The sequence below is a fragment of the Cornus florida genome, unplaced genomic scaffold (genome assembly GCF_030987335.1).
Source record: "Cornus florida cultivar Cherokee Brave unplaced genomic scaffold, ASM3098733v1 CherokeeBrave_3.0.0_Hap2_Chr11, whole genome shotgun sequence".
Taxonomy (NCBI): domain Eukaryota; kingdom Viridiplantae; phylum Streptophyta; class Magnoliopsida; order Cornales; family Cornaceae; genus Cornus; species Cornus florida.
The window spans coordinates 56,112,147-56,184,235 of NW_026775581.1; the positions used below are offsets into that span (position 1 = coordinate 56,112,147).

Here is a 72,089-nt window from a genome sequence, read left to right on the forward strand (position 1 = left end):
ATGTTAAAGTAGCCATAGTATGATATTTGGCTTCAGCAAAAGAGCGAGAAACTGTAGCTTGTTTATTGGTTTTCCAAGAAATGAAGTTAGAACCAAGAAAAGTGCAATACCTAGTGGTCGATTGTCGAGTGACAGGACAACTTGCCCAATCTGAATCACAATAACCTCACAAATGAAGGCTGCTAGACGATAAAAAGAATTCTTTTACCTATAGAATCCTTCAAATAGCGAACCATATAGTGCATGGCATCCATATGAACACTCCAAGGAGAGTGCATAAATTGGTTTAAAACATGCACTGAATAATTAATATCGGGTCTTGTAATAATATGGTATATAAGACGTCCCACTAATCGACGATATGGAGTGGGATCAGGAAGTAATGTCCCATCATCGGGTGATAACCGAAAGTGCTATTCCATGGGAAAATCTGAGACACGCCCTCCAATTAAACCAGTATCCTTGAGAATATCTAAAGTGTATTTTCTTTGTGAAAGGAAAATGCCCTTTTGAAAATGAGCAACCTCAATGCCAAGGAAATATTTTAGGTTGCCTAAGTCTTTAATAAAAAAAACTTGGCTTCAAGAAATTATTTAACGTGCTTAATAGCCAAATCATCAGTTCCAGTAATGATGATATTGTCAACATAAACCAAAACAAAGGTTAAAGAGTCACTACGGCAATTTGTAAATAAAGAATAATCAGACTTTGATTGAAAAAAATCTGCTTCAAGAAAAGTGGATGAAAATTTGAAAAACCATTGGCGTGATGCCTGCTTTAACCCATAAATGGATTTGTTCAGTTTACACAAATCCTTGTCTCCCCCTGTTGGGCAAACCCAGGCAGAAGCGCCGTATAAACCTCTTCTTTAAGATCGCCTTGTAAAAAGACGTTATTAACGTTAAGCTGATGAAGTGGCCATTTCTTGATGGAGGCAATGGAAAGCAAATCACGAACTGCGACCAATTTTGTAACAGGTGCAAAAGTATCATGATAATACAGGCCTTCGATTTAGGTAAAACCCTTTGTCACTAAACGAGCTTTATAACGCTTTATTGCACCATCTGATCAGTACTTAATTTTGTACACCTATTTATAACCAATGGGTTTCTTGTTGGGTGGAAGAGGTGTGAAAGTCCAAGTACGTTTTTTTCTTAAGAGCTTCTATTTCTTTTTCTATAGCCTTCCGCCATTGTGGTGACTTCACAGTTTGGAAAAAAGTTCTAGGTTTATTTGTTGAATAAATTGTAGAAATGAACCCTCTATGTACAACTGGAAAATTAGAACTAGAGATATATTGATGAAGGGGATAGGGTGTGCCTGCCAACTTGGAATCGGATTGAGAAAGTATATATACCTAAAGACCTTCCTTTTTGGTGACGGTCCATTGTACACTGTCTCAAAAGACGCAGACGCTCACACCAAAATTTTTTGGGGGGAAGTTTAGCACCCTTCCTTCGACGATACGCATGTCAAAATATTTTATTTTTTTTACTTATTGGGAAAAAAAAAATGGTCAGATGTTGTCGTTTTGGCCTATTTGTATACTTTTACCCAATTCCCAATCTCAATCTTCTCTCTAGAACATCCCACAGATGCCTCTCTCTCTCTACAATCACTCTGTACTCCACCGGAGGCCTCTCTCTCTACCAGCACTTTTCTAGTCTTCCCTCATAGTCCACAGGACGCCTCCCCTTTCTATCTCTAATTACTCTTCCCTCAAGCTTAACAGATTGTCCGGGTTTGTGTCCTTCACTTACTGAGTTTTTATTGTTATTATTATTTTTTTCTTTTTGTTCACGCACAGAGAATTTTTTTTCTTTCTGTTTCTCTTTTTTTACAATTTGATCATATGCATCAAATCTGTTCTCTTCTAGGGTAAACTTTGGCGGATGAAGCTTGGGAGAAAATACAATTAAAGTTGGTCTTAGTTTCTTTCATATTTCTTTCAGGTAATCAAAATTTTCCGCAGTTTTTTTTTTTTTTTTTTTTTTTTGTACTTCGCTTAATATTATTTTTATATTCTTTAGGGTTTTTGTTATTTTTATTTATTTATTTTAGAGTAAGTTGAAAAAAAGAAAAATGTTATCAGGTCTGGTTAACAAGTTTATCTTTGCTATTATTTCAGGATTAATTAATTAATTAATATCACATCATCGTTCTTGGATTAAAGGTTGAGAAGTTAATAGCTTGAGATTTTTTCATCTAATTCATTTATTGTTATTTCATCACATTTTTTAGTTGATTGTGAAAGGCGAATATATATAATTTAAGGGCTTAAATATATTTTGAATTTGTAATGTTCAAAGAAGAAATTCAGAGCCATTTGATACTGGTGACCTTCTAAAAATGAATTAAAAAATTAGGGGTTAAAAGAACAGAGTTAACAAAAGTAAATCAATGTATTATGTAGCTCTTAAATAAATACTAACATGTCCTATTCCACTGATTTTCACTTGATAATAGAAAAGTAAGATGGTATAAAACAAAACAGTTTTTAATCTAGTCTTTTATGGGTCTGTTGTCATTTTTCTCTATTGAACGACAAGCTTATAGAAGGAACAACAATTTTCTTGTTAATTTATGGTGGAATAAAATGCCAAACTGGATACATTACATATTACCATCAAGTTTTCCAAACTCTCCCTCTTTATGTGTGTGTGTGCACACATCATGATAACATTTTGATTTTGATACATTCATTTTGTTACATGGTTTACTTGCTTGATTATTTTAATCTATTACTTTATGAATATGAACACCCTCTAATCATAACAAAGAAGAGTACAATTGAATTAGTTGATAAAAATAGCAATGAAGCAACTAAGGTGCTCAAACAAATCTGGTTTGATCTTAGTGACACCCGGTTGAAGTGAATTCTACTAGAATTTAAATATATATTCTCTATATTTTTGTTGCCTTCCTTGTGTTATTGAACATATAGTCACCTATATAACAATTGAGTGATGTTATATAGTATTATTAAATGAAATGTTTCCTATTATATATGTGCTTTAGTTTAATGAACATTTGGCACAATAAAAAATATTATGGCAAGTGGACTTGCTTATTTATTAAATAAGTTTAAGTTTACTCAACTATCTTTATTCTTTAATTTTACATATGTAAACAAAACTCTTAGTACTTCTTTCTAGAAAAAGAATTGTTTGTACTTTCATCTACTTGACAATTGCTTCAACATTATACAATACAAAGTTATCTTGGAGCTTCATTTATATTTTTCTTTACAGGTCCTTTGGTTCTTAATGTTTAAGTTATGTTTATATTCCACTTAAATTTGATCCTGTTCCATGTTTTTTTTTTTTTTTTTTAATTTGAAATTTGGATCAAAATTTATTGCTTGGATGAGTCACATTATTGGTAATTTTTGGAGTACCAGCACATCTACAATTTACCTTGTGAAATTTTTTATATGATCCAGATGTTTAATTCATCTTTATGTGTATCTTATCTTTCTTCTCAATGAGACCAGATTTATATAGCATAATTCTCCATTGGAAAGGTAGTAGTTTCTCATTTTTAAGTACTTCTTATTAGAATGGTAACAGTTCCTTATTTTTAAGTAATTCTTTGTACCCTTTGACTATGGATCTAACAATTTCCACTTTCTCTCTCTACACAACTATTCAATTTGTTATGATGCTATATTGGTCTTTGCTCGTTAAGCACCAAAGCACAAGAAGTGCAGAGGTTTTTATTCCTCAAGTGAATGAGATTGCTTATTGAAAGAGACAAAGTGGATTTTAGGCAAGATCCCTATGTTTGCATTGGTTTCTTTTCTCTCCCTTTTACTCTCTCTATATATGTATATTTAGATTTATACTGTGTTCTTTCTTGAATTTTTCTACTGGTTAATTCTTATACACAACTATTCAATTTGAATTGGTTTTTTAAAAATAATTGGAGGCAACAATCTTATATTTAAAGAGAAATTCGTGTTTACTCTGATTTGAGGACTTGGAGAGTTGAATATTTGTGATCTGGAATAGCAATACTATATCTCCGGTGTTTTGCTACTTCTAGGGTCCAATCACAAAATGTCCTTTTTTAAGGCTACGATGATAACCTTCACCACTTTAGACTGACAGATATATGTTCTTGACTAAAGATCATTAGCTAAGGTCTGGTAAATTTTGATTACTTCTCTCAAATTCATAAGATCCTAAATTAAATGAATGATGAGGTTGTGTTTATTTGTAATTCAATTGCTGGACTTACTTTATCTTAATTTGGTTATTTTCCAGCCGCAAAAATGGATTGTTGCAGTTCTTTTCATGGTTCTTGTCTATGCTAGCGAGTTAGTAAGGATCTACCTATTTAGAAGTATACTTGTGTCTTCTTTAACAATTTTGATGTAAAAGGACACTGCAGGTTTCATTATTACATTATATATTAGGGATGGTTTGGTCAATTATCTCTGGAAGTTTACAAAATTATCACGTACTGCAATTAGTTGGGGTGGAGGCTTTTTTTTAAGTTAATTTAAGTGTCATATATTGTATTTCTAAGAACATCTCCAATTCTAAAGGCTATTTTCGCATGCCAAATTTATAGTTCAACAGGTGCTACAATATCAAAATGCTACATTTTAGTAATTCTATTCCAATGGTGCATTTTATCCAAAATGCTATTTTTTTGACACAATCATTATTTTTTTTTTTTCCAACTACCATTTCCAACTACCATTTTTGGATATAATATGGAAAAATGTAAAAGAAATCCATCTACCATAATACTCAAATTAATCACCTATTTGTATAAAGAGACATGAAAATTAGAACTTCATTTTTATTTTTGTTTAACAAAGAAAGGAAAAAGAAAAAAAACTAAAAAGTTTCAGACAAATATAACTAGTGAATACTTTTGCTAGACTTTCATTTATAAGAAAGAAGACTTTCATTTACATGCATTCAAGAAAATCCATTGTATCTCATGATAGAAAATCATCATCAAAAGCTAAAAGATAAAAAAAGTTCATATAGTAAGTCCACAATAACTCACTGTAAGGTCATGAAAGAGAATTATTACCGAATTTCAGAATAAATATTTCACCAACACAGAAATTTTTTTTTTTTTTCTTGAATGAGGTGTTTTTATAAATATAACCAAAATAATACAATTACACAAGGAGATAAACTCCAATACATAAATAGGAATGGATACATTTCACTCCAACCAAAAAGACATCAAAACAAACTAAAAGATTAGGAAACTTATTAGCCTAAAAGCCAAATCTAATCAACACATGAGCAGGCAGCTTCTCTCTGATATTCAAAATATATTACTTCAGTAAGCCTTCTATCAAAACCACTCATATAGAAACATTATCTGAATGTGCAACAGAAAGCTATACAATCTAAATTGTCATCAATTGCAGATAGTCAACAAATCTTGCAATCTAAGATTGAGATATGCTAGCATATCCCAAATTATAATCCTGACAGCATATTCATAAGAATCTTTTCTGCTATTGTGTAATGTTGAATTTCTACTTGACTAAATTTTCTAAATTGTAACAGCAAATAAAGCACCCAACACCTTTGATTTGGCTATGAACCTACTGAGATTTTATATAGTAGGAAAATAGTCCATAGCAACATATAACATTGTAACCTAAACCAACTTTTTCTATGTTTCATCTAAACAAAAATATTGAAGTTTGAAAATTCTATAATTCTAGAAATTGTACCATTTTTTTTTTTTCTATTCAGAAAAATTAACTCATTATATTAATCAAAATAGTTTCAAACACACCTACACACATGCATACAATAGTTTAGAGTGTTAATTGCCAATAGTACTACAGTTCATGGGATTCAATGTGACGGCCCTGATTTTTCAAGCCGGTGCGTCTTGTGATGAACCGATTGACCCGATAACGGATCCGAATGCATAAGCCAAAACTGAAAACAAGACTCTAAGAAGTCAATGTGACCTTCCATGAGGTCGTGAAACTCAATGAGAACTGACGCGGAAGCAAAAGATAAAAAATATGACAAATGAGCCCCTAGGGGCAAAGTAGTCATTTCACATGGAAAAGACGTCCCTAGAATGTATATCATTCCTAAAACACATCCGTGACTTCCCATGAAGTTACAAAACTCAAAGGAAAGTAGCGGAAAGTAAGAAAAACTGGACAAAAATAGCCCCAAGGCCAATATAGTCATTTATGAAACTATGGATTCGGGTACCACTGAACACACCACTAGAAAGGCAACGAAAAACTAATCAAGATAGACTCAAGATCGCATGATTCGGAGTCCGGACGAAGGAGAAACAGCATGACGAAGAAAAACGAGCACTTAAGGCTAAAAGGGTAAACTGGTAATTATCCAGGAAGATTCAGGTGCAACCGAGCACACCATTGGAAAGATAGTGAAAGATTAGTCAAGTTTAAAAAAAAGTTCACTCGATTTGGAGTCCGGACGAAGGAGAACAAGCGAAAACAAAAGTTGATGTCACGACATCGAGACGAGCACCCACGAGCACCCCCACAAGCACCATGACATGCTAGGGGAAGAAAAGTTCTAGCTATAACTGAGAGCCAAAACGAGGTCCGAAACAACTTTTTCTGGAAAAACACGAAGAAGAAACCTCCCCTAAAATTGAGTTTTCTTCCAAATAGCGTAGAAGGAAACGAAAAAAACTGATAATGAAATACCCAAAATGCCCTTACATCAGAAGAGGTCAAGAAGGTCAAAAAGCTGCTACGGGATTTGTTCGCAATTGAGAGCAAAAACGGGCCATCAAACGAATTTTTATGGAAAAATACGAAGAAGAAACCCCCCCAAAATCAAGTTTTCTACCCGACAACGAGGACAAAAACAAAGAAAATGCACTGTAAAATGCCCAGAATACCCCTAAGAAAATAAGGTTAAGGAATTTAACATCTTTCCGAGCTGCTGCCAAAGGAAAGGAAATAGGGCTTCGGGAGGTTTTTAAATTGCCTAAATTGAAAATGTAATCTTAAAATACACCCATAAGACCCCTAAAAGATTCAGATCGGTCAACACATTTTTCAAAAAAAAAGTAAATGAATAGTACCAAGTACTAAAATCTCAAGTTTTAAAAAAATATTTGTAAACTTTAGAATTAATGGCCTTGGCCTCATGTCATACATACAAAATAAGCATTCAAAAAGTGTACTTAGGCACACATTACATATTTGGAATCAATGATACAAGTTTTGATATGTAAAGCTACAAAATAACATTTTATGCTAACATTTGCATGAAATGTAAACTTAAAAGCAACAAGTCATCCAAGGAATGATGTGCACCTCGAACAAAGGTATCCGTACCTAAAAATACCCCGGTAACTTCAGGGTGAGTAAACAAGTTTAATCGTAAGGAATGAGCATGCATCGACCTGGCATTTTATAATAAGATCACCTAAATCATATTAAAACATGATATACGATACACAAGCATATATGTTCAAGTACCTTAAATCATGTTAAATAAGATAAGCAATATCTAACATACATACACAAATATTCGATATAGGTAGAGTACTCATGGATCAAGTATACAAGCATAAGTATACTAAGTTAAACGACATACACATAAGACAAGTATACACGGCACAAGTATACTAAATGAAATTTAAACTCATGGAGCAAGTATACAAGTTTAAGTATGCTAAATAGGATTCAAATACACAAAGCAAGCGTTAATTCTCAAGCTACAAGTAATCCATGATTAACAACTTGAAATTAAATGCAAAATCAAATAGTAGAAAGACTAGGACATGCGGTCGTTAGACCAAGCAAGTATTTTCGGGTAATTATGACCCACAAGGAACCACCTAGTGCGCACTTATGACTTAGATGACACTTGTCTACGTATTAGAGCCAAACCCTAGCAATCACTTAAATTATGTCCTCACAAGCTTTCAAAAATCAATAAGTTCAAAACTTATACAAAATCAAAATGCAAGTTACCACATTCCATGTACAAGTAAGGTTGAATCCATATAAACCATGTCTTAGAATTCAAGTCTAAATAGCATATGACATGTCATGTCCTCAATATGCAATTCATACACAAAGTAAGAATATTTTACTACAATTGAACCACATTACCTTCCTAAGCCACAAGTACTAAATAAGCTTTAATTTAGCAATAAACTTTCAAGGTAAACAATTTTGATATTCTAACAAGTTATATACCTACACAAAATATATTTAAACAAGCTATTCAAGACAATGATATCACATATCATGATAAGTCCAATTACCATTTTAAGATACCCTAAGTACTAATTCTACATCTAATTAGTAATATGCTCACAAGGTAATTTATTGCACTACATTTCATGAGATCGTCACCCTAACATGAAAAGCCTCTAGATTTCAAATAAATTCCAATTAGGCTCAAATTAATATATGTAAAAGGACATAACATGGTCTTCACATATATTCTACCCAAAATCAATTTAAGTGACTACAACACTTAAAATAAAATTAATTAAGCTAATTAATTAATTTTCTCTAAATTTTTAAACAACTCTAAATATCCTCAAATTAACATATGTTAAAGAACTCACCAAGGCCTACTTTAATATCATATTACAAGTTGATTTCATGCTTGATACCACTATGTGAATTAAACTTTCATAAAAGATAAATATTAAATAAAATTTGTAATTCTTATTCAAATACTCCCAATTTAATATATGTTGATAAACATACTAAGGCCTAATTTACTAACATGCCACAATTTAATTCCAAGGTGCCTACAATCATGAGAATTAATTCTTAAATATAGAAAATAATTAAATTAAATTCTAGATCTTGAACAAAGGCATGCTCACAAGTTGTATATGCTTATAAAAAAATCAATACAACAATAATATAAATTGAAGACACCCCCTACCTCAATTTGAGATGAAAATCTCAAAAGCCACCAAAATGAGCGGTTCCGAATCCGACAATACTTCGGGTTTTGTTGGGGACAATGCCGTGATCATTAAACTCCAAGGAGGACCTACCAAAATCCTAACTTGACCTCAAACCCGAATTCAAAAAAATGGCCAAAAACGGGTTCTAATAAGAGGGAATGATGCGGGTAGTCAAGACAAATACAAACGCAAAGGCCGTATAACTTTATAAAGAAAGGCAAGGAGGTTTAATTGAGAGAAGAAGGGTGGAAGCCCCTCTTGGGCTGCCATGGCAGCTGCTGGTTTTGTATGAAGAGAGGAGTAGGTCAAAAATGAAATGTTTCACCCCCCTTTTATAGGAAAACCCTAAAAGTGCCCCTAAAAGGCCTCGCCTAGTCCGAAAAAGTGGAATTTGAGCAGACGCACTCAAATGACAAAACTCTGCGAACAAAAAAGAACCAAAATAAGAAAATATGAAAATAAGAAACGGCGTCAAAAACTGAGTCCCGAGTAGAGAGATATGCCCCGAACAAGTTTGGCGGCAACTAGGGCCAAAAACTCTGAAACTGGGGGAAAAGGACCAGAAGGCAATTTTAAGAGTACACGACTCGACAAAAAGTGAAAATGAATCCCGTACGAGGATCTGGCTCAAAACAAGGCATTTTTGCACTAACTTTCATTAATTACACAATGGCCCATCCAAAAAGTAAAAATTGCACTAATGATCCAGAATGAAAATATCTTCCAAAAATATTTTCTTAAAAACCCCTAAAATAAAATAACTCCAAAATATATTTTCGAAAAACACCCCAAGAAACAAAAATATTTCTGAAGAACTTTACATCCATGCCCCTATGGACACCGGGAGTAACCAGATTACTTTCCTACAAAAGTAAAGATATGTATTTTGTGGAAATCACTTAGAATGAAGATACATGAAGTCAAAAACCAATTCTGAACACAAAAAGTGAGGTTATGTTAACAAAGTGACAAACGGGGAAAAGACAAAATAGGGAAAAGGAAGAAAAGTGAATAGTGTAGAAAAATAAAAAATGTGAAAATGACTCGATCCTTAAAGGAAGTTGTCAATCCAAAGGAAAGAGTCTCAGAAACCATTTTTGAGTACTCGAGACGACACTAAGTGATAAGAAACCGAATTCAGAAAAGAAATTTCAACGAAAAAAATTCATCCGTAAAATTCTAAGCAAAAAGGAAAGGAATGAAATAACCGGGTCATTACAACTTACCTTCCTTAAAGAGATTTCATCCCCGAAATCAAGAACATTCCCAGTAGAACCGAACAAGGACTGTACATAAGGTCACACCGAGGAATAGATTATAAAGTACCCAATGATAACTCCAAAGGTCTCAAGATCAACGAAAAGATACGAAACCGTGAACAGTGAGACACCTCTCCAAACTAATTAACATACTAACCCAATGTCAACCACCCAAAAGAGACCAAGGCGACTACATGTCGAAACAAAGAATACGACCAGAAGTAACATGGAAGCACGAATAGCGACTAGAACCCGCCCACAACGTACCCAAAGGGTGGTAGCATCCACAGTGTCAAGTGCCCGCCCACACTCACACTACTAGCTAGGTAATGCAAGGTAGCATCGACGGCAACTAGCACTCGCCCACACATAACCTGTACGGTAGCATGATAGTATAAAGCCCTAATTCGTCATCTGCCCCCAACAAGCTTAACCATGAAACCTATCGATATAAATGACATCAATTTTAAACAGTCATTACCAAAAGCACTACGGGAACTAGGCATTCTGTGAGAGTTGCGATATGGTCCAAAATGTCCGACCGGACCATTCTGGCCAATCCAAAACTCTGACAACAATGTCATAGGTACCTCTACGCTTAAGGCCTTAAATCCTCAATACTGGAAAACTAATAATCCCAAGTCTCAAAACACCGTTGTCAACCACACCAATCACGAATCCAAAGCCTGACGAGTCTATGCTCTCAAGCTAATGGATCAGACTTTACAAAATCAAACAACATCACCTCCACCCTAGTTACAACGACTCCTAACAAGACAATGCACCCAAAATCCTCCACATCATCCTAAACCTGACCTACTACAAGGCTACGCCTAGGAATCAAGACATCGGATCAAGCTCACACACACAACCCCGACAACTAAGGTCATATAACCCCAAGCACAGAGCGGAATGATGAAAAAGAATAAACTAATAAAGCAATTAGTCATGAAACATATATATATATATATATATATATATATATATATATATATATATATATATATATATATATATATGCAAGTATACATTCACAAGTATACTAAGAAATATTGAAATAGAAATACAATATATATGTACAAGTATACATCCATAGGTATACTAAGCAGTACTAAATCTATGGTAGACAAGTATACAGGCTCAGGTATACTAAACCAAAATGAACTAAAATAAACAATGTGCAAGCATACTAGGTACAAGTATACTAAATGCAAATAAAAGTCCACGCACTATACAACTAAACACATAGTATACAAGGACAATCAAATATGCTACATATCACATAAGGGTCAAGCATCAGAGAAACGCTACACATCACCTATGACACTAGCATGACGAGAAGATATTGTAAATGGAAAACACATCATCTATATCATTACATAACTACCAAATAGTCACATCTTCCAACACGCTTCTAAGGCATGCTCAAAACAATAGGGCATATAAACATGTAGGAACGACTATGCAAATAACAATCCTATAAAACACAAGCAAGAAGGGATGAAATGCCTCTTAAAAGGACAAACTCACCAAAAGTGAATCCCAAAAACCCGGATGAGTCCAATCCCTCACCGCGAGGAAATGAATCATCTCTTAGAATAAATAGTAAGGTTCCCGAAACAAAGAATCTACAAGTCTTTCCTAAGACTGGCTCAACACAAGGTGGACTCCTAACACCACATAAAACAAACAATGATGCATAGACAGTCCTAAAACTAACCATTACGAGACACCAACAAGAGGACTCAACTTAAGATGCCAATGAGTTCGATGAGAACTCCACAGGATCCTATCGGAACCCTAAATACAAAATCCTAAGTTTCCAAGGACGAGGGAAAGTAATTAATTGCACTAACACGAAACCACTCACACCCCAACCTTAGCTCATAAGAGTTGTCCAAGGCAAAACAAGAAGAATCCTAGGTCAACAGACCTATCAAATCTCCAACCATCACTCTAAAAAGAAGAGACATGAGGACCTCGCCATTGAAGCTCACAAAAATAAAACTCCCAATTCCCAAGGAAAGACTAGAGTTAATCTGACCTATCGTCCCATGACGCTGGAAACAAGATACCAATGACATCACCACATCAAGGTCACCATGAAACCCCAAGAGATAATGCCCTAGTATCAATCTCAACCAACCAAGCTGGAACAACCTAAAATGCCTAAACAAGACATAAAAGTAAGCAGTTGACACGTAACATAGTAATAGACTACATACTTACACAAGTAGTAAGGTCACATAAGGCATGTCAATGTATGCATCATACAATCAAGTTAAGACTAATAAGTACATGCAATACACTAAAGTAGACAAGCATAACCAACATGCTAAGCAGACAAGCGTAAATCAATATGCTAAAACAGACAAGCATATACAATGTAATAAGGCCGACAAGCATATACAGTATGCTACGGCAGACAAGAACATATAATATGTTGAGACCTACAAGTATATACAATGTACTTAGACAAACTAGCACATACAATATACTAAAGCAATAACCATATATATCATGCTGAGACAATTAAAGTAAACTTCTAAACATACGTTCACATAAACACGTAAACATGCGATCACATTCAACATGTTATTAAGAAGCAAATAAAAACATAGATCATGGCAACACAAGCATGATATGCACCCAAAACCCGTCGTCCTAAGGTTTTCGAACCTAGGAGCTCTGATACCACCTGTGACGGCCCTGGTTTTCCAAGTCAGTGCATTTTGTGATGAACCGAAGATTGACCCGCTAATGGATCCGAATGGGGAAGCCAAAACTAAAAACAAGACTTTAAGAAATCAATGTGACCTTCCATGAGGTCGTGGAACTCAATGAGAACTGATGCGGAAGCAAAACATCAAAAATATGACAAATAAGACCTAGGGGCAAAATAGTCATTTCACATGAAAAAGACGTCCCTAGAATGTATATCATTCCTGAAACACATCCGTGACTTCCCATGATGTCACGGAACTCAAAGGAAAGTAGTAGAAGCGAAAAGCAAGAAAAACTAGACAAAAATAGCCCCAAGGGCAATATAGTTATTTTTGAAACTATGGATTCAGGTGCCACTGAGCACACCACTAGAAAGGCAATGAAAAACTAATCAAGATAGACTCAAGAATCACATGATTCGGAGTCCGGACGAAGGAGAAACAACATGACGAAGAAAAATAAGCACTTAAAACTAAAAGGGTAAACTGGTAATTATTCAGGAAGATACGTGTGCAACTGAGCATACCATTGGAAAAATAGTGAAAAATTAGTCAAGTTCAAAAAAAAGTTCACTCGATTTGGAGTCCGGACGAAGGAGAACGAGCGAAAACAAAAATTGACGTCACGACGTCGAGACGAGCACCCCGTGAGCACCCACAAGCACCTCGACAAGCACCATGACATGCTAGGGGAAAAAAAATTCCAGCCAAAACTGAGAGCCGAAACAAGGTCCAAAACGACTTTTTCTGGAAAAACACGAAGAAAAAACTCCTCCTAAAATTGAGTTTTCTACCCGATAGCGCAGAAAGAAATGAAAAAAACTGACAATGAAATACCCAAAATGCCCCTAGCTCAGAAGAGGACAAGAAGGTCAAAAAGCTGCTACGGGATCTGTCCGCAACTAAGAGCAAAAACGGGCTATCAAACGAATTTTTCTGGAAAAACACGAAGAAGAGCCCCCCCCCCCCCCCCCCCCAAAACCAAGTTTTCTACCTGACAATGCAGACAGAAAGAAAGAAAATGCACTGTAAAATACCCAGAATACCCCCAAGAAAATCAGGTTAAGGAATTCAAAATCTTTCCGAGCTGCCGCCAAAGGAAAGAAAATGGGGCTTCGAGAGGTTTTTAAATTGCCTAAATTGAAAATGCAATCTTAAAATACACCCATAAAACCCCCAAAAGTTTCAGATCAGTCGACACATTTTTTTTTAAAAAGTCGACGAATAGTACCAAGTACTAAAATCTCAAGTTTTAAAAACATATTTGTAAACTTTAGAATTAATGGCCCTTGGCCTTATGTTATGCATACAAAATAAGTATTCAAAAAGTGTACTTATGCACACATTACATATTTGGAATCAAGGATACAAGTTTTGATATGTAAAGCTACAAAATGACATTTCATGCTAACATTTGCATGAAATGTAAATTTAAAAGCAACAAGTCATCCAAGGAATGATATGCACCTCGAACCAAGGTATCCGTACCTGAAAATAACCCGGTAACTTCGGGGTGAGTAAACAAGTTTACTCGTAGGGAATGAGCATGCATCGACCTAACATTTTACAATAAGATCACCTTATGGTGAAACATGTTAAAAGGGCTCATGCCACCTAACGTCTATGTCAAAATGAAACTCATGGATCATCCTCAGCTACTCATGCAATTGAAGTGAACTACGGCATACAAGTATACATGCTCAAGTACACTAAACCATATTAAAACATGATATACGACACACAAGCATACATGTTCAAGTATCTTAAATCATGTTAAACAAGATAAACAATATCTAACATACGTACACAAATATTCGATATAGGTAGAGTACTCATAGATCAAGTATACAAGCATAAGTATACTTAGCTAAACGAAATACACATTAGACAAGTATACACGGCACAAGTATACTAAATGAAATTTAAACTCATGGAGCAAGTATACAAGTTTAAGTATGCTAGATAGGATTCAAATACCCAAAGTAAGCATTAATTCTCAAGCTACAAGTAATCCATGATTAACAACTTGAAATTAAATGCGAAATCAAATAGTGAAAAGACTAGGACATGCGGTCGCTAGACCAAGCAAGTATTTTCCGGTAATTATGACCCACAAAGTACCACCTAGTGCGCACTTATGACTTAGAGGACACTTGCCTACGTATTAGAGCCAAACCCTAGCAATTACATAAATTATGTCCTCATAAGCTTTCCAAGAACAATAAGTTCAAAACTTATACAAAACCAAAATGCAAGTTATCACATTCCATGCACAAGTAATGTTGAATCCACACAAACCATGTCTTAGAATTCAAGTCTAAATAGCATATGACATATCATGTCATCAATATGCAATTCATACACAAAACAAGAATATTTTATAACAATTGAACCACATTACCTTCCTAAGCCACAAGTACTAAATAAGCTTCAATTTAGCAACAAGCTTTCAAGGTAAACAATTGTGATATTCTAACAAGCTATATACTTACACAAGATATATTTAAACAAGTTATTCAAGATAATGATATCACATATCATGCTAAGTCCAATTACCATTTTAAGATACCCTAAGTACTAATTCTACATCTAATTAATAATATGCTCACAAGGTAATTTATTGCACTACATTTCATGAGATCATCACCCTAACATGAAAAGTCTCTAGATTTCAAATAAATTCCAATTAGGCTCAAATTAATATATGTAAAAGGACATAACATGGTCTTCACATATATTCTACGCAAAATCAATTTAAGTGACTACAACACTTAAAATAAAATTAATCAAGCTAATTAATTAATTTTCTCTAGATTTTTAAACAGCTCCAAATATCCTCAAATTAACATATGTTAAAGAACTCACCAGGGCCTACTTTAATATCACATTATAAGTTGATTTCATACTTGATACAACTATGTGAATTAAACTTTCATAAAAGATAAATATTAAATAAAATTTGTAATTCTTATTCAAATACTCCCATTTAATATATGTTGATAAACATACTAAGGCTTAATTTACTAGCATACCACAAATTAATTCCAAGGTGCCTACCATCATGAGTATTAAATCTTAAATATAGAAAATAATTAAATTAAATTCTAAATCTTGAACAAAGGCATGCTCACAAGTTGTATATGCTTATAAAATAATCAATACAACAATAATATAAACTTAAAACACCCCCTACCTCAATTTGAAATGAAAATCTCAAAAACCACCAAAATGAAACGGTTACGAATCCGACAATATTTCAGGGTTTTGTCGAGGACAACGCCGTGATCATTAAACTCCAAGGAGGACCTACCAAAATCCTAACTTGTCCTCAAACCCAAACTCAAAAAAATGGCCAAAAACGGGTTCTAATAAGGGGGAAAGAAGCGCGTAGTCAAGACAAACACAAAACGCAAAGGCCCTATGACTTTATAAGAAAGGGAAGGAGGTTTAATTGAGAGAAGAAGGGTGGTAGCCCCCCTTGGGTTGCCATGGCAGCTGCTGGTCATGCATGAAGAGAGGAGAACGTCAAAAATGAAATGTCTCACCCCCCTTTTATAGGAAAACCCTAAAAGTAACCCGAAAAGGCGTCGCCGGGTCCGGAAAAGTGGAATTTGAGCAGACTTTGTGAATGAAAAAGAACCAAAATGAGAAAATATGAATAACAGAAGAAATGGCGTCAAAAACTGAGTCCCGAGCGGAGAGATATGCCTCGAGCAAGTTCGGCGGCAACTAGGGCCAAAAACCCTGAAACTGGGGAAAAATGACCAGAAGGAAATTCTAAGAGTACACGGCTTGACAAAAAGTGAAAATGAATCCCGTACGAGGATTCAGGCTCAAAAAGAGGCATTTTTGCAATAACTTTCATTAATTGCACAATAGCCCCTCCAAAAAGTGAAAACTGCACTAATGACCCAGAATGAAAATATCTTCAAAAAATATTTTCTTAAAAACCCCTAAAATAAAATATCTCCAAAAGATATTTATGAAAAACACCCTAAGAAACAAAAATGCTTCTGAAAAACTTTGCATCCATGCCTCTATGGACGCCGGGAGCAACCGGACTACTTTCTTACAAAAGTAAAGATACGTATTTCGTGGAAACCACTTAGAATGAAGATACATGAAGTTTAAAATCAATTTCGAACACAAAAAGTGAGGTTATGCCAACAAAGTGACAAACGAGGAAAAGACAAAATAGGGAAAATGACGAAAAGTGAATAGTGTCAAAAAATGAAAAATGTAGAAATGACTCGGTCCTTAAAGGAAGTTGTCAATCCAAAGGAAAGAGTCTTAGAAACCATTTTCGAGCACTCGAGATGACACTAAGTGACAAGAAACCGAACTCAGAAAAGAAATTTCAACGAAAAAAATTCATCCGTAAAATTCTGAGGAAAAAGGAAAGAAAGGAAATGACCAGGTCATTACATTAAAGTACCGGCATAGTTTAGGGGTTATATGCCATTTACCCAAAACTCAAAATTACATTCATACTTCAACGTCTCATTCAATTCAGACCACTTGTTGTTATTAAAACCTAGGTAGTTACTATATTTCCATAGATACTAAACTAAGGAAGCTGTCAAACTCAAAAGTTCTTTCTTTACAGATGTACTCATTGGAAGGTAGAGTTAATTGTGTAGAGACCAATAGTTCTATGATACACCTAAATGATTTTATTGGAGATAAAATGAGAGAGAATGATTTATGATACAGGAGAAAAGACCAATAATTGTATAAGTGAGGAAGAATTATCACGAGTCTATATTGTGATTAATAATTTACCTTCTAGTGATGCAAAAGTAAGGGGACTGAATATTTTAAAATCAATTTATTGATTATGTACTCCCAATTTGTTTCCCAGATCACAAGAGCCAAATATCAATTAAAATTAAAATCTGCACCAACAATTCCGGGAATGAATTTTCCATTCACATGAGAAAATGAATTTCCAAATAGATGAATATCAGAACTAACAATTGAGTGAAATAATTGGGGAATATGTAAACAAGTGAATATGTAAACAACACATGAATTGAAATCATCTCACCATAAACTAATGACAACTTAATTGATTGAAATTATCACCACATAGTAACATTTATATAAAATTACATTGGAACCTTTTTCTAAATTATCCGTCAGCCAGATAATGTTGGAAAAAAAAGTTATGCAAAAAAAACTATGCAATTTCAGGTTTGAAAAGTGCATCCCACCAAGTAAATTAATTGTTCTTTTCTCAATATAGCAAACTAGGTGTTTCTATGTATTAATTTTCTAATACGAAAACAAATAAAGCAATCAAACAAAAAGGTAAAGGAAGAAAAAACACAGATTTTTGTTAGTGAGACTCTACAATTTTATAGGGGAAGGCAGAGATGAAAGAGATAGAAAATAGTACCTGGGTTTATATTGCTTGACTACAAATAGCAGAGTAGGCCGGAGAAGATTAGGGCTTATATGTGGAGAAATGTGAAATCAAGGAGAAAAAGAAGGAGAAAGATGGAGAGAGCCAGAATCAAGGAACAACAGAAACGAAGAGAGAGTGGGAAAAGGGAAAAAGAAAATGAGAGAGAGCGAGGTAGGAGATGGCACCGTAGTTTCTCTGGTTCACTAGTCGCCCCTTGCCGCCACTCTCTTTTCTCTCTCTGTCGCCTTAGCGAAAGAGAAGCCGGCCCCTTCAATTTGTCTAGCCCCAAAGAAATAGCAATTGCTATTTCTTCTTCCACAATTGGCGTAAGAATTGGCAAAGGCAAAAATTGACAGCCCAATTGACATTACATTGGATAGCCCATTTTGAAGCCCACCTGCTATATTTTCAAAATAGCAGCCCAAATGGCATTGGATTAGAGATGGTCTAATTCATGTTTACAATGTCAATCAGTGAAACATGAGCCATCTTCTAGCAGTATTCTTGGACCCAATGTTATTTACAACTCCAAGAATCAAGGTGATTCAGGTTCTTGTGGACAGTTGCATATGTTGTCTACATCAGTTCTTCTACCTGAGTGACCTGATCAACCTGAATGCCGATATTTCATTAGCATTGGGAGCTGTAAAAATGGATCTGATTGCAAGTATAATCATCTTATGAAGGGAAGCTCAGTTGTTCATCTTTCAGCGGCAGTCAGCACCACTGCCACAACCACCTGAATGACTAATATGATTGTCTTCTCTTTAGTCAATTGAATATTGAAGACATTTGAGCATTCCTGTTGAATATTTAGTTAATATTGTGTAATCTTCTTGGTTAATGGATTATTTGAGTTGGTTTGTTTTGTTGAATATTTGGCTAGTTGTACTGTGTTGTAAACATTTTATTGTGATAATGGTTTATTTCAGTCTCTCTTATGATGAATATTTGGATTTCTAATTTGTTATAAAATAAAAAAAAAACTTGACAAAAAAAAAAAAAAAAAAAACACACAAAATCTAGCATAGCCAATAATAATAATAATAATAATAAATAAATAAATAAAGCATTAGGGACAGTTTCTAACTGTCACAAATATAATAAAAATTTTAAAAAAATAATGCATTAGGGATGGTAAATACCGTCCCAAATAAATTTTAGTGGCAGTATTATTTGGGACAGTAAGTCTGTCCCTAAAGCTTGAGCTTTTGGTGACAGTCAATTTTTTTCGTCCCTAAAAATCTTTTACGACGCTCTAATTAGTGATGGACGGATTTGATCAGTAGTGACGGTGTTGGGGCATTTTGGGACGGTCTTGACTGTCACTAAAACCCTAATTTCTTGTAGTGATATTACAATAATGCAACTATTATAATTCTCGTTGGAGAGAAACTTGAAAGAATAAAAAGGTCTCTTTAAACACTAAAATTTCATGCACTTTTATTTTGACAAATTGACCCATTAAATATGGGTCTCATATTTAATTAAATTATTTAATTGACCCAAACTTGGTCAATTTAAATTATTTAATTAGCCTAACCCAGTTAATTAAATAAAAAGATAATACTCTCAATAAAATATATTTGAGAATAATTATTTTAATGGATAATTATCACAATATAATCGGTCCGGCCCAGTTATAATTATGTCCTTATTAAGAAAGGACACATGTCATCATCCTATTCATCTAAAAAATCTATAAATAGAGGCATGGAGGAAGGAGGAAAGAGTGCAGAAATTCAGAGATTCAGAAGTCCAGAATTCCAGAGTAAAATACAGAAGTTCTGCCGACATTTATCCCTAACACCCAATCCTTGAATAAGAAGAGCAACAAGTGCATTTACATCTAAAGTCGTGCCGTTTTTCCTCAAATTCAATAAAGAATATCAAGCACATCAAAATCGTACCATTCTTTTCTCCGTGATTCAACAAGTTTGAAAAATTACTAAATAACATTGTTCGAGATCAAACTTTGTCAGCCCTCAATCAAAAATCATTGGCGGCCTTCCTCAAGTACAAATTGAAGAAGATTTTTAACAAATCGATTCAAGATCAAGCTCTACCAGTCCTTGGATCCAATCAACAAATGAGATTGAATTAAATGATATTTTCTTTTTCTTGCAAAGAATACCTCAGACTGTACTTATCATTTTTCATAAATTAATAAATTATTATTTATTTCCTATTTTGTTTATTTTGGGAGGTACAAACTTTGTACGTACAGTCTGAGAGAGAGAGAGAGAGAGTGACCGAGAGAGAGAGAGAGAGAGAGAGAGAGAGAGAGTGAGTTGCAACATGCGGGTAATGAGATCGTTATGTCCCTAAACATTTTCTACATTATATTAGTTTTTAGTGGACTGGTAAACTACATTATATTAGTTTTTAGTGGAATGGTAAACCAAGCTATAAGTGGAACTTGGTTCTGGCTTTAAGTACATGCACACACACATTTATTATATTACAATTATATTTGAATTACATTGTTATGGGCATCCACATTTTCTTTGCACAAGTATTATACATGTTTAGATCTGAACAGTGCAAACACGTTGGTATTTTTGAACTACTCTTTGCATTTACATTTTTCTTTCCTTTCATAATTACTAAGAATTGAATTATATAATACACGTCAAGTGTGGGGTCAAAATAACACATTTTCCAATGGCGGTGCCGAAAAGCGAAAGGGTTGCAAAGATGCAGTCAATTGTACGTGGAATGAGAGACTAATATCTACCTTTCAAAGGATAAAAGAAATAAAAAAAAGTAAACTCATCTCAATATGAATGGATTATTTATGCATATTATATGTAGTGGGGAGTCTTATTTTTTTTATTTATGTGTAAGTAGGTTGACTAAAATAAATAGGTTTGATAATTCATTATAACAAATTGCATAAATAAAAAATTAGAACCCTCCATTTTCATGTGCTATGCATAAATAACCAATCAGAAACATTTAATGTAATAATTCAGTGCAACAAATCGTTACAAGTATCATTACTCATATCAATATACTCAAAAAATAAAAGAAAAAAAAAAATTAAGAGCTAAGATCGAATGGTTACTTTTGTCTCTAGATGCTTACACAGTTCTTTGTGAGACGGACCAGTTCAATTGGTAAGGTTTCGAGGTATTTTGCGTAATTTTTTAATTTGAAACTCATTAAAGGATCAGGTTAGGGTTAAATTTGAATTTACATACTATTATATATATTTGAAGCTTATAAATTGTTTGATAATTTAAAGGTTGAACAATGTTTGATATAGTGAAAAAGAAAATAAGTGATAACATTAGTCAAGAGGAAAAGAAAAAAATAAAAATAAAATGATAGTGTTAACTATTTATCGTATTTAGTTGATTAATGAAGAAAAATAAAGAAAAAATGATAATAATAATGTTTACAGAAAGAAAGAAAAAAATCTATTTTATTGAATTTACAATCATACCATTTTTCATAGATTTAGACTTTTGTAAAAGTAAGAGTAAATTTTATATTAACAAAGTTATATTAAAAATACTAGTCATTTATTCCATTTCCTTTTATTTCTTCACAATTTTAAAAGGATGATAAAAGTTACTATTCATGTCTTTTATTTTCCTCCCAATTCTTCTATTACTTTTATTTTTATTTATTTTAATTTTTTTTACTTTCAACATTTTATACCAAACCTCCATTATCATTCTTTTCTGTTCCTTCCATTTTCATTGTACCAAATTGGCCCAAAATGATTAGTGGGTGGATTTATTCTTCATATATATATATATATATATATATATATATATATATATATATATATTTTTTTTTCTCACCAAAGAAAACATATTGAATAGTTTTCTTTAATAATTGACGAAAGAACCAAGTCTGCGATATGGTGGTGTCTTCTCTTATTTCAAAATGAAAGATAAAAGATTCTTAAATTGCGGTAATGAGACTTACACGGTGCGATAATGACTTTCAGTAACATTTCAAAATGAAAGATAGAGGATTTCTAAGCTTACATGATGGGACTACTTTCGGCAACATTGCTCATGATATTTAATAAAAGATTTGAGTAAATTGCAACTTTCACGTGTTAGAATTGCGAAATAATTATTTGTATGGGATTCAAACTCGATGAATGCACATGAGGAGGATTAATGTAAATTGACATCGACAAATTTTCTAAAGGAGATGCCTCGAATCCAAATTCTATTAACTAATCTAAACTTTTTTTTTTTTTTTTTTGGGTAAAATAAGACGAGTTTTCTAGATTCAAGATGCAGTGAAACCCTGAAATATTTAAAAACTGAATTTTAGACGCAAAAAAATTTAAGCGATAATTGTTAATTGAGATTTTTTTAAAATTTTTTTTGATATATATATTTTTAATGTATTAATTGTTCAGTATTCAATTATAATAAGAATCACCCACCTTCACTTAGAATTTTATATTATTTTATGGGTCACTTATATTTAAATAATTTTTAAAATACATTTGACTTAAAATTTGATTTGACGAGAGGTGTAATTATTTGATAGTTTAATTCAACATTTAATTCTATATATCGTGCGTACCAAATTTAATTAATCCATAACGTCAAACCAAATTGTATTACTTCATGGACTTCCATGCATTCCATTTTGGAAAGTGTCCCGGACATGCACTTTAATCAAACTATTTAATATTCAATTTAAAAAAAAAAAAAAAAACGCAGAGGACTTTATAAACAAAATATTATACGGGCCAAAACAAAACCGAAAAAAAAAAAAAGATACGGGTCAAAACAAAAGACTTAGAGAAGTATCATTAGACACATATGGAAGTTTCAGGTGAGAGAGAGAGAGAGAGAGACTTATCTGTTATATCTGAAGGAATAAATGATACTATAAAGTACTAATAAGCTGAACACATATATGTTAGTGTGTGTGTGTGTGTAAATTACTGTAATTACATAGTGTAGTGTGCTAAGAAGAACAGTTACCATCTTTGGCCTTCTAGAACAGGCTGACCAAAGTGTTCAAACTACTGATATATGCATTGCACACGTGTTAAAAAAAAAAAAAAAAACCACATTGCTCACTTGTTGGTTTCATTCACCATTCATGTGAAGCTCATTTTGTCCGCCAACCTTAGCCGATTTCCATGACTACACTTTGTTAACATTTTCACACTTATATATATATATATATTTTTCGGTGAGCATTTTCACACTTATATATATGATAAGTTTTCGGCGAGTATATATTATCACACACAACACATATTATATGTATGATACATTATATATATCTTAGAAGCTACCTTTGGATATATATATATCAAAGCTCGATCAAGCTTCCACTTTGAGAATCTCAATGGGGATACAATTCAAACTCAACAACTAGCTTGTGAAACAAGTATTCCTTTTCTACTCTATCGTCTCCTGTTTTTTTTTGCTTTTTTTTTTTTGACCCGTAAAATATATTCGGAGTGTATTTGCAGACATAGACGTTAATTTAATAGTCTTTTACAGTTTGCAGGCTTGACACGAACAAGTACATGGTGTGGTGTATCGTACCAGCTGCATGCTTGCCGAGATGGTGGTGTGGTGGGACCCACTATCTCATCTATTTTTTGTTACCTAAAACTTTTTGTCGAGGAAAAATTATTAAATAGTGTTGAATCATATATGATCTAATCAAATTCAATCAAAAACTCAATTCTCTAACCACGAAAAGTGTTACTTAGCATTCTTCTAACACTTCGAAATGAGGTGGTAAAGTTCTATAATATGTTGGTTTGCATACTAAGAACTAGCCTAGTTCGTGAAATTCCTGTCATTATAAGATTTGGCCAGTCAAATGCAGGTAATCTTATCGAAAAAAAAAAAACATCTTTTGTTTCAAATGTATAACTTTCAGGCAATAATGGAGCAACATCATTATTAAATTCAAACCTTGCGAGAGGCATATCAAGAAACCTTAAAAATAAACTTCTATAATCAAATTGGTGATGATCCAACGTTCTTTGATGCATCTCCATCCCAAGTGATATATATTAACTTGAAATTATAATCAAGATATATTAGAGCCGTTCAACTTTCATGCAATAATATTGACTATATATGTTGCAATGCAATATACTTCATCTCATAAATTCTTCTTTTGATTGTTAAAAATTTCCGGCCCGATACAACACAAAAATCATTAAACCAACATTTCTTGAAAACCCTTAAGAAAAAAGTTTTTGAGCATAAAAAAGAAAATCACAATAGATATAAGATGAGATATATATATATCTCCGGTGAACTTGGATCAACTACCCTTTCGAGTGATCATTAGGATCAAAATCTTCCCAATTATTTGGAGGATCACAACTTGAAGAAGAACTTCTAGACTGTGGTGGAAGTCTTCTAACCTCTCCCCCTTCTTGTTGCCAATTATATGTTGATGCAGAGGAAGATGTTGAAGATGAAGACATAGACGGCGAAAGATATGTTCCTCTGTGGTAGATACCGGATGGTATGGCGTGGTTCAAATTATGATCTTCACTATCAAGAACTTGTGCATAATGAGCAAAATTATTAGGAGGAGGAGGAGCAACCGAGTGAGCCATGAACCGCAAGTCTTGATGAGTTGTTAGGCAACCCAACTCGATTCTCCCTTGAACTCTTTCAGGGAAGTTGAGCTTAGCTTTGTTTCCTTTAAATCTAAGAGTTGCTTTGTGATGACCTTGGTTTTTAGGCTAGCGTGTCCTGTGATGAACCGTAAAGATGATCCGATAACGGATCCGAATGCGGAAGCGAAAATAGAAAACAAGCCTCTAAGAAGACAAAGTGACATTCCATGAGGTCGTGGAACTCAACAAGAACTGATGCGGAAGCGAAAGATCGAAAATATGACAAATAAGCCCCTAGGGGCAAAATAGTCATTTATGAAAATTATAGATTCGGATGCCACCAAGCACACCGCTGGAAGGACAACGAAAAACTAATCAAGATGGACTCAAGAATCGCATGATTCGGAGTTCGAACGAAGGAGAAACGGCATGACAAAGAAAAACGAGCACTTAAGGCAAAAAGGGTAAACTGGTAATTATTTAGGAAGAACCGGGTGCAACCGAGCACACCGTTGGAAAGACAGCGAAAAATTAGTCAAGTTCAAAAAAAAATTCACTTGAATCGGAGTCCGGACGAAGGAGAAAAGCCCAAAAGAAGAATTGACGTCGCGGCGGCCCGACAAGGTCCATGGTGCACACGGCGCCCATACGCGAGCCCACCGGTGCGCATGCCAGCGCCCAAAGACATGGCTGGTGGCAGCTCTTGGCTGCTGCTATATTTTTTTTTATCTGCCCAGAACTGAGGCTTGAAACGGAGGTCAAGACGAGCTTTTTTGGAAAAACATGAAGAAAAAACCCCCCCTGAAATCGAGTTTTCTACCTGACTTAGCGGACAAAATCGAAAAAAACTCACTGTGAAATCTCCAAACTGCCCCTAGATCAGAACTGAACAAGAAGGTCATAAAGCTGCTAAATGAAAACCGGAAGCTGAAACTTCATGAGGGATTTCCGATACCAAGACGACATTTTCTGGAAAAACACGAAGAAAAAACCCCTCCTAAAATCATGTTTTCTATTCAACCATGTCAAAAGAAGAAAATAAAACTAATGTGAAAGGTCCATAATGCCCCTAGATCAGAATATGAAAAAAAAAATGCGAAATGAATTCACAAGAGGCTCAAAACACAAACGATAAGGTTTTTCTCAAAAAAGACCATGCAAACAAACGTAACCTACCTATTTGGACGTGCTACAATGGTCCACGACTTAAAAATACCACCGATACAAAATCCGACCCCCCAACGGGCAAGAAGTCAAAAATGGAACTTCGAATGAAAACTCAGAATCCAAAAATACAAAACGGGATCAAATGACCGTTTGGCCCTTGGCCACACTTCAAACATAATTTATGAGACCCTATGAAAGAATGAGAATGGAATTCCCACACCCGATGCAACCATGGTGAAGCAATGACTTGCGATTTTTCAAGATTTTCACAATATTTCATGAAGTTAAAAAGTACATAGAATACAATATAATATTCATTGGCCTCATGCCTCATCTCATACATATCAAATACATTGAAAGAAGTGTACTTAAGTACACATTACATACATGGAATCAAATATACATATTTTGACATATAAGTCTACAAAACGACATTTCATGCTAACATTCGTATGAAATGGAAACATGAAAGCTACACGACATCCAAGGAATGCTAGGCGTCACGAACCAAGTCTTCGTACCAGAAATATGCCCCAGTATCGTAGGGGTGAGTAACATAAAGCTACTCGTAGGAGATGAGTATGCATCGACCTAGCATTTTATAAATTTATCACCTTAAGCTGAAAACATGTTAAAGGGGTTCATGCCACCTAACGTCTATATCGAAATGAGACTCAGGGAGCATCCTAAGCTACCTTAGAGTGTTTCTAGCATAAATCACATCATCTATGCCATTTAAACAATATGGAAGCACGTTATACAAAGTAACAAGATATAGGTTCTTAAAGGTATTAACTTACAATCTCGAATACAGAAACAACTAAAGTGATTATGTCACCTAACGTCTATGTTCTAAATAAGTCTAAGGAATCATCCTAGGCCATGCTGAACAATCAAACCGCAATTTACAACTTTAATGCAATCTAACCACATAGAAGCATATTATACAAGGCAACAAAATACAATTTCTTAAAGCTATCAGCTTGAAATCTAAAGTACAAAAACAATAGAAGTGGGTCATGCCACCTAACATCTAAGTTATAAATGAATCAATAGGATCAATCCTAAGATTTGTTAGAACGTCAAAACACAATTTTCAATATCGATGCAATTTAACCAACATTGGAACTTCCAATACAACGCATAAAGCATAATTTCGCAAAGTTAACATCATGTAACTTAAAATGGAACAACAAATAAGAAACAATAAGTTACAACATCCTCTAGTTATCAACTTGAAAATGAAATGCGAAATCAAACAAAGTGGATACTCGGACGTCACGTCGGATCAGACCGAAAACATAGTTACTTTAGGGTTACTAGCCCATGGGTAACCTCCCTATGTGCGCACTAGACCATATAGAGGGACTATCCCCCGTACTAGAACCACATCCCAGCTATAGTCAAACAACGACATCCCCAAGTTTTCAAAATCAACAAGTTGTGTAACAATGCATATATCAACAGGAATATGCAAGATAATTAACTATCTACTAAGCACAACCAAATTTGGAAACCTATACAATACATGCTCTAAATCCACAACTAATATAATATGATGAATGTCAAATCTTCAGTGTGCGATTCGTTACACGCTATGCATGAAAGATGTTAAACACGAAGTGTGCAAATCATTACACAAGGCAACAATATATTCAATAAGGAAAACATATTATCACGAATACAAACATAGCAACTATGTTATCCAATGTTCAAAACATAACCAAATGAATATACAACAAGTCTAAGTCCATGATTTGAATATATAAACCACTTCTAAAACACAACTAGATTATGGAGCAAATTGATAGAATTTAAATAGATAAACACAATTAAATTCTCTAAATTCCGATTCAATTCTAAGTAACCTCAATTTAATACATGTTAAAGGACATGGCATGGTTATCACCTATATCCATTCTAAAACTCAATTAGGTTGTTGGAACAACAAAGTATAACTTTAATTAAATCTTGCAAATTTAATTACCGAGGTTCTAAAACAACTTTTAATAGTCCCAAATTAATATATACTAGTAAACAAGTCATGGCCAATACAAATATCAAGTCAAAATCTTAATTAAGCTAATGGGACAACAAAATAGATTTTAATTAATTCTTTTAATTAAAATCTCTTGATTTTCAAACTTAACCAAATGCTCTCAAATTAACCTATGTTGGAAAACATGCCAAGGACTAATGTAATATCACATTATAAGTTTATTTCATTCAATTTACGACCATGCGAATTAAACCTTCAATAAAGTTAAATATAAAACAAAAGTTGCAATTCTCATGCAATAAATCCCAATTTAATACATGTGAACAACCATATCAAAACTTAATTTTCTAGCATGCCACAATACAATTCCAAGTTGTATATCACCATGAGGATTAAATCTTAAACATGTAATTTAATTAAATAAAAGGTTTCAAAAACTAACCGAATATTCTAAATCAAATATATGTGAAACTATATGGCATGTAAATCAAGAATATAAAGTCGGAATTTAAATAGAGTGAATAGTACACTCGGGGCAAATTAATTAATCAAATTAATTAATAATTACTAATTTTCAAAATACCTCCAATCACTTTCAAATTCAACTATGTTGGAGAGCATGCTAAGGCCTAATTTAATATGCTAACACATATTGATTTTAAGCTAGTTAAGGCCATGTGAATTAATCTTTCACCTAAGATAAATATTAAATAAAATTTTTAATACTTATTCAAATGTTTCAATTTTAATACACGACAATGAGCATATCTAGGGGCAATATAAAATCATACTACATGTTTAAACCAAGTCATGAGCAACCGGAAAAATTAGATCCCGTACAAGAAAAATAAATAATAAAATCTCTAGATTTTATATTTAATTATGCAAACAAGTAGTATAAGCATCACAAACATGCTATATAACAAGAATTTAAACCCTAGAACATCTCCTACCTCAATTTGAGATGAAAATCTCAAAAGCCATCAAAATGGAACGGCTCTGAATCCGACGAAACTACTAGGTTTTGTCGTGGACAATGCCGTGACCATAACCCCCATGAAAGCCCCATCAAAATCATAACTTGACCTCAAAACTAAACTCAAGAAATGGTCAAAACTGAATTCTAATAAGGGGAAAAGGTAGAGCACGGCGAGGGGAACAACAAACGTTAAGGCCGAAGACTTTTCATCAAGGAAAAGTGAACCAAAAGAGGAGAGAGAAGATGGAAGCACCCCTTGGGCTGCCATGGGAGCTCCAGGTCGTGCATGAAGAGTGGAGAAGATGAAAAATGAAATATCTCACCCCCATTTTATAGAAATCTCAAAAAGTGCCCCGAACGGGCCCCGCCGGGTCCGAAAAAGTAAAATTTGAGCAGACGCACTCAAATGGCAAAACTTTATGAACAAAAAAGATTTAAAATGATAAAATATGAACAACGGAAGAGACGGTGTTGAAAACCAAGTCCCGAGAATAAAGTTATGCCCAAAACAAGTTTGGTGAAAACTGGGGCCAGAAACCCTGAAACTGAAAAATATCGACCAGGAGGAAATTCCAAGAGTATATAACTCGACGAAATGTGAAAATGAATCCCGTACGAGGATCTAGGCTCAAAACAAGATATTTGGAATAACTTTCATTAATTGCACAATGGCCCCTACAAAAAGGGTTAACTGCGAAATTGCCCCAGAATGAAAATATCTTCCAAAAGATATTTTCTTAGAAACCTTTGAAATAAAATATCTTCAAAAGATATTTATGAAAAACACCACAAGAAAAGAAAATAATTTCAAAGAACTTTGCATCCATGCCCCAATGGATACCGGAAGCAACCAGAGTACTTTCTTGCAAAAGTAAAGATATGTATTTCGTGAAAACCACTCAAGATGAAAGCACGTGAAGTCAAAAACCAACTCCGAGCATGAGAAGTGAGGTTGTGCCAAAAACTGAGAAACGAAGATAAGACAGAATAGGGAAAAGAACGAAATAGCGCATAGTGTCGAAAAACGAAAAATGTGAAAATGACTCGGTCCTCAAAAGAAGTTGTCAATCCACGGAAAAGAGTCTCAGGAACCAATTTCGAGCACTCGAGATGACACTAAGCGACACGAAACAGAGCTCAGAAAAGAAAATTAAACGAAAAAAATTCATTCGTAAAATTTCAGGAAAAAGGAAAGGAAGGCAAATGACCAGGTCGTTACAACCTACCCTCCTTAAAGGAATTTCATCCCTGAAATTAGGAACATACCAGAGAGAACAGAATAATGACCGAACAAAAGGTCAAATCAAATGATAGCTCACAACGCGCTGAAGGACAAATCCTGAAGTCTCAAGATCCACTAAAGGAACGCGAAACACGAACTGAGACGTCATCTCAAACGAATCGGCACGTTAACTCAACGTCAACTACCGAGAGAATCCCAAGACAACAAAATGTTGAAACATGATAGAAGAAGAGAGTAACAAGGCAGTACGAACAGTGACCAGAACCCGCCCACACTTACTCGTCAGTAAGGTAACATGACAGTATAAGGCACTAGTTCGTAACATGCCCCAGAAGGGAACTTTTCAATACCAATGACATCAATGTCTAAAATGATCATTACCAAAAGCACCGCAAGAACCAGGCATCGGCGAGAGTTGGGGTAGCTAATCCCAAAACTCTGACAACAATGACACTGGCACCATTACGCTTAAGGCCTTAGATCTAGAAGCCATAAAGGAAAAGGAAATGAAACGGTGTCTCCCTAGCACACGTCTCACTCCACCGGACAAGGATTGCGATTCTACGTTCACATGAGCCTTACTCGCATCAACAAAACAGACAAGAAGGTTCCCGACATGGGTCCTTACAGAATGAATTTCTCCTATCCAAGGAAGAAACTCGTGAAACAAGAATGCATCCAAGGAATAAGACAAATCCTATGAGACAATGTCAAAACCTGATATAAAGGAAGTAGCTAGCATGCAACATAACAATGGACTATCTACTCAAAGTGCCACATAAGCAAACAGACATGTTTTCAAATCAAAACATGTTATCAAGAGCATATATACACATAAAGTATGCTTAACAAATAATAGATGTCTCAAAATACCTAAGCATGTGAACATGTTATCATACAAGACATGTTATCAAAGAAGCCATGTTATCAAGATATAAATGACACATCAAAGCAAAACAACGTGAGCATGATATGCACCCAAAACCCGTCGTCCAAGGTATTCGAACCCGGACGCTCTGATACCACTTGTGACGACCCTAATTTTTAGGCCAGCGTGTCTTGTGATGAACCGTAAGGATAATCCGATAACGGATCCGAATGCAGAAGCGAAAACAGAAAACAAGACTTTAAGAAGTCAAAGTGACCTTCCATGAGGTCGTGGAACTCAACAAGAACTGATGCGGAAGCAAAAGATCGAAAATATGACAAATAAGCCCCCAAGGGTAAAATAGTCATTTCTGAAAACTGTAGATTCGGGTGCCATCGAGTACATCGCTAGAAGGACAATGAAAAACTAATCAAGTTGGACTCAAGAATCGCATGATTCGGAGTCCGAACGAAGGAGAAACGGCATGACGAAAAAAAGAGAGCACTTAAGGCAAAAAGGATAAATTGGTAATTATCCAGGAAGAACCGGGTACAACCGAGCACACCGTTGGAAAGACAGCGAAAAATTAGTCAAGTTCAAAAAAAAATTCACTTAAATCAGAGTCCGGATGAAAGGAGAAAAGCCCAAAAGAAGAATTGACGTCGCGGCGGCCCGACGAGGGCCATGGTGCACATGGCGCCCATGCGTGAGCCCACCGGCGCGCATGCCGGCGCCCAAAGACGTGGCTGGTGGCAGCCTTTCGCTACTGCTACATTTTTTTTTATCTGCCCAGAATTGAGGCTTGAAACGGAGGTCAAGACGAGTTTTTTTGAAGAAACACGAAAAAGAAACCCCCCCTAGAATCGAGTTTTCTACCCGACAGCGCAGACGAAATCGAAAAAAAATCACTGTGAAATCCCCAAAATTCCCCTAGATCAGAACTGAACAAGAGGGTCATAAAGCTGCTAAATGAAAACTGGAAGCTGAAACTTCACGAGGGATTTTCGGTACCAATACAACAATTTCTGGAAAAACACGAAGAAACCCCCCCCCTAAAATCATGTTTTCTATTCAACCATGTCAAAAAAAGAAAATAAAACAGATATGAAAGGTCCATAATGACCCTAGATCAGAATATGCAAAAAAAATGCGAAATGAATTAACAAGAGGCTCAAAACACAAACGATAAGGTTTTTCCCAAAAAAGACCATGCACACAAACGTAACCTACCTATTTGGACGTGCTATAATGGTCCACGACTTAAAATACCACCGATACAAAATCCGACCCCCTTAACGGGCAAAAAGTTAAAAATGGAACTTCGAATGAAAACTCATAATCCAAAAATACAAAATGGGATCAAATGACCGTTTGGCCCTTGGCCACACTTCAAACATGATTTATGAGACTCTATGAAAGAATGAGAATGGAATTCCCACACCCGATGCAACCATGGTGAAGCAATGACTTGCGATTTTTCAAGATTTTCACAATATTTCATGAAGTTAAAAAGTACATAGAATACAATATAATGTTCATTGGCCTCCGGCCTCATCTCATACATATCAAATACATTGAAAGAAGTGTACTTAAGTACACATTACATACATGGAATCAAATATACATATTTTGACATATAAGTCTACAAAACGACATTTCATGCTAACATTCGCATGAAATGGAAACTTGAAAGCTACACGACATCCAAGGAATGCTAGGCATCACGAACCAAGTCTTCGTACCTGAAATATGCCCCAGTATCGTAGGGGTGAGTAACATAAAGCTACTCGTAGGAGATGAGCATGCATCGACCTAACATTTTACAAATTTATCACCTTAAGGTGAAACATGTTAAAGGGGTTCATGCCACTCAACGTCTATATCGAAATGAGACTCAGGGAGCATCCTAAGCTACCTTAGAGTGTTTCTAGCATAAATCACATCATCTATGCCATTTAAACAATATGGAAGCACGTTATACAAAGCAACAAGATATAGGTTCTTAAAGGTATTAACTTGCAATCTCGAATACAGAAACAACTAAAGTGATTATGTCACCTAACGTCTATGTTCTAAATAAGTCTAAGGAATCATCCTAGGCCATGCTGAACAATCAAACCGTAATTTACAACTTCAATGCAATATAACCAGATAAAAGCATATTATACAAGGCAACAAAATACAATTTCTTAAAGCTATCAGCTTGAAATCTAAAGTACAAAAACAACAGAAGTGGGTCATGCCACCTAACGTCTAAATTATAAATGAATCAATAGGATCAATCCTAAGATTTGTTAGAACGTCAAAACACAATTTTCAATAACGATACAATTTAACCAACATTGGAACTTCCAATACAACGCATAAAGCATAATTTCGCAAAGTTAACATCATGTAACTTAAAATGGAACGACAAATAAGAAACAACAAGTTACAACATCGTCTAGTTATCAATTTGAAAATGAAATGCGAAATCAAACAAAGTAGATACTCGGACGTCACGCCGGATCAGATCGCAAACATAGTTACTTTAGGGTTACTAGCCCATGGGTAACCTCCCTATGTGCGCACTAGACCATATAGAGGGACTATCCCCCGTACTAGAATCACGTCCCAGCTATAGTCAAACAACAACATCCACAAGTTTCCAAAATCAACAAGTTGTGCAACAACGCATATATCAACAGGAATATGCAAGATAATCAACTATCTACTAAGCACAACCAAATTTGGAAACCTATACAATACATGCTCCAAATCCACAACTAATATAATATGATGAATGTCGAATCTTCAATGTGCGATTCGTTACACGCTATGCATGAAAGATGTTAAACACAAAGTGTGCAAATCATTACACAAGGCAACAATATATTCAATAAAGAAAACATATTATTACGAATACAAACATAGCAACTATATTATCCAATGTTCAAAACATAACCAAATGAATATAGAACAAGTCTAAGTCCATGATTTGAATATATAAACCACTTCTAAAACACAACTAGATCATGGAGCAAATTGATAGAATTTAAATAGATAAACACAATTAAATTCTCTAGATTCCGATTCAATTCCATATAACCTCAATTTAATACATGTTAAAGGACATGTCATGGTTATCACCTATATCCATTCTAAAACTCAATTAGGTTGTTGGAACAACAAAGTAGAACTTTAATTAAATCATGCAAATTAAATTACCAAGGTTCTAAAACAACTTCTAATAGTCCCAAATTAATATATACTAGTAAACAAGTCATGGCCAATACAAATATCAAGTCAAAACATTAATTAAGCTAATGGGACCACAAAATAGATTTTAATTAATTCTTTTAATTAAAATCTCTTGATTTTCAAACTTAACCAAATGCTCTCAAATTAACCTATGTTGGAAAACATGCCAAGGACTAATGTAATATCACATTACAAGTTTATTTAATTGAATTTACGACCATGCGAGTTAAACCTTCAATAAAGTTAAATATAAAACAAAAGTTGCAATTCTCATGCAATAAATCTCAATTTAATACATGTGAACAATTATACCAAAACTTAATTTTCTAGCATGCCACAATACAATTCCAAGTTGTATATCACCATGAGGATTAAATCTTAAGCATGGAATTTAATTAAATAAAATGTTTCAAAACCTAACCGAACATTCTAAATCAAATATATGTAAAACTATATGGCATGTAAATCTAGAATATCAAGTCGGAATTTAAATAGAGTGAAAAGTGCACTCTGGGCAAATTAATTAATCAAATTAATTAATAGTTACTAATTTTCAAAATACCTCCAATCACTTTCAAATTCAACTATGTTGGAGAGCATGCTAAGGCCTTATTTAATATGCTAACACATATTGATTTTAAGTTAGTTAAGGCCATGTGAATTAATCTTTTACCTAAGATAAATATTAAATAAAATCTTTAATACTTATTCAAATGTTCCAATTTTAATACACGACAATGAGCATATTAAGGGGTAATATAAAATCATGCTACATGTTTAAACTAAGTCATGAGCAACCGGGAAAATTAGATCCCGTACAAGAAAAATAAATAATAAAATTTCTAGATTTTATATTTAATCATGCAAACAAGTAGTATAAGTATCACAAACATGCTATATAATAAGAATTTAAATCTAGAACATCTCCTACCTCAATTTGAGATGAAAATCTCAAAAGCCATCAAAATGGAACGGCTTCGAATCCGACGAAACTACTAGGTTTTGTCAGGGACAACGCCATGAACATAACCACCATGAAAGCCCCATCAAAATTATAACTTGACCTTAAAACCAAACTCAAGAAATGGTCAAAACTGAATTCTAATAAGGGGGAAAGGTAGAGCACAGCGAGGGGAACAACAAATGTGAAGGCCGAAAACTTTCCATCAAGGAAAAGTAAACCAAAAGAGGAGAGAAAAGATGGTAGCACCCCTTGGGCTGCCATGGGAGCTCCAGGTCGTGCATTAAGAGTGGAGAAGATGAAACATGAAATATCTCACCCCCCCTTTTATAGAAATCTCAAAAAGTGCCCCGAACGGGCCCCGCTAGGTCCGAAAAAGTAAAATTTGAGCAGACGCGCTCAAATGGCAAAACTTTGTGAACAAAAAAGATTTAAAATGATAAAATATGAACAACGGAAGAGACGGCGTCGAAAACTGAGTCCTGAGCAGAATGTTATGCCCAAAACAAGTTTGGCGAAAACCGGGGCCATAAACCCTGAAACTGAAAAACATCGACCAGGAGGAAATTCCAAGAGTACACAACTCAACGAAATGTGAAAATAAATCCCGTATGAGGATCCAGGCTCAAAACAAGACATTTTGCAATAACTTTCATTAGTTGCACAATGGCCCCTACAAAAAGGGTTAACTGCGAAATTACCTCAGAATGAAAATATCTTCCAAAAGATTTTTTCTTAAAAACCTATGAAATAAAATATCTTCAAAATATATTTACGAAAAACACCCCAAGAAAAGAAAATAATTTCAAAAAACTTTGCATCTATGCCCCAATGGACACCGGGAGCAACCAGAGTACTTTCTTGCAAAAGTAAAAATACGTATTTCGTAAAAACCACTCAAGATGAAGGCACGTGAAGTCAAAAACTAACTCCGAGCATGAGAAGTGAGGTTGTGCCAAAAACTGACAAATGGAGATAAGACAGAATAGGGAAAAGGACGAAATAGCGCATAGTGTCGAAAAACGAAAAATGTGAAAATGACTCGGTCCTCAAAGGAAGTTGTCAATCCACGGAAAAGAGTCTCAGGAATCAATTCCAAGCACTCGAGATGACACTAAGTGACACGAAACAGAGCTCAGAAAAGAAAATTAAACGAAAAAAATTCAATCGTAAAATTTCTAGAAAAAGGAAAGGAAGGCAAATGACCGGGTCGTTACATGCTTCATCATATGCAAGTGCAGCAGCCTCAGCTATTTCGAAAGTACCTAGCCACACTCTTGCTGCTTTTTTAGGGCCTCGTATTTCGGCTGCCCACTTGCCCCATGGCCTTTGCCTCAGCCCTCTATAGTGTCTTCTCCCTTGGTTCCCTTCACAATGTACATATAGATTTGTTTATAATATATGTAGCTTTGACATATCACGCCATACGTGAAAATCACCATCACAAGAACAATAACAGGCATTTTCTCCAACTATCTGAGGTCGGCTACATGAATCTTATGTTTCCATTCCAGCTCTATCTAATGCCATGGATAGCCTCAATCAAAGACCATACATGAAAATAATTAGGTTAATTAGTTTTATTTATTATATTCTTCTAAGTTCTAACATCTGTAACTATATAAATATATATATTTATATATATATATGATGGTTGTAAACTGCAAAAACATGAATGTAGTAAATACCACAGACCATTTCCTAGATTGAATCAGAATGATAAATGAAGAGCGAAAATATAAAACATATAGTGTGAACTAGCTAGTTTTATTTTTTTCGGTTGAACTAGCTAGTTGATTTCATGTTATTATTAATTAGCTCTAGTTGTTTTCATGTTGTCTGGTTGTTTTCATGTCATTATTCCAGAATTTTTTATTATTTTTATTTATTTATTTATTTATTTATTTATTATTTTTTTTTTTTCAAATTATTCCAGATTTTGGGCATAGGAGAGAGAGAGTTCATATGCTTAAGCAGGCATGCAGCATCATACCAAAATCTAACCAGTCAGTTGACCAAATACAACATCCTAGTGAGCTTGAAGTAGAAGCGGTGGTCATCAACGTGTTCAAGTCTAACTTTTCCACATATGTATAATATATATATATATATATATATATATATATAAACTTAGGAAAAAATATATATGTATATATATATACATATATATTCTAAACAAGATTATCTAATACTACGTATATGATATGAATATATATGTATTTATGTTACCTTGATCTTGAATATTGGGTTGAGACTGATCAGGAGGCACCGTTGCACCCGGCCCGGCCATGAATATATATGTATTTATGCCTATGGCTACTGAGTTTCCTGCAGGCATATCATGAAGAAGGTTTTTATCAGTGTTTCCAATAACTAGAGTGAGTGCTGACACCATAGCGGACATGTCCTGTTGAGATCTAGCTGAGTAGACAGGAAATATGTTATAGTTTTCTTCTTCTTCTTCTTCTTCTTCTTTTTTCTCCGATGAATCAGAAAAAGGAAGGGGCCTCTTCCCATGCCTGTTTAGATCCACTTTAATTTCTTACAACTTATATATATATGTATTTGTAAAATACTATATATATATACTTGGTTGAATCTATATAAATGTTGGGTGTGAAATGATCATATATATGTAGAAGATGAGGGTTATATATGTGTGTGTGTGTGTGTGTGTGTGGATCAAGACTACCCAGAAGAGGATGAAGCTGATTTAAAATGAGATGCATGTGGGGAGGAGGTGAAAGAGAAAAAATAGGGTTTTGCTTGCTACAATATATATGGATTTTATATGTATTAGTCAAATGGAATGGAAAGACTATTCAAAAAAGTGGTCTATGACCGTAACTTCTTGATGAACCAATTAAATTTAAATTTTCATAATAATATATTAATATATTATAAAAAAATCTCAACAACGATTTAATTTGATCGTTGAGGATCTAATAATTAATTTCTGAAAGAGAAGAGATAAAGCTAATCTGAAAGGCCAGAAGTCAAAATAAGCCTGACAACAGGTAAAAAGATAAAGCAATAACACAAGTGAGGCATCCATGTTAATTTGATTATATTGATTGTGTAAATTAAAATAAATAAATATTGCTTTGGTCGGTTATTGCCATATTTTTAATTTTTTCATAATTAAAAACGTTTTTACTATCAAACAAAATTCATATTATTCATGTTATATACTAATTTTATTTTATTAAATACTAAAAATATATATTTATGACATCTAATATTACTCCATATAAATAATTTTTTGAGACAAAAATATTTAAGATTTATTATGTATTTTTATTTATTTTATATTATCATATACCATATTTATATTATATTATATGCAAATATTAAATTATAATTAATTTGTAATATTAAAATACATTATATATTTTTTTACATATAAGTTATATTAACTGGACATTAGGCCCATAACAAAAGATACAACAATAGCGTGGCCCAAAGCTAAGTTGCTTACAAAATAATCAGAAGCCCATTAGCAATTGAATAAGCCCAAAGGCAATTCAAAAGAGGTGGCTATGATTAATTTCTTCTCTAATTGTTTAAAATATCTAGATTTGGCGACTCCAATATGGAGGATTGGAATTCAACATTTGGAAATGATATTGTTGATATCTATAGAGTTGAGAAATCAAATGGTTGGACTTTGATGAATTCAAGTTTGAACAATGCAACAAGAGTTGAAGTCTTTAACAGAATAAATACATATATACATACGTGAAACTTCTTGTGGTGGGATCAGAGTCGTTTTATTTTTTCACTCATATAGAAGTGTGAAAATTAACATTTCATATAGTGTGTAAATTATTTAATAATGAGAATTTATTGTATTAGAATGGACCATATAATAACACTAAACTGAGTGTGATCGATTTGTCTTCATCTCTTGATTTGTTGTGATTATTTTATTGTGTTCTTCTCATAAATAGAAAAATGTAAAGGTTCTATGTTTTTAAAAGGAGCATACTAAAATTAGAACTCTAGGCTATTGGCGGTACATGACAAAATTTAGTGGGTATTTAATTAATTAACAAGTTGGCGATGAATCCTCTCATGTACAATTTTTTTTTTAGCAATCCTGAGATCTAATCTTGACAAGTAATGCATAACAGGGGACATATTTTTGGGATAAAGAGCCCTCCCCTCAACTCTCATATATAAATTTATGAATTATTAGGTGCTTAGAAAACACATAAATAAATAAATAAAATTTAGGTATCCTCAAATCTCAATCATTTGATTAATATTGATATTTTGTATAATAGATGTGCGTTGACATAAATCTATTTCACTCTCCAGAACTTGCAGTGACGGTGTTTGGTCAAAAAGCATGTTGGGGGCTACTGGGTGAATCTTTTCACCTACAGGGGTGCCAAGACTATGTTTGGTTTGATTTACGCCCTCAGGCCGGTCTAGGAACCTGGTCCTACCTAAGCCAAGAAAAGATTCTTGATGCTATGACTGCACTAGGGTCATAGTCTTTTTTCCCTAATCTAACTTCGAGGCACTGCAGAAAGTGTAAATGAGAGACTCAAAAGTTTGAGCAATGCTACAGGAGTCTGAAGTTTTCAACTGTAGACTTCAAGTCAAAATGAATGCATCCGTGGAACATGTCATGGGATCAGAGTGGTTTTTTTCACTCATATAGAAATGTGAAAACTAACATTTCATATAGTGTGTAAATTATTTAGTGATGGGAATTTATTGTATTAGAATGGAGCATATAATAGCACTAAACCGAGTGTAATCAATATATCTCGATTTCTTGAATTGTTGTGGTTCTTTTATGTTGTTTTTCTCATAAATAAAAAAAATGAAAAGGTTTTATGTTTTTAAAAGGAATGTACTAAAATTGAAACCCTAGGCTATTGGCGGTACATGCCAAAATTCAGTGGATATTTAATTAAAAAGCTTATGATAGATCTTCATATACCATATATATTTTTTACCTATTCTCATATATAACATTAAGGACAAAATTTTGGGATAAGAGGCCATCCTCTTAACTCCCATGTATAGATCTCAGAATTATTAGGTGCTTAAGAAACACATAAATAACTAAATAAAGTATAGGTATCACCAAATCTCAATTATTTGATCAAAATTGATATTTTTTATAATAGATGCGCATTGACAGAAATCTATTTCACTCTCCAAATCTTGCATTGATGGTGTTTGGTCTAAACGTATGCCAGGGGCTGCTAGGCGAGTCTCTTCACCTATGGGGATTCCAGGCTTGTGTTCGGTCCGATTTGCGCCCTAAGACCTGTCTGGGGACCTAGTCCTACTTAAGCCAAGAAAATATTCCTGGTGGTATGATTGTACTATGTCGTAGCCTTTTTTACCTAATCTAACTTCGAGGCACTGCGGAAAGTATAAATGAGCCACTCAAAAGTTTGAACAATATTGGAACAGTCAAAGTCTTCAACCGCAGACTTCAAGTCAAAATGAATGCATCTGTAGAACATGATATGGTGAGATCACAGTGGTTTTACTTTTTCACTCATATAGAAATGTGAAAATTAACATTTCATACAGTGTGTAAATTATTTAGTGATGGAATATATTATATTGGAATGGAGCATATAATAACGTTCAACTGAGTGTAATCAATATATCTTGATTTATTGTGGTTCTTTTATGTTGTTTTTCTCATAAATAAAAAATGAAAAGGTTCCATATTTTTAAAAGGAATGCACTAAAATTGGAACCCTTTGCTATTGGCAGTTCATGCCAAAATTTAGTGGGTATTTAATTAAAAAGCCGATGATGGATCTTCATAAACCATATTTTGTTTTTAGCTATCCTCACATCTAATCATGACAAGTAGTGCATAACAGGGAACAAATTTTTGGGATATGAGACCCTCCCCTCAACTCCCATGTATAAATCTTTGAATTATTAGGTGCTTTAAAAACACTTAAATTAATAAATAAAGTTTAGGTATTTTCAGATCTCAATCAATTGATCAATATTAATATTTCGTATAATAGATGCGCGTTGACAGGAACCTAGCTATTTCACTCTCCAAATCTTGCATTTATAGTGTTTGGTCTAAAAACATGATGGGAGCTATTGGCGAGTCTCTTCGCCTACGGGGGTGCGGGGACTATGTTCGGTCCAATCTGCACCCCGAGATCAGTCTGAGGACCTGGTCCTACTTAAGCCAAACAAATATTCCTGATGGATCATAGACTTTTTTCCATAATCTAACTTTGAGGCACTGTCGAAATTATAAATGAGCCATTCAAAAGTTCTTTGTGGCCCTTATTGTGACAAGGACAACGTTTAATATCTCTTATTTCTTTTTGGTATGTTATTCTTCTGGATAAGTTAGTCGATGCGACACAGAGGTTAAAATCTATTGTCAATCTAGTCACCAAATATTAATTTTTTTGATTATTATAGCTCTTGTGTTGTGAACCTCCCCCCCTTCTGCTCTAATCATTTCCTCTGTGGCTATTTCGACCTTGCATTTGGGTTAACATCCTTCCTGAAGAGAGCTTGCTGTTATCCTATCACTTTTGTTAATGTGCGTTAGACGTCCCATAACTGCTTCTCCAAGCTTTCCATGCTTAGAATCGTGCTTTGGATTGGTTGTTTCCCTTCGACCTTGGTCTGCTCACTGATGGCTTCGGCTTTCTGAAACCCTTCCTCAAATTTCTCTAACTTTTTTTGTACTGTGACTCTAATTACGTTTGTGGACACAATAACCAATGGAAAGACGTAGTATCTAATGCCGTAGCCTCTTTTGTCTTTCCCGCGCCATAAAGGAAAATGATAACCCGTTATTTTTTGACATTTGTGGGGAAAAAATAACATAAGTTTGTCAATAGATTCCTGAATAGTATTACATAAAAATTAATTACATGATTGTTAGTAGTATGCCTGTCAAAATTATGATATTTACTGTAATGACCCGATTATTTTCATTCCTTTTCTTTTTGCTCAAATTTTACGGACAAATTTTTTCCGTTGTCTTTTCTCTTCTGTGTTTGGTTTCCTATCACTTAGTGTCATATCGAGTGCTTGAAAATGGTTTTTGAGGCTCTTTTCTTTGGATTGACAACTTCCTTTAAAGACCGAGTCATTTTCACATTTTCACTTTTGTGACACTATTCACATTTCGTCTTTTTCCCGTTTATTATTTTTCTTTGTATAACCTCACTTTTTGTGCTTGGATTTGATTTCGGCTTTGCATGCACCTATAGTATTTAGTTTCCCTGATATCTATATTCTCACTTTGGTAGAAAAGCATGCTAAGTGTTTACTATTTTTGTAAAGGGTATGGATGCACAATTTTTTTTTGTAATATTCTTAACTTGTAGGGTTTTAGTGTAATTAAATAAAGTAATTATTTTTCATCTTAGGGACCATTTTGTAATTTAATTTAGGAGATATTTTGGAAAAGGACCTTTTTCTAATTTTTGAAAAGTGTGACAAGTGTCACACTCTCATTGGTCCACTTGTTGACATTTGTGTGGGGACACTTTGATGCCTTGGATCATGACATGTGGAGGGTGGAGATTGAACCACTTGTTGACCTAGGATAGGTGCACTTGTTGGCTTGGATGGTTGACAAGTGTAGGCTTAGGATTAAGCCTACAATGGATGCTTAGATGAGTGACAAATGTATGCCGCAAATTAAGTCTTGCAATTAATTTTGGGCCACTTTGGGATTATGGTTTTAAAGAGGGGGTTTTGTGTAATTGAACAAGACTTGTGTGTTGACCTTGGTGTAAGACCATATAGTGAGTGGACGATTTCTATTTCCTCCACTCACATTCAGTCACACTTAATTTCTATCTCCTCCCTCTCTTGTAAAGAAAACTCTAGCCTCCATGGATGGAACTTGAAGCCTTAAGCTTTAACCTTGATTTTGAGGGCCTTCCATTGATTTCTAAGCTTGACCTTGGGAATACTTTTTGTTCCCCTCATCTTCCTCTTTGTAACCCTAGAAGGGTTTACCATTTTGTGCTTGCTAGCCTTGGATTCAAGAGGAACAATCCTCTTGTGAGGCAGGGGGTGTTATAATTTATTTTCTAAGTGGCTTTATTTGCTTTTGTATGAATATATAAGTTGTAAGTATGTTCTTTTGTCAATTTGAGAAATAAATGATATATCATGGTTACTTATAACTCATTTTAGACTTGGTTTATGGCATGGCTATACCTTGATCTTTGGTATATATTAAATTGGGATGATTTAAATGAGTTTTCAAATCTAGAGATTAAACTGATTTAATTTGATTTAAATTCTAGTAAATTGTGTTTTGCTTGTATTCCATTTTAGACTTGATATATGGTGTGACCATGACTTAGTGCTTGATATATATTAATTTGAGATCATTCGAACAACTTTTAAAATCTAGAGATTTATTTAAGTTTTATGTAATTAAATTCTATTTAATTACTCCATTGATGTAATTAAGTTTTGACTTGATATTAGTGATTATCATGATTTAATCCTTGTTACATATTAATTTGGGATTATTTGAATAACTTTTGAAAATTAGAGATTTAATTAATTTAAATTAATTAAATTCTAAATAATGATGTCTTGTTTATTTTGCTCTTTTGATTTGATATATGTAATGAGCATGCTATGTTGTTTAACATATAAAAATTTGAGGTTATTTGATATTGATTTGAAATCTAGAGAATTTAATGATTTTTGTTTAATTAAATTTTATCTAATGGCTCCATGTACCTAATTGTGCTTTAGAAGTTGTATCTATATTCAAATCATGGACTTACACTTGTTGTATATTCACTAGGTTATGTTTGGAGCATTGAGTAACATTGTTGTTATATATATATTCATAAGATCATGTTTTCCTTATGGAATATATTATTGTCTTGTGTAATGAGTTACACACTTTATTTTTGACATCTTTCATGCCATAGTAGTGGTGGACTTAGAGTATGTATTGTATTTGTTTACAAATTTGGTTGTGCGTGGTTGATTATCTTGTATATACATGTTGATATATACATTATTGCATAACTTGTTGATTTTAGAAGCTTGGGATGTCGTTGTTTGGCTACGGCTAGGATATGGTTCTAGTACGGGAGAATGTCCTCCTATAGTCTAGTGCGCACATAGGGCGGTTACCCGTGGGCTAGTAACCCTAAAGTAACTTTGGTGTCGGTCTAATCCGGCGTGATGTCTAAGTATCCAGCTTATTTGATTTTGCAATTCATTTCAAGTTGATAACTAGATGATGTTGTAACTTGTTGTTCCTTATATGATTTCCTATTTTAAGTTACAAGATGTTAACTTTGAGAATTCGTGCTTTATGCGTTGTATTGGAAGTTCTAATGTTGGTTAAATTGCATCGGTATTGTGATTTGTGTTTTGTTGTTCTAATGTAGCCTACGACAATTCCTTAGACTCATTTGGAACATAGATGCTAGGTGGCATGAACCATCTTAGTTGATTCATATTTTAGATTTCAAGTTGATGGCTTTGAGAATCTATATTTTGTTACTTTGAATAGCATGTTCTTATGTTGTTTGGAATTGCACGAAGGATGTGATTTATACTAGAAATACTCTAAGGTAGCTTAGGATGCTCCATGAGTCTCACTTTGACCTAGACGTTAGGTGGCAAGACCCTTTTGTATTGTTTAAGTTAATGTAAAAATCTATAAAGAAATCGAGTTGATGCATGCTCATTCCCTACGAGTAAACTTGTTTACTCACCCCGAAGTTATTGGGGGTTTTGCTCAGGTATAAAGACTTGATTCGTGATGTTCATCATTGCTTGGATGATTGTAGACTTAAAGGTTTTAATTTTTGTAAAGGTTGGCTTGAAATGCCACTTGTAGCCTTATTTGTTAAAATGTGTATATTTGGTTCCATTTATGTAATGTGTATATAAGTACACTCTATGCAATGTATTTGACTTGTATGTAATAAGGCCAAGGGCCAAAGACACTTATGTGATATGTATGCAAATTTTTAACTTCAGTGTTGCTTGTGGAAGTTAAGAGATTTCATGCATTGAAGGGTCATATTTTACATTCAACATGCCATGAGGCCGTAGGATATTGTAGTACGTTTACCTTATAATATTACATCTACTTACATGTTCACTTTGGCAAACAATACCCTTTTTAATGAAACAAAACTTAGGGTTACATTTTTTTGAGTTTTTACCCTATTCTGTTCTAGGGGCATTTCGGGTATTTCACAATGTATTTTTTTTTCATTTTTGACAGCATTGTCAGGTACAAAACTCGATTTCAGAGGGGGTTTCTTCTTTGTGTTTTTCTAGAAAACATCATCTTGGCCTTCAAAAACCCATTTTTTTTCTAAAAAAACCTTACTGCCAGGTTTTTGTTGATTTTTAATACAAGTGTACTTGGTACTATTTATCGACTTATTTTTGAAAAGTGTGATGACCGGTCCAAAACTTCTGGGGGTCTTGTAGGTGTATTTTAAGATTGCATTTTCAATTTAGGCAATTTAAAAACCTCCCAAAGCCCCATTTCCTTTTCTTGGGCAGTAGCTAGGACTGATTTTCACCTTCTTGACCTGATTTTCTTGGGGGCATTCTGGGCATTTTTCAATGCATTTTTTTTTTTGTTTCTGTCCTCGTGCCCGGGTAGAAAACTTAATCTTAGGGGGGGTTTCTTCTTTGAGTTTTTCCAAAAAAGTCCGTTTAGATGCCCATTTTTACTCTCAGTTGCAGCAGTAGTGGGTCGGCAGCACTGTAGCTCTCGTGACCCTCTTCTTGTTTTTGACCTTTCTCCCTCGTCCAAACTCCAAATCGAGTGATTTTTTTTTTGAACTTGACTATTTTTTTGCTTTCTTTCCAACGGTGTGCTCTGTTGCACTTGGACCTTCCTAGATAAGTACCAATTTACCCTTTTTGCTTTGTATGTCCGTTTTTCGTTGTTTTGCCGTTTCTCCTTTGTCTGGATTCCGAATCATGCAATTCTTGAGTCCATCTTGATTGGTTTTTTCTTTTATTGTCTCCCTAGCAGTGTGCTCAGTAGTATCTGAATCTATATTTTCAAAGATGACCATTTTACCCCTAGGTTCATTCTTGTTTGTTTTTGAGACGTCGTTTTTGCATTCGTTTTCATTGGGTTTCATGACCCCATTGAGGATCACATTGGTGTTTTGTAAATGTGTAGTATTCCTAGAGACCATTGTTACACCTTTTGCTTCCGCATTATAGATTCATCATTAGATTTATGTTAGGTTTATCTCAGGACGTGCTGGCCTAAAAACTAGGGCGGTCACAGGTGGTATTAGAGCTCCTAGGTTTGAATACCATGGACGACGGGTTTTGGGTGCATATCACGTTTTTGTTGCTTTGTTTTACGTGTTTAAATGCTTCATGATAACATATTTTGGTTTGATAACATGTTTATGTGCTTACGTGCTACATGTGGTATGCCGTTTGTTTATTATGATTGTATTCCATTGTAAAGAGCATTGTTACCAAAGAATTGACTCTAGAGGGGGGGTGAATAGAGTTAATGGCCAATTTTCGCAAATTAGAAAAATACAATTTCTAATCAACAGTATAACCAATTATGCAATAAATAAGATATGAAAGTAATCAATTTAGCACAATTGTAAAAGAGATAATGGAAGAAAAATTGCAAACAAAAACACGGCGATTTTTGCGAGGTTCAGAAACTCCTACTTCTCGGCTCAAGATCCCTCTTGAGACTTCCCAAATTCCTTAGAGCTTCTCATTAATGGTGGAGAGCAAACCTTCAATTGAAGTAAGACCTTACTTATCTTTCTTGCTAGGAGAACACCCTTCTCCTAGGCTTCCTTTTGGGTCACACCAACCCTTTACAGTATCCTTGCTAAGAGACCACCTCTCTTAGTTTTACATAGGCCACACCAGCCCTTACAATTTCTTTGCTAAGAGAAACTCTTCCTCTTAAGCTTATAGCAGATTTGTAGATAGAATTTGTAGTACAAGAAATCCTCTCAAGAACTGATACAAATCAAAGCTCACAATAGAGTATATATGAAATCAAGTGAAGCTCAAACTCTAAGTATAAAATGTATGAGAGATGATGAGGAAAATGTAGAACAAAAGCTCTGTATAATGGTATAGCCAAAAGCTCTCTTGGATGCACTTGAATGATGTTCTTGAATGCTCTCTCAAGTAATATATGAGTGAATGAGAGAGATGAGGAGAAGATGTGAGAATAAAAACTCTTTTTGATGCAATTTAATGTCTCTAAAAAATGGTCAACTTATTCAACAGACAACCCCTCTGTATTTTTAGAATTTCAAAGCTCAATATAACTGTTAGAAGTAGTTAGGGAACAATGAATGAAAATGTTTCCGTTGCAGTTCAAAACCCTAGAAGGAGATGGCTCTTGTAAACAAGAAGAGGCGGCTCCCTAGCCTTGAGAGCCGGCTCTCCATTGTATGGAGACGGCTCCCAGCCTCTGAGAGCTTGCTCCCTATTTTGGGAGCCTGCTCTTTGGATGGAAACTTCATTTTTCATTGAAAAATAGCTACTGGAGTTGAGAGAGACTTTTACAGAGCCGGCTCTATTCTTTAAGAGCCTGTTCCATTTGCTTGGAGCCTTCTCCATTTTCATAGAGCCTTCTCCATTTGCTTGGAGCCGTCTCTAATTTCGTGGAACCTTCTCCATTTTCTTGGAGCCTTCTCCATTTTCATGGAGCCGTCTTTAATTTCATGGAGCCTTCTCCATTTTCATGGAGCCTTCTCCATTCTTTGATTGAGCCTTCTCTAATTCATTGAGCATTCTCCATTCTTTGATTGAGCTTTCTCTAACTCATTGAGCCTTCTCTAATTTTTCATTGAGCCTTCTCTAATCTTTGAGCCTTCTCTAATTTTTCATAGAGCTTGCTCCATTGGCCTTGAGAGAGCTGGCTCTATTTCTTATAGAGGCGGCTTTTACTTCATGAAGGCTGCTGCTAAATTGGATTGGACTGAAAAAGTGCATGACTTCAAATGGATATAACTCAGTCAATGAAACTCCAAATGAGGTGAAATTTGAGTTTAAATTTATTGACTTGAAGTCAGCTTTCTAAAGCCACCAGCCTTGCTCAAAAATTCCAACCACAGTAATGGTTATAGCCATTTTAGTGCAACTTGGTCAGAATTTTCGCAGAGTAGAATCAAGTTTTTTTGTGAAGCTCATATCTCAGTCATTTTAAATCCAATTTAGGTGAAATTTGAGTCTAAACTCAAAAGCTCAAAGTCAGCTTTCCAATGCCACTGGCCTTATATAAAAATTACAACTACACAAATAGCTATAGCAGTTTTAGTGCAAGCTGGTTTGGATATTTTCTAGGTTGAAAATTACTTCTTTTGAGATATCCATCTTTCTATCACCTAGGACTTTGATGAATGATTCAATTTAGTTCAAGTCCAATTTTTAAGAGTCTAGGGACATATAAGGATGATAAATATCAAGTGCATTGTGTCCTAGAGCATTTACCAAATCATAGAAACAAAGGCTTTAAAGATGAAAAATTAATTTTAATGCCTATTCCTTTACTTTCTAGGGACCAAAATAAATATTATGATTAATGTGCATGGTCCTAGAATTTCTAGCTTAAGCAATGAGTTCTTTCAAAGCTTATCAAGCTTGAACTAACTCTTTCTTAGCAAAGACTTCATATGTCAATATATATGAATGAAGTGCATAGTCTATTGCTAATGGACATAGGAGTATATGAATGATGTATGATATGCATGGTCCTATGATTTTGAGCTTCAAATGTATTCATAAAGACTTTGACATTGAATCTTAAGCTCTCACTATCCTATCTATCCTTTTCTTCATTCTTTGACCATGATCATTTAGGCTTGATGAAGACTTGCTTTCTTTCTTTGAAATGCTTTGTGTGATCTTTGAAGTCTGAGTTTTCTTTGATTTCTTGTAACTTTGATGCTTCCTTGAATCCATTGCTTGAATGTTTGGAATGCTTTGGAATAGATCTTCTAGCTCATCATTGAGGATTGAATGTTGATCAACTATATATCACTTAATAAAAACATTAGTACTTAAACATCATTAATGGTTTGTAATCATCAAAACATAAGATTGACCTTTCGATAAATTCTTAGGCCAACAAGCATGACATATGATGTATGCTAGGTTAGATTTGTATATGCATAACTGTTTTGCATATTTGGCATGACACGGGATTAGTAATTGAGGCATGAGTTAAGATTGATAGTGATTGTAGTCACAGTTTCATTGTAGTTTAGGTCGTTATTGATCTAGCATCAATTTTGAGGTAGGTGGAGAAACACCTTTTGTTTAGGCTCTCATGAGTTAAGTCATTGAGTATAGCCGTAGTGCTGGATTTGTTGGTTTTGGGCCATGATGATGTTATGGACCTCTTAGGATCCTTGGTTGTTTTGGAAAGTTCCACTGAGATTGCAAATTTTCGTGGGCGGGTACAATTGTGGGTGGGTGCATGGCACTGTCATGCTACCGTACTGGCTAGCTACGAGTGCAGTTCGAATAGAATCGGCGTTGGTTTTTGTTCCGATAGGCATAGTCCTTTTGGTCAGTGATTGATGGTCATTTTAGGGACGATTCATGAGATTGATTCAGTTGTCCGATTGTATGGCTAGAGTAGCCATTTTGTTTAAGTTCTCCTTGCATGATGCTGTTTTTGGGATCGAGTCGATTGATCAATGTTTAGGGTTAGTGAGAGCATTGCATTGTTAGTGTCACTTGTAACGTCACCTTTAGGTTTAAAGACGGATTATTAGAGTCTTACCATTGTGGTGAAGGCTTACGTTTGTTTTGAGACAGGTTGTTGTCACATTGGTTTTTAGAGTCAGTTTATGGCTAGGACTGGTCATCCTTTTTACCTAGACACTCTAGGACACGATGTCCATAGGGTTCATTGTTACATTATTTTATCTTCTGCAGTTTCGTTTACTATCATGTTAGTAGTATGATTTATGTTATTGCAATGCATGAGTAGGTGGAGGTCTATCCATATTTATCTTCGTGTTGTGTGACATTAACATGCCTTACATATATACTTAGAGATGTCATGTTGTTACTGTACTTTAATGACATGTTTTGGTGTTTACGTGGAGACGTGCCGCATGTACTCTTGATTTATCTATATGAGTAGATTTACTTATTTGATAGTCACATTCCTTGTCATATGTATGACTTCCATGTTTAGTTTTCCCTTTTTATTTCCCTTAGTCGCACATAGTTGTATGCCAATTTCTGTAATGGTTTCGTTATGAGATTCCTTGTAGAGGAGTTTTCACATTTGTTTTGCCTTGAGCTGTCTACTTCCCTAAGGTGGGAAGAATGCTCCATTTTAGTGATCATCGTGTTGACACTTATGGGAGAATAGGGTTTCTCCTCTTTTTCTTAGTTTGTGTTTAGGACTTCACAAGGAGTGAGTCTCTTCTCTTCGTCACCTTTTGCACGGTTTTGGGGTTAGTTGGTCCGTGAGGATCGTCGTTGTTGTCTTGAGTCCTTTGTGAGGATTTGGTGGATTTTGGTCAACTTACTCCCATGTAGGGGGTGAAGTCTTTGACCTTGTTGTCTTTCATTTCAAAGGTGGAGTCGTGGTATTGTCCTTCTTAAGACTGGTGGTTCCCTTTCTTTCGTGTCTTCCATTGGGGAGTTTTTTACCGTGGTTGTTGACGGAGTTGCGGTGCTCAGAGTGAGTGGATTGGTGTGAGATCTTTTTTCGGGAATTGTGTCCATATCATTGAGGATCTGTTTGATTCATGAGGTGAGCTCGATGCTCTTTTGAGAATGTCTTTTGGAGATTTGTTTCAGTTTTAGAGACCTAGATGTGGTTGACTCTTAGGAGAAGTTTTGGAGGATCCCTGTTGGATATGGCTTATTTGTAGAGTTTTCTCGTCCTAATAATGACTAGGCATAGTTTTGAGGAATCGTAGTACCAGTGGTTGTTTATGGGTCGACGAAAATTGAGGAATTTTGATTTAGCTTGGTAATGCCAAGCACGGTTTCAAAAGATTCGTTTTGTGACCTCAGTTGTCAGGATTTTGATGTGTGTTCCACGTAGTGGACTTGTATTTCGAGGATTTAGTTATCCATGATAGGGATGTGGATCTGATGTTTAATTACGGTGTGATCTTGTAGTTGATCTGTTTCAGAGAGATATGTAGGACTTTCGATGAAATGTCTTGTAATGAGGTTCATTTTGATTTCTGGATGTTTCGATTTGCTTTTTAAGTTTTGGATTCTTGATTGATGTTGTTAATAGGAGTGTTTTGAGGCGTTAGAGTTGTTGGTTTGGTTGTATTGAGGATTTAAGGCCTAAAGCGTAGCAGTGCCTATGACATTGTTGTCAGAATTGTAGGATTTGTTACCCCAACTCTCACAAGATGCCTGGAACCCGTAGTGCTTTTGGTAATGATGATTCACGACATTGATGTCATTTGTATCGAGAGGTTTTATGGGTAGGCCTAGTAGGGGCAGGTTATGAAGAAGTGCCTTATACTGTCATGCTGCCGTACAAAGATGTGTGTTGTGGGTGAGTACTAGTTGCCGTCGATGCTACCTTACTGACGAGTAAGTGTGGCGAGCACTAGGTACTGTCATTACTACCATACATTTGAGTACGTCGTGGGTAGGTTCTGGTCGCTATTCATACTGCCACGTCGTCCTTGTTCAGTACCTTGATTTAATATGTGATTATCTTGGAGTTCTTTTAGTGGTTGTTTTTGGATCGGTATGATGGTTTACTAGGAGGAATGCTTACAGTTGTTATTTTCCATTCCTTTGTCTGACCTTAGGTTCTGTGTGTGACTTTGATTTATCGTGTGGCCGTGAGGTTACTTTTCTTTTGAGGGGTTTTCCTGTCGTGAGCACGTGGGTGCGAATGACATTGGTTTGTACGTTGTCTTCCAGTTTTGGGATTGCTTTCATAACATGTTGTGTGGGATACTCGAAGATGTACTTCGTAGTTATCCTTGTTTCGCCTTTTGTTTCGTTAGGGCTGGATTTCGAGGATGAAACCCCTTTAAGGTGGGAAGGTTGTAATGACCCGATCATTTTCATTCATTTTATTTTTGGTCAAATTTTACTAATAAATTTTTTCCGTTGTTTTTTCTCTTCTGTGTTTGGTTTCCCATCACTTAGTGTCATATCAAGTGCTCGGAAATGGTTTTTGAGACTCTTTTCTTGGGATTGACAACTTCCTTTGAGGATTTTCACATTTTCACTTTTGTGACACTATTCACATTTCGTCTTTTTCCCGTTTATTGTTTTTCTTTGCATAACCTCACTTTTTGTGCTCGGATTTGATTCTAGCTTTGCATACACCCATAGTATTTAGTTTCCATGATATCTATATTCCCACTTTTGTAGAAAAACATGCTAAGTGTTTACTATTCTTGTAAAGGGTATGGATGCATAACTTTTTTATAATATTCTTAACTTGTAGGGTTTTAGTGTAGTTAAATAAAGTAATTATTTTTCGTCTTAGGGACCATTTTGCAATTTAATTTAGGAGATATTTTGGAAAAGGACCTTTTTGTAATTTTCAAAAAGTGTGACAAGTGTCACACTCTCATTGGTCCACTTGTTGACATTTGTGTGGGGACACTTTGATGCCTTGGATCATGACATGTGGAGGGTGGAGATTGAACCACTTGTTAACCTAGGATAGGTGCACTTGTTGGCTTGGATGGTTGACAAGTGTAGGATTAGGATTAAGCTTACAATGGATACTTGGATGAGTGACAAATGTATGCTCCAAATTAAGTCTTATAATTAATTTTGGGCCACTTTGGGATTATGGTTTTAAAGAGGGGTTTTTGTGTAATTAACCAAGACTTGTGTGTTGACCTTGGTGTAAGACCACATAGTGAGTGGAGGATTTCTATTTCCTTCACTCACATTGTATCACACTTAATTTCTATCTCCTCCCTCTCTTGCAAAGAAAACCCTAGTCTCCATGGATGGAACTTGAAGTCTTAAGCTTTGACCTTGATTTTGAGGGCCTTCCATTGATTTCCAAGCTTGACCTTGGGAATACTTTTTGTTCCCCTCATCTTCCTCTTCATAACCCTAGAAGGGTTTACCATTTTGTGCTTGCTAGCCTTGGATTCAAGAGGAACAATCCTCTTGTGAGGTAGGGGGTGTTATAATTTATTTTCTAAGTGGCTTTATTTGCTTTTGTATGAATATATAAGTTGTAAGTATCTTCTTTTGTCAATTTGAGAAATAAATGATGTATCATAGTTGCTTATAACTCATTTTAGACTTGGTTTATGGTATGGCCATAGCTTGATCTTTGGTATATATTAAATTGGGATGATTTAAATGAGTTTTCAAATCTAGAGATTAAATGGATTTAATTTGATTTAAATTCTAGTAAATTGTGTTTTGCTTGTGTTCCATTTTAGACTTGATATATGGTGTGACCATGACTTAGTGCTTGATATATATTAATTTGAGATCATTTGAACAACTTTTAAAATTTAGAGATTTATTTAAGTTTTATGTAATTAAATTCTATTTAATTACTCCATTGATGTAATTAAGTTTTGACTTGAAATTAATGATTATCATGATTTAATCCTTGTTATTTATTAATTTGAGATTATTTGAATAACTTTTGAAAATTAGAGATTTAATTAATTTAAATTAATTAAATTCTACATGATGATGTCTTGCTTATTTTGCTCTTTTGATTTGATATATGTAATGAGCATGCTAGGTTGTTTAACATATAAAAATTTGGGGTTATTTGATATTGATTTGAAATCTAGAGAATTTAATGATTTTTGTTTAATTAAATTTTATCTAATGGCTCTATAGACCTAATTGTGCTTTAGAAATTGTTTCTATATTCAAATCATGGACTTAAACTTGGTGTATATTCACTTGGTTAAGTTTGGAGCATTGAGTAACATTGTTGTTATATTTATATTCATAAGATCATGTTTTCTTTATGGAATATATTGTTGTCTTGTGTAATGAGTTACACACTTTATTTTTGACATCTTTCATGCCATAGTAGTGGTGGACTTAGAGCATGTATTGTATGTGTTTACAAATTTGGTTATGCGTGGTTGATGGTTGATTATCTTGTATATACATGTTGATATATACGTTGTTGCACAACTTGTTGATTTTAGAAGCTTGGGATGTCATTGTTTGGCTACTGCTAGGACGTGGTTCTAGTACGGGGGAATGTCCTCCTATAGTCTAGTGCGCACATAGGGCGGTTACCCGTGGGCTAGTAACCCTAAAGTAACTTTGGTGTCGGTCTGATCCGGCGTGATGTCCAAATATCCACCTTGTTTGATTTCGCAATTCATTTCAAGTTGATAACTAGATGATGTTGTAACTTGTTGTTTCTTATATAATTTCCTATTTTAAGTTACAAGATGTTAACTTTGAGAATTCGTGCTTTATGCGTTGTATTGGAAGTTCTAATGTTGGTTAAATTGCATCGGTATTGTTATTTGTGTTTTGTTGTTCTAATGTAGCCTAGGATGATTCCTTAGACTCATTTAGAACATAGATGCTAGGTGGTATGAACCATCTTAGTTGATTCGTATTTTAGATTTCAAGTTGATGGCTTTGAGAATCTATATTTTGTTACTTTGAATAGCATGTTCTTATGTTGTTTGGAATTGCATGAAGGATATGATTTATGCTAGAAATACTCTAAGGTAGCTTAGGATGCTCCCTGAGTCTCACTTTGACATAGACGTTAGGTGGCATGACCTTTTTGTATTGTTCAAGTTAATGTAAAAATCTATAAAGAAATCAAGTCGATGCATGCTCATTTCCTACGAGTAAACTTGTTTACTTATTCCAAAGTTACTGGGGGTTTTGTTTAGGTACGAAGACTTGGTTCGTGATGTTCATCATTGCTTGGATGATTGTAGATTTGAAGGTTTTAATTTTTGTAAAGGTTGGCTTGAAATGCCACTTGTAGCCTTATTTGTCAAAATGTGTACATTTGATTCCATTTATGTAATGTGTACATAAGTACACTCTATGCAATGTATTTGACTTGTATGTAATGAGGCCAAGGGCCAAAGACACTTATGTGATATGTATGCAAATTTTTAACTTCATTGTTGCTTATAGAAGTTAGGAGATTTCATGTATTGAAGGGTCATATTTTACATTCAACATGCCATGAGGCCATAGGACATTGTAGTACGCCTACCTTATAATATTACATATACTTACATGTTCCCTTTGGCAAACAACACCCTTTTTGATGATACAAAAACTTAAGGTTGCATTTTTTTGAGTTTTTACCTTATTCTGTTCTAGGGGTATTTCGGGTATTTCAAAATGTGTTTTTTTCATTTTCGCTGGTATTCTTAGGTACAAAACTTGATTTTGGAGGGGGTTTCTTCTTTGTGTTTTTCCAGAAAACATCATTTTGGACCTCAAAAACCCATGTTTTTCGGAAAAATCCTTGCTGCCAAGCTTTTGTTGATTTTTAATACAAGTGTACTTGGTACTATTCATCGACTTATTTTTGAAAAGTGTGATGACCGATCTGAAACTTCCAGGGGTCTTGTGGGTGTATTTTAAGACTATATTTTCAATTTAGACAATTTAAAAACCTTCCGAAGCCCCATTTCCTTTTCTTGGGTAGTAGTTAAGACTAATTTTCACCCTCTTGACCTGATTTTCTTGGGGGCATTCTAGGCATTTTGCAATGCATTTTTTTTGTTTCCGTCCTTGTGTTCAGGTAGAAAACTTAATTTTAGGAAGGGTTTCTTCTTTGAGTTTTTCCAAAAAAGTCTAGATGCCCGTTTTTACTCTCAGTTGCAGCAGCAGTGGGTCGGCAACACTGTAGCTGTCGTGACCCTCTTCTTGTTTTTGACCTTTCTCCCTCGTCAGAACTCCAAATCGAGTGAATTTTTTTTTGAACTTGACTATTTTTTTTGCTGTCTTTCCAACGGTGTGCTCGGTTGTACTTGGATCTTCCTGGATAATTACCAATTTACCCTTTTTTCTTTATTTGTCCGTTTTTCGTTGTTTTGTCGTTTCTCCTTTGTCCGGATTCCGAATCATGCGATTCTTCAGTCCATCTTGATTGGTTTTTTTTATTATCTCTCCAGTGGTGTACTCAGTAGTATCTGAATCTATACTTTTAGAGATGACCATTTTGCCCCTAGGTTCATTCTTGTTCGTTTTTGAGACGTCGTTTCCGCATTCGTTTTCATTGGGTTTCGTAACCTCATTGAGGATCACATTGGTGTTTTATAAATGTGTAGTATTCCTAGAGACCATTGTTACACCTTTTGCTTCCACATTATGGATTCATCATTGGATTTACGTTAGGTTTATCTTAGGACGCACTAGCCTAAAAACCAGGGCCGTCACATTTACAATATATCTTGTTCATTAGGTCCTCGATCCTAGGTATGGTGTGTCCCTCTAGGAATGTGATCATCTTATCCTGCTTCTTGAAAAAAAAATTGTTTGGTTTTGCTGCATCAAAAGAGTAAATTTTCTTGTCTATAATGGTTTCCTTTTAAAGTTATATTGAATAGGGTCACCAATGGAGGTACTAGTAGATGAGGAACTCTAATCAGAGCCTTACATTCGTAAGGCCATGATAAGGTTATTTCAACAGCATAGACTTCATGTTGGTCTGTTCCAGTCAGTTTATCAACCGAACATGTCACAACCTCTATTTTCACATGGTCTACCGAAGTTAAGTTGGGATTCTTATCATACATCCCATACAAGGCATTCTTTCTGTCTTGCTTCTCTTGCAGCAATTTTCATACCGATTGGCACTCATAACTAGGTGTAGTAGGTTTGGAAAGTATTATCCTGAATGTTTTTTCCTTTGGTAAGTGATGAGGTGTGCCATGGCCATGTTTATGTACTTAATTTCAAGAAGTACAAAATAACATTTGTTTTTGGCTAACTTGACATGATTCACAAAGGCTTCAATGGTCTCTATTGACTTTTGAATAAATAAATAAATATTGTTATGGTTCTTTTATATTGTTCTTTTCATAAATAAAAAAATGAAAATGTTCAATGTTTTTAAAAGGAACGTACTAAAATTGGAAACCTAGGCTATTGGCGGTACATGCCCAAATTTGGTGGGTATTTAATTAAAAAGCTGATGATTGATCTTCATATACCAATTTTTTTTTTAGCTATCCTCAGATCCAATCTTGACAAGTAGTGCATAACATTGGACAAATTTTTGGGATAAGAACCCTCCCCTCAGCTCCCAGGTATAAATCTCTAAATTATTAGGTGCTTAAAAAACACATAAATAAATAAATAAAGTTTAGGTTTCCTCCGATCTCAATCATTTGATTAATATTGATATTTTATAATATAGATGCACTTTAACATAAATCTATTTCACTCTCTAAAACTTGTATTGACGGTGTTTGGTCTAAAAGCATGTTGGGGGCTACTGGGCTAGTCTCTTCACCTACGAGGGTGCCATGACTATGTTAGTTCCGATTTGCGACCTCAGACCAGTCTAGGACCTGGTCCTACTTAAGCCATGAAAAGATTCCCGATGCTATGACTACACTAGGGTCGTAGTCTTTTTTCCCTAATCTAACTTCAAGGCACTACAGAAAGTATAAATGAGCCACTCAAAAGTTTGAATAATGCTACAGTAGTCGAAGTCTTCAACCGCAGACATCAAGTCAAAATGAATGCATCCGTGGAGCATGTTGTGGTGGGATCAGAGTTGTTTTATTTTTTCACTCGTATAGAAATGTGAAAACTAACATTTCATATAGTGTGTAAATTATTTAGTGCTGGGAATTTATTGTATTAGAATGGAGCATATAATAGCACTAAACTGAGTGTAATCAATATATCTTGATCTCTTGATTTGTTATGGTTCTTATATGTTGTTCTTCTCATAAATAAAAAATAAAAATGTTCTATGTATTTAAAAGGAGCATACTAAAATTGGAACCATAGGCTATTAGCGGTACATGCCAAAATTTAGTGGGTATTTAATTAAAATGTTGATGATGGATCTTCATATACCATTTTTTTTAGCTATCCTCATCATTTCCAACATTGACAAGTAGTGCATAACAGGGGACAAATTTTTGGGATAAGAGGCCCTCCCCTCAACTCCCATGTATAAATCTCTGAATTATTAGTTGCTTAAAAAATACATAAACACATAAATAAAGTTTAGGTATCCTTAGATCTCAATCATTTGAGCAATATTAATATTTTGTATAATAGATGCACGTTGACAGAAATCTATTTTAGTGCCTAGATCTTGCATTGATGGTGTTTAGTCTAAAAGTATGCTTGGGGTTGCTGGGTGAGTCTCTTCACCTACGGGGTGCCAGGCTTATGTTCGGTCATATCTGTGCCCTGAGACCGGTCTAGGGATTTGGTCCTACTTAAGCTAAGAAAATATTCCGGGTGATATGATTGCACTATGTCGTAGTCTTTTTTTTCCCTAATCTAACTTCGAGGCATTATGGAAGGTATAAATGAGCCACTCAAAATTTTGAAGCTTCAACCGCAAACTTTAAGTCAAAGTGAATCCATCTGTGGAACATGTTGTGGTGGGATCAGAGTGGTTTTTGTGAGATATTATTTTATATTTGGCAATTATCGTAAACAAAACAAGTCCATGTCGAGTTGTAATTCCAGTTACTTGTAGTACAAGTTAGCAAGATCGGTAGCGACTATGGAATTGGAAAGTTGTTTAAAGATGCCATAACTGAGATCATCACAGAAAGGAAAGAACAACACTTTAGGAAGAAGTCTAAAGAGGTTAGGACACATTCCATACTTGGTATATTTTCTAAAAAATTCTAAATTAGTGTTTTTACCAAGTTTCAGCCTTAGGATTCAAGTCTGGCAAACTTGAACCTGTTCAAGCATCTTCAAAGTTGTATTTATTCTTCACTGCCACACTTGAACCGGTTCCCACTTTCTTGAATCGGTTCAAGTTTCTTCATTGGCCTCAAAATTTACTCTGCCATACTTGAACCGGTTCCCAAATTCCTGAACCGATTCAAGAGTCCTGACAGCTTATGGAAAGTTCAGTTTTCAATTTCAGATTTCTCTCCTAGTTGGTCTTGAATTGTTCCAAGTTTTATGCACAAATTTTATCATATTTTCAGAGAGGCTAGGACATTCTAAACTCTATATAAACCTTGTCAAACACATATCACGGCTTTTGCATTATCAGTTTATTATTTTTAAAAGCCTTAGGAAGCTTTTTGTCTTAGAAATTCTTAGAGAATTTTCTGTTTGTCTTTCTAGAACACATACACATAAACATATAGTGAGTTTAGAGTTGTGGTGTTCGAATCCTGATCGAGATCATACAGTTACATCTACATTGATCAGACAAAAGCAGATCTACTTCTATATTAAATCTAGAAGTTGAATAGAAGTAAAATTGATCACACTTTGAAAGAGTTGGAGCATTCGAGAAGTGTTGTCTGATCTACCTGTTACTCTTCTACAAAGATCAAGCATAAGCTTGAGGTCAAGTTATTGCTGGATAGGGAGTCGCAAAGCCAAAGGATTGTTAGCTGTTGGTGTTTGGTAAAACGATAGGGTGTGAGCCAGAGTCAAAATTCAGTGTACCTTGTTTCAAGCATAGTGGATCGGTTTACTTTGGACTACACAGTCTACGAGGTTTTTTCCACGCAAACAGTTGACGTATTTTATCAACTAGGGTTTCCTCACTAAAATCTTGGTGTCATCTCTAACTTTACTTTGCTTTATTTTATTGCATGATATTAATTTATTAATTGCTAAAATAAAGAAGGTTAGAAAAATACAAGATCTGTTTTTAAATAATCAAAACTTTCTAAATATTCCGCTACGTATGACTCACAAATTGGTGTCAGAGTCAATTTCTACACATTGAGTTGATCCTTGTTGAAAAGTTTTGTTTTGTTTTTCCAAAATTATTTTCAAAATCATGTCTTATGCGTTGAAAGAATGTGGTTCTAATCAACGTGGTCCTTTGTTTGAAGGAGATAATTACAATTTTTGGAAATCAAAGATGAGAGCCTATTTGCGAAATTCTGGTGGTAAGACTTGGGCAATAGTTGAATCTGGCTATACACCACCTACAGTAGATACAACTATAGATGGTAAAGTTATCAAGGAGTTAAAAGATGCTTTTGCTTTTACTGCTGTTGAAACTGAGTGTAATAATGCTAATGGCAAAGCTTTATATACAATTATTAATTTTGTTGTTCCATCTGAATATGCTAGAATTTCTGATTATAAAACTGCTAAAGAAGCTTGGGATATTTTGCAGGTTACTAATGAAGGAACTTCAAAAGTGAAGTTATCCAAAATTCAAATGCTTTCTCATAACTTTTGGAATATCGTGATGAAAGAAGATGAATCATTTTCTGATTTTTATTCTAATCTTCTTGAAATAATTTCTGAATTGCGTCAATTAGGTAGAAAAGTTAGTGATAAGAAAATCTGTGAGAAAATCTTAAGGTCTTTTACCTAAAAGATTTTAGATTAGAGTTGAAACCATCACTGAACATTGGGATTTGACTACCTGTAAAGTTGATGAGATGGTAGGTTCATTGAAAACTTTTGAAATACAGAACTTTAATTTAAATCAAAAAGAGAAAAATGTTCCGAAGAGTTTCGACTGAAATGGAAGGATATCTTGAAACAGTCGATCGATTCTATCAAAAGTTTGGATTATTGCTTCTAAGGTATTTCGGTTTACCAAAATACAGTACCAACTCATTTCGGTTTACAGAACTAAGTAAATTAAAAGTTATTCTAAGAGTTTCAGTCGACCAAAATAAAAAGGGTAAATGAATCGGCTTGTCTAATTCTTATAGAATGTTTTAGAACAAAGGAGGAAGGAGTTTCGGTCGACCGAAACAAAAGAAAGAATCCTTCAATCTGCCGAAATAAGTATGATGGCCAACCTCAAACAGTTTCGGTCGATCGAACCTTAATAGTGTTTTATTTCCGACGACCGAACCAGTGAGAATTCAAATTTTGAACGGCCATTTTTCCTCGAAGTGTGTGTCCAATAGCTAGAATACATATCAGACCCATTTGAAACTCTATATAATGACTTGTGGTCTTCATAAAAAGGTATTGCATTCTTTGAGAAACATATCCTTGTAATCTTAAAACCTTTTTATCATCATACACATACTTTATATCTTCAAAGAGTAAAGAGCTTCAATTTATTCATACATACTCTAGAGTGAGCTGAAACTTGTACTTCAGATCTGAGAGAGATCATCTTGTACCTCATATATTCTCTTCAAATGTTATAAGTACTGGTGTGGCCCAAGGAAGACTAAGAGAAGGTGTTTCTCTTAGCACTTAAACGCAAATAAGGACTTCTTATAAAAGGTTTGCTCTCCACCCGTAAGGAGAGCCATAGTGGATTGGGAAGTCTCAAGAGGGGTCTTGAGCCGAGGAGGAGGAGTTTTCGAACCTCGCTAAAATTGCCGAGTACTTGTTTGCAATCTCTCTCTTTATCTCTCATATCTATTGCTTCAAGTTCTTTTGAATTTATTTCTTAATAATTGCTGATGGGTGTAACTTAGACTTTAAATTTCTTTGTTTAATTATTATTGAGAAATTTACTTTGCTATTGCACATCAATTGAAATTAAAAATTAACCATTATTTGCTAAGACTCTATTCACCCCACTCTAGAGTCATTAATTGGGCAACAATTGGTATTAGAGCCTTATCTCTAAAAGACTTAAGTGTATTAGAGAACGATCATGGCAAACTTGAATGGTCACTTTCACCAAGAAGGTTAATCTAATTCTAGACCTCCTTGGTTCAATGGAACAAACTATGGTTATTGGAAAAATAAAATGATAGACTTTCTTCAATCTGTGAATTATCAAATTTGGTTGGTTATTATCAATGGACCTTTTGTTCCAATGAAAGTTGTTGACTCAAAAAGTGTCCCCAAAACTGAAGCTACATGGGACATCGAGGATTACAAACTCATTTCCCTAAATGCTAAAGACAAAGTTAATCTGAATTATTTCATAAGCCCTAATGAGTACAATAAAGTCTCCACTTGTACCACGGCTAAAGAAATCTGGGTTAAACTTCAGATTACTTATGAAGGGACATCACAAGTTAAGGAATCCAAAATTGACATTCTCATGCATCAATATGAACTGTTTCGTATGAATGAAAATGAGTCTATTTGTGCATTGTTTGTAAGATTTACTGACATTATAAATGGCTTAAAGCATCTTGGTAGAACTATTACTAACTCTGATCTTGCAAAGAAAATTCTAAGAAGCTTACCTGAAAAATGGGATGCAAAAGCCATACCTATTAAGGAGGCTCACAACCTTAACACACTTGAGTTGGATGAACTTCTTAGCTCTCTTCTTACATGGGAGATCACTCTAAAAGATAGAGAAGGAGATCATCATCGAAATAAAGAAATCACTCTTAAATCTTCTCAAATAGAAAAGGAAGTTGCAGACAACGAAAGTGAAAATGATGATCTAGCTCTTATTACTCAATCCTTCAAAAGATTTCTTCATAGAAAGAAATTCAACAAGGGAAAATTCAAAAAGGGTGAATCTCCAATGAACAAAGCAAACGAGACATTCCTACCTGATTTCATTGCGGAAAGCCAGGACATTTCAAAGCTGATTGTCTTGCTTATAAAGAGGAAAAGAAAAAGAGAAGAGCAATGCAAGCCACTTGGGAAGATGATGACTCAAATGGTTCCGAAAATGATGAAGAAAAGGCTATTCTCTGTCTCATGGCAAACAGGGATGAGGTAAACTCTAATTTTGACTCTTCATCTAAATGTGAAATGTCTTATGATGATTTGGTTGATGCTTATAATGGCCTACTTGATGGCTTTAGAGAATTGCATGATGAACTAGGTAAAATGGTCAAAAAATGTGATTCTCAAAAAAGAAAAAAGCTTATCACTGAAAACAAACTTCAAACTCTTCAAAATGAAAATGAATCCTTGAAATTAATTATTGAAGACCAAACTGATGGTCTAGTAGAGTTCACTCAAGGAACAAAAAATCTAGAACTCATGCTAGGTGCTCAAAGGAGTGTTTTTAATAAAAATGGACTAGGATTTGATCCTTTTGATAAAAAGGCGTGCCTATTGAAAAAGAAAGAGCCTTTGGCTAACCATTTTGTTAAAAGTACAAATACATATTCTAAATGCAACTATTGTAAAAGATTAGGTCATCTTATTCAAGATTGCTAAAAAAAAAGGCCAAAAATTATCAAGAAGTGGGTTACCAAAGGAATATACGTGCTTCTAGCTAACTCCTACGGACCCAACAACATTTGGGTACCAAGTGAAGACTCTTTAAAATCTCTCTTGTAGGATAAATTGAAGACCTCCACATCCTCTAAGGATAAATGGTTTCTAGATAGTGGATGTTCAAGACACATGACGGGAGACTACTCAAAATTCTCTTCTCTAAAGACATACAACGAAGGAAGCGTCACATTTGGAGACAATTCTAAAGGCAAGGTAATTGGCATTGGAATCATAGGTATTTCTTCTTCTTTATCTATTGAAATTGTCTTACTTGTTGAAGGTTTAAAGCATAATCTATTTAGTGTTAGTCAACTTTGTGATAATGGGTTTGATGTGATCTTTAAAACGGATAAGTGTATCGTTAAAAGAAATAAAACTCAAATATTTTGTGCTTCTAGAAGTGGTAATGTATATACTTTGCTCTTAGGAATGCTTTATGATCAAGATGTTAAATGCTTTTTTGTTCTCAAATGAACATAGTTGGTTGTGGCATAGAAGGTTAGGTCATGCTAGCATGGATTTAATCTCAAGGTTGTTTAAAAATGAATTAGTCAAAGGTTTCTCAAAGACAAATTTTTCAAAAGACAAACCTTGTAGTACTTGCCAAATAGGTAAGCAAGTCAAGTCTTCCTTCAAAAGGAAAAAGGATATAACCACTTCAAAACCATTTGAATTGATTCACATGGATCTTTTTGGACCGGAGAAAATTGATAGTCTTGGCGGTAAACTTTATGCTTTTGTAAATTTTGATGACTACTCTAGATTCACTTAGGTATTCTTTCTTGCACGTAAGAATGAGGCTCATTCAATTTTCTCAAAATTTTGCAAAAGAGTCGAAAACGAAAAAGAGTGTAAGATTAAAACCATTAGAAGTAATACGGGAAGAGAGTTTGACAATCAAGACGTTGAAAGATTTTGCAATGAAAATGGCTATAATCATAATCTTTTGGCTCATAGGACTCCCAAACAAAACGGAGTTGTTGAAAGGAAAAATAAATCTCTTCAAGAGATGGCTAGAACCATGCTAAATGAGCACAAATCACCTAGATCTCTATAGGCCGAAACCGTTAATACTTCATGCTATGTCATAAATATAGTCGTCATTAGAAAAATTCTCAACAAAACACCTTATGAGTTGTGGAACAAAAAAAAACCTAATATTGGCTATTTCAAAGTTTTTGGGTGTAAATGTTTCGTTCTAATTGATAAAGACAATCTAGGAAAATTTGATGCTAAATCCGATGAAGGCATCTTTCTTGGTTATTCTTCGAGAAGTAAAGCATTTAGAGTATATAATAAGAGGATGTTAGTTGTGGTTGAATCCATACATGTTGTGTTTGATGAATCCCCAACTTCTCCTATAAAAGGTGTGATAGACAATAATGAAGAAATTGAGCTTGAAAAGGGTACCAATGAACTTAATGTTAATGAATCCCCTATAGTGCTTAAGAAAAGTATCAATGAACTCAATATAAATGAGACTCCTATTGATGTCTCTCAAAATACCAATTCAAGTGATGATATCTCTCAAAATAAAACTACTCCAAATAAATGGAAGTTAGTTCATAATCATCCATTAGATCAAGTTATTGGTGATCCATCCAAAGGTGTTAGTACAAGGTTACAATTAAGAAATGTATGCAACTTTATGGCATTTGTTTCTCAATTCGAACCTAAAAATATACATGAGGCTAAAAATGATGAATATTGGCTTTTGACAATGCAAGAAGAACTCATTCAATTCAAAAGAAACAACATCTTGTCCCTAGACCTCAAAATAAAACAATCATCGGTATAAAATCAGTTTTTAGGAATAAAAAGGATGAGTCTGGAACTATTGTTAGGAACAAGGCTAGACTTGTTGCAAAAGGCTATAATTAAGAATAAGGTATAGATTATGAAGAGACTTTTGCTCTCATTGCTAAACTTGAGGCTATACGAATGTTGCTTGCATTTGCATCTCACAAAAATTTCAAATTATTTCAAATGGATGTTAAAAGTGCTTTCTTAAATGGTTTTATAGATGAAGAAGTGTATGTAGAGCAACCACCAGGCTTTAAAAGCTATGAAAGTCCAAACCATGTTTATAAATTGTCTAAAGCATTGTATGGTTTGAAACAAGCTCCTAAAGCTTGGTATGAAAGACTTAGTGGATTTCTACTTTCAAATGGTTTTGGTAGAGGTAAAATTGACAATACCCTTTTTACCAAAATCATTGATGGCAATTTGTTGATCATTCAAATTTACGTTGATGATATTATTTTTAGATCAACAAATGACTTGCAAAGCAAAGAGTTTGCCGCCTCCATGCAAAATGAGTTTGAAATGAGCATGATGGGTGAACTCAACTTCTTCTTAGGACTGCAAATCAAAAAAACGCTTGATGGAATCTTTGTTTCCTAATCTAAGTATACTAAAGATTTGCTAAAGAAATTTGGCTTCGAGGACGCCAAATACGCCAAAACTCCCACGAGTCCATCAACTTTAAAGTTGCCGGTTGTAAAGTTGACAGAAAAAGTACAAGCGGCGCTTGTCACTTTATACATCAGTCCCTTGTATCTTGGCTATGCAAGAAACAAAATTCAATCGCTTTGTCCACTGCTGAAGCTGAATATGTAGTTGCTGGAAGATGCTGTGCACAAACCTTGTATATCAAACAACAACTTGAGGACTTTAGCTTATTCTTTGACAAAATCCCTATCAAATGTGACAATACCAGTGCCATCTGCAAATTAAAAAATCCCATTCAGCACTCTAAAACAAAGTATATTGAGATTAGATATCATTTCTTGCGGGATCACGTATCAAAAGGCAATATTGAATTAATGTTCATTAGTACCGAGAATCAATTGGCTGACATTCTCACGAAGCCACTTCAAGAAGGCAAATTTTGCACTCTTCGTTGAGAAATTGGAATGGCTATAGAAAGGGAGATTCATGACCACTGATAAACACTTCATACATTTGCTTCTGACTTCAGTTCGGCAGACCGAAACTATGCTTCATTCGACCGAAATAAACATTTCGGCAGACCAATACTCTATTTCGGTCGATCGAAATAAGGAAGTTAAATTCTCTCCAGAATGCAAATCGGCCGACTGATTAAGCCATTTCGGTCAATCGATTCTTCGGGGCTCTAGCACGTAAAGACCCAAATCTGAGTTTAAAAGGACCGCAAACCTCATTTCTCCTCTCAAACTCAAAAACCCTCTCTTTCTCTCACTCTCAGGAGGCGACTATGAACCACTCAATCTCTATTCTTTTCGCATCTGAGGTAAGTTCTACTCCTCTATCCTAGAATCAATCTATTCCATGTCAAACTCATTTTCTTTGCTTATTGATATCTATTATAGCATCCTATGGTCTGATACCATCCTAGTTTAGATTTTGTTGCATAAAACCTAGTCATCAATCTCACAATATCTTTTATCTACTAAAAAGAACCTATGGCTTCTCGAAAGAACCCTTCTAGGACTAATAGAGACTTAGAAAAGCGACCTAGGAGCTCTCATGATATGGATGTTGGAGGGTCTAACCCACCAAATCTTGAAAATCCTGACTCCTACCCTGCCCCAAATATGCGTATTTTCCGAGAACCCGAGTTCAAAGAAATCTATGAAACCAGATTCTTCATAAGATAGTTGAGAAGGGAAAATTCTTTGATAGTAGTGAAAATGAAAAGTTGATTCAACACACCTTCTCACTATTTGATGCTATTGGCTTGGGTGGATTTGTATCCCTCAAGGTCCCTTATTATCCCAAGTTAGTGAGGCTATTTTACACTCATCTTGAGAAAGAGCTAGGGCAAAACACTTACGATTCCTTTATTGTAGGCTTTCACATTCACCTTACCCTATCCAGTATTTGCCGTATTCTTAAAATTCAACACAGCGATATCACCTGCTTCACTGCCTATAACTGGTATCATGGGGAAGAATTTGATCATCTCCAAGCTGTTCAACAAATGAGCCACTTTCCCACTGAAAACATTTACAAAATATTTGCGAGTCAGTTAACAGTACAAGCTCGTCTCATTTATCTTGTCATCATCCATACCATCCTTCCTAAATCCGGCGGTCACTTGGATGTGTCATTTATGGAAGCCTTTCTAATCTAGTGCATCCTGAACGGAAAGAAGTTTGACTTTGCCCTTCATCATCTATCACTACATGCAAGACTATGCCAAGAAAGAAAAAACTCACCTATTCTATGCCATGCCTCTTACGATAATCTTCAGAGCCTATAAAGCACGAATAGAGGGGGAGGATAAAAAGGACCTTACCAATCTCTATAGATTTGAAAAAGAGTTGCTCAGTTGAATAGGGCTCAAAAAATCAGAAAATAACATTTGGTATGACCCCAAATTTGGTGATCTAGCAAATGTGGGCTAAGAAATTGTAATGGGAGAGCAACAAGAAGAAAATGCTGCAGTAGGGGGTAATGAAGAAGAAGAAGAAGAAGAAGAAGAAGAACAAGAAGCCACCAATGTCCCTCCATCCGAAGAAAGATCCCTCCATGAGCTACTTCTCGAAAATATTGCTCTTTCTAAAGAGCAAATTTTCGTTGGCAAAGAGAATAGGGAACACATTCTCGCGTTGCGTGAACGACTTGAAGAAGTAGCCAATGAAGTTGATCTTGTGAAGCACGACCTTGTTGACCTTCGAGTCACGGGGCTCCCTCATTTATGATGCTCTCAACCCTCCCCTACCTTTTTATGCATGACAAAGGGGGAGAATGATGTTGATGTAGGTGTAGGTTGTGAATGAGAATGAGAATATAGGCTATTAATTGTTATGGTTGTGGTTAAAAATGTAGTTGAGATGTTGTGAAATGAAGTAGATGTGATCATACCATGCTATCTTTTGACTGTTCCTGGAATTCATTAATCAAATGAAATACATATTTTTGGTATTTATGAAATGAATGAAATTGAATAAATTATCTTGCCTTGAATATGATTTTGCATATAAAGTTAAAAGGAGATGCAAGGAAATGGGGAAATTTATAATCTCTTGTATGAATGACCTTGTTTTTAAACCTATGCACATTGATAGGGGGAGAACCATTCATATTCCTTATTTTTATTTATCGAACACATCAATGAATTGTCATTATCAAAAAGGGGGAGATTGTTGACCTTGAATCCAAGGCTTTTGATAATCATAATTCATTAATGATGTTCTATGCGTACTAATGTCTACCTTGAGCTAAATTATAGATCAAAGCCTTCATCAAGACAAGACATTACATATAAAACCTCAAATGAAGGAGCATCATGAAGATACGACAAAAAGACAAAAAGGAATCAAGATTCAAGAAAAGTCTTCAAGATCTCATCAAATGGGGTTAGCTAGGACGGTGAGCTTTTTAGGAAACTTTGTTAAAGTATATATGAACATCTTGAAGCTCTCACTCTCAAAATCATGCATAGAAACTCATTCATTAAGTTTAAAGAAAATTGGATCAAGTTTAAACATCATTAAAACATATTCCTAAGAGTTAAGATCTATTTTGGTCGACCGAAATGGAAGGATATCTTGAAACGGTCGACCGATTCTATCAAGAGTTTGGATTATTGCTTCTAAGGTATTTCGATCTACCGAAATATAGTACTAACTCATTTCGGTCTACTGAACTAAGTAAATGAAAAGTTATTCTAAAAGTTTCAGTCGACTGAAATAAAAAGGGCAAATGAATCGGCTCATCCGATTCTCACAGAATGTTTTAGAACAAAGGAGGAAGGAGTTTCGGTTGACCAAAACAAAAGAAAGAATCCTTCGGTCTACTAAAATAAGTATGATAGCCAACCTTAAACAGTTTCGGTTGACCGAACCTCAACAGTGTTTTATTTCGGACGACCGAACCAGCGAGAATTTAAATTTTGAACGACCATTTTTCCTCGAAGTGTGTGTCTAACAGCTAGAATATATATCAGACTCATCTGAAACTCTATATAATGACTTGTGGTCTTTATAAAAAGGTATTGCATTCATTGACAAACATATCCTTGCAATCTTAGAACCTTTTTATCATCATACACATACTTCATATCTTCAAAGAGTAAAGAGCTTTAATTTATTCATACATACTCTAGAGTGAGCTGAAACTTGTACTTCAGATTTGAGAGAGATCATCTTGTACCTTATATATTCTCTTCAAATCTTGTAAAGGCTGGTGTGGCCCAAGGAAGACTAAGAAAAGGTGTTTCTCTTAGCACTTAGAAGCAAAGAAGGGCTACTTGTAAAATGTTTGCTCTCTACTCGTAAGGAGAAGCCATAGTGGATTGGGAAGTCTCAAGAGGGATCTTGAGCTGAGGAGTAGGAGTTTCCGAACCTCGCTAAAATCGTTGAGTACATGTTTGCAATCTTTCTCTTTATCTCTTATATCTATTGCTTCAAGTTCTTTTGAATTTATTTCTTAATAATTACTGATAGGTGTAACTTAGACTTCAAATTGCTTTGTTAAATTATTATTGAGAAATTTACTTTGCTATTGCACATCAATTGAAATCAGAAATTGACCAAATTTGATAGAGTCTTAGCAAACAATGGTCAATTTTCAATAATATATCTATATATATCTATACTGACTATCCCAACTGGTGGTTGTCGCGGCACCAACGCCTAAAGAGTTGTTAAGAATGTGAGTGTGCAATGTGGCCAAGTTTTAAATTTATAAAAGCCACTACTACCTCAAACTAAAAATAATATAGCTAGGGTGAGTAGGGATCGTCCCAAGGGATTATGGGCGTGTTTGCAATGGAAACAATGTATAGGGTTAGTAGGTCGAATGATTAAAAGACGGTTTGTTTGGTCGATTAAACTAAACTACAATGCAATTGAAATTAAATCAAGTAAAAAGTAACAATTTAGAAAGTAGGGAAAAAGATATAGGGGAAAGGACTTGGGGTACTAGAGATCACCACTAAGCTTGGCTTCACTAGGCATTAGCAATTGTATATCAGTGGGGAAATTGAATTGTAACTTGTGTGTGTGCGTGACATTAATTAAAACTAAGCATGGATGGCAAATAAGTATAGATTGTCTACCCAATTCAAATGGAAAGCACAACATATCAAATGTGACCAAAATCCATTCAATGAAACTACAATTTATGCACACACAACTATCTAAAAACATACACCCTTTGCATTCATAAGTATGGAACACTAAGGAACAAGAATAGATTGTCCACCTATCTATGAATCTAAAGCAACTACACTACATCTACACTAAAGACATGGAAATTAAACTAAGTAAGCTAAAAGTGTGGTACAATCCATCAAAAAATAAGTGTGAACCATCAAATAAATTATAAAAGTGTTCAATTAAGCACTATGTTTTGATCATCACTAGATTAACTTCATCCATACACATAGACATGCATATATTCCATTAAATCTAGAGAAAAGTACATGAATTGAAAGTATTAATCCATACATATCAAGTAAAAATCACAATATATATATATAAATCCAAGATTAAAACATTTGTTACACGTAAATCCTCAAAAATATACAAAGAACTAAGTCTAGGAAGCAAACTTAGGGAATACTCTAGCCCCAAGTAGATGTCTAGCCACTCATTGAAGTAGTCATCTAACAACCAAGGGCTATCTCCATGGTAGGAATGACCTCCTTCTTGATGGAAACCCTAGAAGAATGGAAGAATTCCCAAAATGTGTAAAGCTCTCTCTAGTCTCTAGCCTCCTCTCCAAGATATGAGTTATGATATGTTATGTTGAATATATTGAATGATGCTCTTAAAATGACTCCAAATCCTTATATAGGAGGCTCAAGTGTGACACCCAATGGTCTGGATTTGTGCACTAGGGTCCTTGTAATGATTGCACCATTAGCCAACTTTTAGTGAGCTGGAATTTATTTTATTTCGGACTTGAGGAGGTTCGATCGATCGAACTGTGTGGAGATCGATCAAACTTAGATGAGATCCATCAAATGCTGCAGAGATCGATCATCCTTGGCGGCACCTTTTTGAATAAAGACAAATCTCTGAGATATTTTGAGAAAGAGACAAAAGTGGTATGTGGGGTGGTAGGTGTAGATAAGATCAAATATGTTTGATCGATCTGAGAAAGGTTGGATCGATTGAAGATGGTGAGATCTTTTGGATAAGGATAATTGCTTGGATCCATCTTTATGAGGCCAGATCAATCTTGCTCTGATCAATCGAAGGAATGTTGAGATCAATCGAAGATGCTGTTTTTCCTCCACGTTTCTCATTTCTTCCATTCAGCTTGAGATTGCTTCTTTTAAGGTCTTATTTGGCTGAATTAACTTATTTTTGTGATAAGTGACTCAAAAGGGCAATAATATGAAATTAGTCTAAAACGGGAAAATAAGATAGATAAAGGTCTTAGAATACCTAAGCTTAAGGGGTTTAAATGCGCACTTTTCAGCGCTAATCACAACCCCAAACTTAAATATTGCTAGTCCCTAGCAATGAACTACAAAGT

At 34.6% G+C, this 72,089-nt stretch overlaps 1 protein-coding gene across 1 annotated transcript; it reads right to left on the minus strand.

Moving 5' to 3' along the window:
• Window positions 1–24,591: 24,591 nt before the first annotated feature.
• On the minus strand, window positions 24,592–38,030 carry LOC132281110 (ethylene-responsive transcription factor ERF113-like). The gene is made up of 3 exons (XM_059782844.1): window positions 37,578–38,030; window positions 36,566–36,715; window positions 24,592–24,992 (listed from the first exon to the last, which is right to left on the minus strand). Exons 1-3 carry the CDS (start codon window positions 37,750–37,752, stop codon window positions 24,592–24,594), a joined length of 726 nt encoding a protein of 241 aa, XP_059638827.1. The 5' UTR covers window positions 37,753–38,030.
• Between the last annotated feature and the right edge of the window lie 34,059 nt (window positions 38,031–72,089).

Bases quoted from the DNA above. Each gene is read 5' to 3' on its own strand.
- LOC132281110 (XM_059782844.1), bottom strand. From the start codon at position 37,752: ATGTCCGCTATGGTGTCAGCACTCACTCTAGTTATTGGAAACACTGAT. The intron at 36,716-37,577 runs GTAACATAAATA...TACATTGTGAAG, and splicing joins ACCCAATATTCAAGATCAAG to GGAACCAAGGGAGAAGACAC. The intron at 24,993-36,565 runs GTAACGACCCGG...GTCATCACAAAG, and splicing joins ACTTGCATATGATGAAGCAT to CAACTCTTAGATTTAAAGGA.